We start from the raw sequence: 62,379 nt of genomic DNA on the forward strand, positions 1-62,379 counted from the left end.
TATTCAAAACCCAGCAGTCAGACCGGACATTCAGTCAACATGGATTATCAGAGAAGGTAGATTGCTTTTGTGCCTGCTTGGATTCTCATGACCCCTTAGACAGGACTCAACGTTAAGAGCAGTACTTTCTGTACCCTAGGAATGTATCGAACCCACTCATGAGAGTAGTGGTAAGAGGTTATTCTGACACAGAAAAATATATGTACAATGGACAAACTCTGGCAGAAACATTTGCTCAGGGGATGGTGAGTGAGTAACTACTGAAAGAGAGCTATAATGCCGTAACAGGGCTTATAAGGCCGTAAGGGACATGAAGTGGTCAATCTCTAAAGAAATCAACTGGGGGAGAAGAAGTACAAGCCAGGCTCTGAGAATAACAGGTGAGTACCAACAGGTTCCGATAGAGCCTCAATAAGGTCGACTGGGACTTTGATGATCAACGACAGCATTTCCCGTGCCACCCAAAAAACATACACATTGAGCATGGAATACCAAAATAAGATATGGACAGTCAAGACATAAGAATTTAAAAATTGACATTTATTCTTGCCTGAGGCGCGTGCTCAAAGGTTAATGTTTCTCAAATAGCTCAACTATATAGTTTCATGTACACGACTTAACATACATTAAGTAATCCCTTGACATTACACTCGTAACAGGAGGCATTACAATTCAATTCAATCTATGTAATAGGTCAGAAATAGGACAGAGAACCATCAGTGCATCCCTCTTGGACTTGGCTCTCTTTGTCACTGACCTCTTATTCTGGTACACTTCTCATCCGTTATACCGCTGAGAGTTAAGGCAGTTTTTACCATCTTACAGTGGGATCATGTGTATTTAAAGCCTGCTGACATTAGGCAAGTAATTGTGCCATTGCCCTTTCTTTAAATGTCAAAGTTGTTATATTTCCTCAGTGTTTAACTGACTACTGCTGCAAGGCTAAATGGTAATTGTCAGGTAATTGTCATTCCTCTCATTGCTAGGTGATCAGCTCTAATTTCAGACGAGGTCTCCATTATGTGGGTAGCAGTTCAGCGATTTACAAGAGACGTGCAGTTAAGCACTTTGAATGGAAGTTATTTGTGAAATAATGTTCCATTTCTATAGTCACATAGTTCTATAAATAGCAGCACACAATATTTCTGAATAGAACACACATTATATTTACATAATTTCAACAACAAAAAACATTTTCTTTTCACATACATTACACATGACCATGTGACTGCTAGTGTCAAAATACCGTTAGCACTTTGGTGTCATTTAGCACTTAACCAGTCTTACGGTTACATCGCCTAATAACCAACAGATCCAGTAAGAACCGTGAAATGGGGCAGGTTCCCAATACTGCTGTTACTGCTGTAATATGTGTGTGCACAGGTATCATTCTAGCCAGGCGTTGCATGAATTGACCAGGCAAACCACTTCATGTATTATAGACTTCAAGTAAAGGCAGGAAACTGACAAAGGCATCAGTCTGTATTGTAGTCAATCTAACCTGTAGAACCGACTGATATTGACACTCAGAGCCTTGATCATTGTCCCTCTCTAGACTGTTGTTGAAATTTCCCCTCAGCTCCTCTATGGTCAGCTCCAACAGCATCCGATATGCTTGCAAATCCTTGTTCTCTGTAAAACATAGGATACAGTCAGAATATTACAAATACAAGCAATTTGACTAGATGAAACCACATTAAGTCACGCAGTAAAAGAAAAACACATGCAAGTTCACACTTACTTTAAAAGCTGTTCGAGTTCCCTTTTGATTTTGGTGACAACTGGTGGACCCTGATAGGTTAAAGAGGTGTACAACTGGACCAATGAGGCTCCAGCACAGATCTTGTCCATGGCATCTTGTCCACTGGCTACACCCCCAACTCCAATAATTGGCACCTTACCTTCAATGAGAAAGAGCAATATTGGGTGAATGAAGAAAACATTCTATACACCACAACCCACAATCAATCAATCAGGCCAGTATAAGCTGCAGCAACAGCCATTAGCAGTGTTGTGATGATCCTTCATTTATCCTACCTACCTTTTGTCAAGCTGTACATCTCTCTCACAGTGCGTGTAGAGAGATCCTTCATGGGCTGGCCGCTCAACCCTCCCAACTCTTTACTCTGGGGGTCCTGTAGGGTCTCAGGCCTGGATACTGTCGTGTTGGAGACCAACAGCCCATCCACACCAAGCTAAAACACAAATCATGATTACCCATTTGACCTTACCCCATAATACAAAACCTAATTGTTCCAGGCACACTTGATCGAATACACTCAGGCTGTGTTTAGACAGGCAGCCCAACTCTGATCTTTTTTTCACTAATTGGTCTTTTGACCAATCAGATTAACTCTGAAAAAGATGTGATGTGAAAAGATGTGATTGGTCAAAAGACCAATTAGTGGGAAAAAGATCAGAATTGGGCTGCCTGTCTAAACGTAGTGTGTTCGTTCATGTGTGCCTGGAACAATTAGGATGCTACACTAACTCCAATGGAATACAGAACTCACTTTTAAACAGAAGGATCATGAAAAATAAGTTACGATTTCATCTTCACATACATCTTCATGTTCATCTTAATTCTCAATGATTGGACTGTCTGACAAATTTACTGTAACGTATCCAATACTCTTCAAATATCTGCTGTGCTTTCTATTGGTCTTTTTCCATTTGGAGTCTGTCCCCTTAAATGAACACAGAAAAACAGAAACAGTCCCCTTAAAATAGAGAGTGGATAGGAGGCAACACTAATGCATTCAAATCAATTTGGTGATATACGTCCTCTGCTGGCTAAGACCCACGGCAGCAGTACTGCTCTGATGACGGCTACAGAACAGAAGCCGACTACGTGAGTGGGGTGAGAAGTGTGCTCAGGAAGATGAGTAAACAGGAAAAACACAGATGACCAAAATAACCAGCCCCAAGTCATTGGGGGCTATATACTGTAGGTTAAGGCTTGGTGAGTAGGCTACATAGAGAAGCCCACAGAACCACACTGACCCCCGCGTGGCCAGGCCTTCGACTGACCCCCGCGTGGCCAGGCCTCTGACTGACCCCCGTGTGGCTCGGCCTCTGACTGACCTCTGTGACCACATCAGCAATGTCCTGCTTATCCTGGGCGGTGAGGTCAGGGGCAATCTTTACCAGTACAGGTGGCCTGCTCCCCTCCTGTAGGGCATCACGCTCCTTCAGCACCTGGATGGGGGAGGTGGAATGGGGGGGGAGACAGGAGGGTACAGGGATACACACGAGCCACCACAGACACACAGTCAATGAGATCCATCACATCCACACAGGTCAATAAGATTTAACAATGTACAGCACAACACGGAGACCAAACAAGAGCAATACAGCTGAGCAGTTGTTCCTAAGGTTAATCGTGTTCAAGCCAAACAGCGCTATACTGTACTTGCTTGTGTGATGTGTATGTTGTCTAATGGGAAGTCAATTATCTTTTGACATAGAAATCTATATGAAAGCTCACCGGCTATATCAATAAAAGTTTAACAGAACTGAACAGAAACACCAGACTTCAATAAAGGAAAAGTTGCAACAACATGCTCTCTGGAAAGCCAACGATACTGTAAACATAAAATAAATAACATGTATGATATCACATCTGAGTGTGACATCCTGGGTAAATAAAGGATATATAAATCACATCTAGGTCAGCCAAAAATTGCCAGCCACTGACCTTGTACAGCAGTTGTCGCAGTTCCCCTTTCCCCTGCAGGTCCCTGAGGCCTGGGGTGTTGGGGCTGCTCACGTTCACCACCAGGTAATCAGCCAGAGGGCCCAGCGTCCGCACCCCCTCCAGGTAGTCTGCTGCTGCATCCTGCGACAGCTTGTTCTTTCCCAGGTTGATGCCCAGGGGCAGGCCAGCTAAAAACACACAGACAACAGGATTTATTCCAGTTATGAGTCCCTGGGAGAGGTTAAGGTCAGAACATAAATAGAATGCCAGCGACTGAATTAATGAGAATACATTGTCCGCAAGCATCAACTGCGTCACGAATGCATAGTGCATCAAATTACGCCTCGATAACACCAACAGCATCTTTGCATTTTGGTACACCAGAAGTACCCCCATTTCCAATGGAACGCTGTGTTCGCCTTGCAGCATTGAGTTGCAGAGGCAGTTGCAGTGCGCTCTGTGTGGCGCATAAGTTGGATATATCGAACGTATGCATTATTAACCTGTATGCATAAACAGCTTGACAGAGACGGTAGGCGAAGGTGAATGTTGCACACGTATTCAGATGATGCTGAGTACCATTTAGGGCAACACCACTGTCGGTGTGATCGAGGCATTAGGAAGCAAGTACATTTTTCTCGCGTCGACGCGGAGCAATGCTGGTGAAATTAGCAGATAAATTGTAAAAAAAATAATAATAATAATTGACTGTTGGTGCATTGTTACCTCTGGAATTGTGAAATGTATAATTAAAAAGTGTCTATTTAGTGTTCATAAGTTTAACTGCGCGCCAACATTATGTAGGCTGGTGCTTGTGAAAAACGGTGTAGCAATGCATGAACGCAACGACATTCTACATTTAGAAACTGGATTTGGTTTTGGGAATGATATATTACGTGAACAACAGTATCACCGTTGTTGCTTACAGCCGATTGGATTGAAATGCAGCTGAAACAACATGCATGGTTAGCGATTGCCTTGGTTGAAATGAATTAAATCTGTTCCAGAGATTGAGTGGGTTGTTGGTACAAAGGGAATTTGAGGAATTCTTACGCTCTTCCCTACTTCGCTAAGTAAAGTTGTATGGTTAAAAAGGTAAATTGGGTTGTAGGCTATGGTTTATCTGACAAATAGATGACATATTTGAAAGCAATACAGCAGCCTACCTGTTTTGATGATGGGCATATAGTCTCTAGGCTACTATGGCTGGAAAACCTAGAATGAGGTAACTCAGATATCAAGAGACTATACAACTGTTTATAAACCGCTTTCCATTACAATTACGGCTTAATAACTGGTTTACGTTACATTGTTTATGTGAATTAATGCTTGCCAGTCTCGCACAAGCAAATTCACGCGGTTGACGGACATCCCCCTTGTGATTTCGGCTTAATGTCCCAATCGAAATCAGTGGGGCACATTTTGTTACGAATGCTCTATTTTACTGAAAACTAGTGAAATATGCCAAATTGAATTCAATCAAACTTGAAACAAACGCTCTTCATCAACGATATAAAGCAATGTTTTAAAAATACACCGGTGAAAATGTTTTGTCGACAAAAACATTTCAGTTGTTTGCTTTTTGACTGTATGGGCAGGATAGACTCATTTGTAAGTGTTTATTAGCTGATCTGCAAGAGTGCGACTGGTATTAGGAACACCTCTCTGAGCCAGGGGAAAGGGAATCTCCATATAAAAATACAGGCAGAGGATTATAGTGTAGTGTAGTTGGCTGTGTGCCTGAGACACTTATAAGCTCACTGTCAAACCCATCTATCAGTCTGACAGACAGGACAGAAACATGAGTTGTGTCTCTAGTACCTTTAGTCAGCTCTACCTGGGTGCCTTCTCTTGCCTTTAGTCTCTCCCGTGCTGCTGCAAGACCACAGCTGTTGAACCCATATCTGAAACATACCCACAACATAAGAGGTTAAGTTAATGTAACACACAAAAATCCATACATTTGCCAAAAAAAGCAACTATAAGCAATTTGGGATCCATTCCTTTATCATGCCATTAAATTCAATTGACTACTAAAATACATGAAAAATATAATTGCAGTCAGTTGAGTAAAACTGTATTAAACACCACCATAAGGAAATGAGGCCTTTAATCATCTATTGCACTCATCTTGACTTAACTTCTGGGAAGCTGTGTTGTTGTACACTGAGGAGTGAAAGAAGCACTCCGGCATATTATTATATGAGGGGCTTGTTAGTCTGAGCATCTCGGCATATCATCCATGCTAAATTGAATTAATCATATTGATTCGAGCCTAATATACAAAGACTTATTGTCATTTACTAACTACATTAAATACAAGACAAACAACTTGGATACATCCACAGTGAGCTCCAAATGTATTGGGACAGTGATACATTTTCTGTTGTTTTGGCTCTGTACTCCAGCACTTTGGATTTTAAATTATATAAAAATGACAGCACTTTTTGTATATAGTCCCCCCCCCATTTTAGGGGACCAAAAGTATTGGGACAAATTATTTTACATGTGTACTAAAGTAGTAAAAAGTTAAGTATTTGGTCCCAGACTCATAGCACGCAAATACTACACAATGTTTGTTACTCTACAAATTTTGGGGATGCAATTGGTGTTTGTTTTGGTTTTGTTTCAGATTATTTTGTGCCCAATAGAATTGAATGATAAATTGTGTGTGTGCATCTATAAATTGTTGCTAGTTTGTGTATGTTTGCAACTGGTTTGGGATTATTTATTTTTTAAGAGAAGATAAAAACTTAAAGAAATGAATGTAAAATAAAATGTATTGTGGCATTTTTGAGCCACTATTATTGTAAACACTTCTAAGTTAATGTGGATGCTACCATGATTATGGACAATCCTGTATGAATAATGAATAACGATGAATAAGAATGTTAGATGCACAAATATTATAACCGCTCACTATTACAATGGCATGTGAGGTTAGCAGCTAGCATTTGGGGGGGGGGGGGGGGGGGGGGGGTTGACGCCAAAGTGACAAAATACACGTTATATGAATACAGAACTAAATACTTAACTTTTTACTACTTTAATACACAAGTTAATTTTTCCTAAAATGTTTGGTTCCCTAAAATGGGGAGACTATGAGCAAAAAGTGCTCTAATTACTGAACGGTTCACCCGATAGGGATAAAAAAAATCCCTAAAATTAAAGCTGACATTATATCATTCCAAAGTACTGGAGTATAGAGCGAAAACATTTTTAAAAATGGCGCTGTCCCAATACTTTGAGCTCACTGTATTAGCCCTATTGTTGTTGTTCTAGGGCAGTGTTAACATCAGTCAGTCTGTGGAATTTGCTATTCAAAACACTTAAGAAAATCACAGAACGTATCACACTCACCCCTGAAGAAATGGGATGGTTCTGGATATTTTAGTTTGCTCTTAAATGTTTAGAACAATGTCAAGCAAGCATAGACAGCCATGACAAAATGCACACTTCTTTATTGTGTAGCAATTATTTACAAATACTTGAATATATGGACTTACATTTGGATCTGGGATGCTTTTTCCTGAACTGAGGATTAACTTCTCTGACAACCAATATGTCCCTTCATATACGCAAAGTACTGTGTTCTAACAACTCATGAATATGTATGTTTGTGCCTTGGCATCTCATTTCACAGCACTTTCAGAGAATGAAAGCGAGCGCAACGAGGTAGCAGTGTAACACCCTGATAACATTCATTTGGCACCTTCATTTCAGTTTGAAGAAGCTGTGCTACAACAAATATAAATGGGAATTCATATTGTAGTCTGTCACTAGCCTCAATGTACAAAAGTTTTTTTGTTTTTTTTAAATGTGTAGGTGGCAGGCTTATTCCCTTTCAACAGAGTGGAGAATGACAAAATAAACTACCTGTGATGTCTCTGTTCGCTGCAGTTTGACACAGAATTCACAAGCTAAAAACATCCATCTATAATGAATGACAGTCAGCCATGCCATGGTTCAGTAGCCATGTCTTATTCATTCAAAACCGTACCGGTTGATCACCGCCTGGTCAGTGGTCAGTCTGAACACACGTGGTTTGGGGTTCCCCTCCTGGGGTTTGGGGGTGATGGTCCCCACCTCCACGAAGCCAAAGCCTAGTCTATACAGCCCGTCAACAGCCTCCCCATGCTTGTCAAACCCTGCTGCGATCCCTATGGGGTTCTTGAACTTACGGCCCATGACGATCACTTCCTGGAATAAGAAGTAACAACTCCAGGTTAAAATGTTGCCTAAATTCCATGGAAGTACACAATGACCAAAAGAACAGTTACAACTTCGATTTAAAAAAATTATAATGGCCTCCTGGGTGGCGCAGTGGTTAAGGGCGCTGTAATGCAGCGCCAGCTGTGCCACCAGAGACTCTGGGTTCTTGCCCAGGCTCTGTCGTAACCGGCCACGACCGGGAGGTCCGTGGGGCGACACACAATTGGCCTAGCGTCGTCCGGGTATGGCCAGTAGGGATATCCTTGTCTCATCGCGCACCAGCGACTCCTTGTGGCGGGCCGGGCGCAGTGGTTGCCTTCTACACATTGGTGCGGCTGGCTTCCTGGTTGGATGAGCGCTGTGTTAAGAAGCAGTGTGGCTTGGTTGGGTATCAGAGGACGCATGACTTTCAACCTTCGTCTCTCCCGAGCTACTATCTTGTCTCATCGCTACAACTCCCATATGGGCTCGGGAGAGAATTGGATACCACAAAATTGGGGAGAAAAAGGGGTAAAATTTAACAACAACAAAAAACAAAACAAAAAAATGTTTATAATGAGATTTGACTAGCTAGGGTGAGTCGAGACAGTGGGAGTGAAGGTTCTCAAACAAAGCATACATTCCGTTCTAATCTTACATCAGCACAAAGGCAATTCAGTGTAAGCAAGGAGAGTGAAAACACCCAACAGGAATGAACCTAGCCTGGTTAAACCAGACTGAACATAGCAAAATCTGTTTGCATGCCAGGCTAGAGGACACCTCCTCCCACACTGACCAGTGATGCTGGGTCCTGGTAGCGGTTCAGAGGCACCAGACCCAGGCCGATTAACCTCACAGCCATGACATGGGCTGTCTCTGCTCCCACAATCCTCTGCAGCAAGGGCATGAGCTGGTTGGTGTAGAAGCGCTCATCTCCCACAGCGGTGAGGTAGGAGACAAACAGGACGCTGCCGGACCCTATGATTTTCACTGCGTCCTTTAGACGCTGCAAAGAAAAATCAGACAATGTGATGGGAATAAACTGAAATATGATGCATACTGTTGTTGAAGCACATCAGGTGAACTGAGGGGTGTTGCAATTATTTTTTTATTACTAGATGACAGAGAGTGATCCTGAATACCCAGAGAGACTAACGTTACCAGCTTTGAACAACCCAGTGGGTATAATTCAGCATGTCAGAGTCTGTCTAGTCATACAGGATTCAGCAAACAGTTAACTAGCTTACCACTTCACAGAGGCTGGTTACATGAAAAAGCTAACGTTAGCTAGCTAGTCACAGGGTAGCAAGCTAAGTTAGCTCGCTCACTTCATTCAACAACACTCTGATTGTTGAAGCTAACGTGAAGTGGCTACTGTCCAGTTTCGCTTACCAAATAGTAAAAACATTGTTCATGACAAATACAAACTATTAAAACATCACAGTTTCATCAATGATGTTACCTTCAGTTGTCCCGCCATGGATGTTACATCACTTTGCAAATGTCTGGAAGCATTTCTCTCACATTGCCGAGAACCACTTCCTGAATGTAATCTCACGATACTTCAAAGGCAGCCATGAACATGTCAAGTCAGAGTTCAATGATGATTCTGCAAGATAAAAATTACAATTTGTTCTGATTAATATAATAAATTAATATAATAAATTATTACTCATATTAATTTATTATATTAATCAGAACAAAGGACTCATTAGTAACTCTAGTAATTCACTGAGTAAATTAGCACAAATAAGATCAAATAAAATGGCAGATGTTAAAGATGAAGGGGTAGTGTATAAGCCTCAATTAATTTCATAAGCCAATTGAAAACCAAAGATGTATTGTTACAACCCTGCTCAATGTCAATATTAGGCCTTGGCTACATCAAATTGACTTGTAAAGTGAAGTAGATTGAGAAAGGTTTTTCTTCAAAATTTCTACCCTTGAGTGACGTAAAGGCACTTTTTCATTTTGCATGTTGTTTGAGTGTCTGTAGTGATTTTCCTAATGTAGTAAGAGTGTATTCACAGTTTTTCGAAAGAAAGCTTTCTAATTTCCATAAGATGGGCAGTGTGCCTTTCTTCCAAGACCAGTACTTGTTTCAGTTTGTAGGCTACCATAGCTCTACCATCTATAATGGATTTGTTCATACGAGCCTCTTTGTTTTTGTGGATTTCTGTGGGGATTGTATCTACGGCCAGTACAGCATGCAGTGAAGAGGATGCAGATAATACCACTTCAATGAAATTCAAACATGTGTTCGAAAATATGGCCTATGAGTTTTCTCAAAAGCCAAAGAGCTGGTATCAAGCCCAGGAGTCCTGCAAGGAGCGAGGAGGGAAACTTCTGATGGCCCTGAATTGCAAGATTAAGAGCTTCCTTGAGGACTTTTCAAATGAGAGACACAAAGAAATACTTACTTGGTGGGTGGCTACGGGGGTGTTAGGGCAGTACCAGGGGCCGGTGATCGGTGAGTAAAAATACTGGTAAACCACTCGAAAATAATAGTAAACCACTCTATACTATGGTTCCAGGGCTGCTCTGTGTCTTTTGAACAGGTTTAGTTAGACACTGATTTCTCTATAGCTGTAATTGAAAAAGTATTGGTCAATCTGCTGTAACTACAACCATTTTTGGACTTATAAATTCAAAATATGTACCAATTTATTCCTGAAGAATATAACTTATAGCCTTATGAGCTCAGTTCAAGTGTCGTCAAAACCCAAAATATAAGCTTGTTTTACTCCAATGTTTTAAACAAACTAAATGTAAACAAACACTTTATAGCCTCAAAACATGTTTAAACTATAATGTTGATATCATGGACGGTCAGTCCTTGCATTCATAGCCCTGTCTATGAACTGGGCACAGATATCAGTTCAATGTCAAGTTTTGATTTACATTTGGTTGAGTTGTCAACTAACATGAATCCAACAACAAAAAATCACCATGTCATTGAGTTTATTTTTATACCTTTATTTAACTAGGCAAGTAAGTTAAGAACAAATTCTTATTTTCAAAGACAGCCTAGGAACAGTGGGTTAACTGCCTTGTTCAGAGGCAGAACAACAGATTTGTACCTTGCCAGCTTGGGAATTCGATCTTGCAACCTTTCGGTTACTAGCCCAACACTCTAACCGCTAGGCTACCTACCACCCCAATGTTAAAAGTTGGGCGAAAAAAAGAAGAACATTTCCTTATATTAATTACTTAAAAAAAATAATACAATCAGTTTTCCGCATTGATTCAACTTCATCACATTCCCCCAAAAATATTTTAATGATGTGGGAACAACATTGATTCAACTTCGTCACATTCCCCAAAAAATGTTTTAATGATGTGGGAACAACATTGATTCAACCTGTTTTTTGCCCAGTGGGGACATTTCTCCAGCCACATCCCTCAGCTTTTTAGTGAAACAATGGCGGGGAGTATGCTTTGTTATTCTTTCAATGGCTGATTGCCTCTTTAGGCACTCTGTGAACCACGAACATTAAAATGATTTTCTAATTAAATGAGAAAGTTGAGTCATCTTAATTAAGCCACTGCTTATGGTCTTGATGGAATTCCTGAGCTATACAGAGGCCATTTGTAAATGACAGCTACCATGTACGAAGCACATCTTCACTACTGATCGCTTATCAGTGTCAAATGATGTTAGCAAAATCCATTATTCTCATAAGCTCATATAACATATCTCCACCAGTCTTGGAACATCATAGCCATAGGGAAAGCTTAGAACCAAGCTTTCACACTTGATCCATCAGCTATGATATAAGGACATTTTAAATGATACATTGTTGTTGGAAAACAATATTAAAATAACAGTATTGTATGGAAAATAGTACATTTCATAGCTTTTCAATAATTGTTTCATGTGTCTGTAGTGTATAATGCTACTGGAGAGAATGGTGCTTCTACGGAGAACGGGAGTACCCCACTCCTCTGCACCTATGTGATGATGGATCCCTTTCAGCTGGTGACCTCAACCAACTGCAGTGCCTGGCGTGGCTACCTCTGCACCCTGGGTACAGCACCTTCGCTAACCCCATTTTAACATGTTTTTAAAAAAAGACTGTGTCCTGATCCTTATTGTAAGCAGATATGCTGCAATGTTTTCCAAAAGGATTTAGTGTAGAGGCCTGAATGATATCCTGCATGACATCTGTGCTGTATAATTCTTGTTCTACAGATTTGAATTTATCTGCAAATCCATCAAATAGTATGGTAAGGGACTTTTATTAATGGCCTTTATCCGTTATTGTAATTCGTTGGTGTAGTGTCAGTAAAGTTATTATCAAAATGAATGGTTCTTGTTGACTTTCGTAGGACAAACAGGGAGCAAGTGACAAATCAAGACACCGGAGAAGCCATCAAATTAAAGTCAACCGTGAGTTTGTTTGGCAAGTTTGTTTCACAGTTTCAACCATTCATGTACTCCCATGAACTAAACGTCTCTCTCTCTCTCTCTCTCTCTCTCTCTCTCTCTCTCTCTCTCTCTCTCTCTCTCTCTCTCTCTCTCTCTCTCTCTCTCTCTCTCGCTCTCTCTCTCTCTCTCTCTCTCTCACTCTCTCTCTCTCTCTCTCTCTCTCTCTCTCTCTCTCTCTCTCTCTCTTATCCTACAGGTATGTCAAGGAGTCTGTCAAGCATGGAGAGTGAGGTGACCAACATCAACATGCTCCTCAAGGTCAGAAATGCTGCTGTGTTAAAAGTGCAGTGTGACACATATTTCAAACTCTTTTTGTTATCAATTGTTAACACAATTATAGTTTTCAGTGGTTGGGAGTTTGCGGTCATATCCTCTGTTTTGTTTCAGGAGGCTCAACTGGAACTGGAAAGAATGGAAATGGCTATAGGAGAGCCTACAGACGCCAATGGGGTAAAGTATCAAAATGACGATGGACATGTAGTAAGACGGGTGTGGTCAGTGGAGTAGATGACAGAGTTTAGGGCCACTGGAACTTTCAGTCATAGTGCTCTCTCTCACCACAGAGATAAATTATTATCAAATCAGCAAACAGTGAATGTAATTAAATAAATGATACTGCTGTACCTGGTCAATTTGGGCCTAACCTTAACCCTCCCCCAACAGAAAAAGTACCTTGAGCTTCTACTACAGGGAGCCCAGATGCTGTTTCCAAGTAATTTGAAATTAGACAACACGACTGCTAGCAATATCATCAGCTGCGCTGGGGGAGTCATACTCCTCAAAATGAAAAGATGTGGGGGGGACAGTGACACTAATGTGGTGGGTCAAGCAATGATAACTTTCATTATTATAACATTAAAATGTAGGCCTACATATTACTGTAAACCTATACATCTGTTTTTAGTGTTGTGACATATGACAAAAGTGGAGTTCATTGAGAGTGCATTTTGCTGATGTTCTGCTGTCTTCAAACAGGACACGGAAATGTTTGATTTGGCCTTTGAGATTTATAAGGCAGTAAGCTTGGTGGTGACCACAGAATCTAATGAGCCCTTCTTCGTGAAGCACCCAACAGGCAGCATCTACCAGATCAGGTTAGTGTTTACAACCCGGAGCTCCTCCATCTCACTCATTGGTATAGCCTCCAATTCTACACTCTTAGAAAAAAGGTTTTTTTTTTTGCGGAGGGATAGGGTTCTACCAATAACTTTTTTTGTCTGAAGAAACCTTTTTGAAAGACAAGGTATTTTGTAATGCAAATAGTTCTACCTAGAACCTTTTTCATACTTATTTGATAATTGTTTGGAAGGCAAGGCAGATTCTTTGGAAGGAAAGGGTTCTACATAGAACCCTTCTTCATCTGAATAAGCTTTATTATTGTAATTGTTTTTCTTTCAAAAATGTTAACATCCAGAGTTTAAGTAATCCAATAAGTTTTCAACTGTACCTATATGGACATATTTCTGTATTTATCTGGTATTCCATTAATCATTTTACATAGACAGTACTTACATAATTGATATCTTTGCCATGATTTCTCTTTCAAATGAGTATTTTCTGTGATTTTATTGAGCAGAGAGTAGGAGAATAGAAGGGAGTCTGAGTGAACCAGCAGTGTATTGTATGGTTCACAGCAAATTTGACAGTTTTTTCTAGTGTACATTTTTCAGTGTAACTTTCTAGTGTTGATTCAGGAGTGAAATGAATTTAACAATCAGTGGTGTAAACAATCCCCAGTGTTGGTGTTAATAACCAGAGTTAAATAACATACATTTTCCTAAACAAGTTGTGGGTGCAAGTTGTGGGTGACTAAAATTGCCAACCGTTGGATATCCTCACTCTGGCTGGATTCCCAAGCTGTCCCTCATACCATCACGGTCACCTAATCATCCCCAGCTTACAATTGGCTCTTTCATCTCTCTCCTCTCCCCTGTAACTATTCCTCGGGTCGTTGCTGTAAATGAGAATGTGTTCTCAGTCAACTTACCTGGTAAAATAACGGTAAAAAAATGAATAAATAAGAACTGCACAAGCCAGCATAATGTGTCCTGTAAACCAGGAGTTTAACACCACTGTGTTAGGGTATAATTAAGCCCTCAAAGAAAGGCCTTGTGATTCGCTTAATGTTTTGTCATAAAGAGTTTGATTTTAAAGGATCATAAGACTGGTGGAAACGGTTAATTGGTTAATTGAGGGTTCTAGGAAGAACTCTTCAAAGATATAACCCTTCATAGAGGGTTCTAGATAGAACCTTTAGAGGACAAAAGGGTTCTTGGTAGAACCCTTCATCGCACCAAAAAGGGTTCCCCTATTGGAACAAACCAAATAACCCTATATGGTTCTACTTAGCACCTGTAAAACTATGCTTCTTGCTGTCCTCTACTTGAATGCGAGCCATCTGACTCTTGTCTCGTCTCCCTCAGCCTCACCCCATCACAAATGGATAACAATGTTCTAGGGTCAGAGGACGATGCATACATCAAGCTTCCATCTTTCTCTGCATTGCATTCCTCGCTGGAAAACCACTCACTTGTTAATGTACAGGTCTGTACAATAAACAACATTGATGATGCTGTTTTGTTGTGCAAATAGTATTTTATTTTTATATTTTTTTCTTCCTCTCAGGTGACCACTTTTATAGGCAACCCCTATCCATCGACTGAAAACATCACAGGAACGGTGTGTACCCTTGTACTAAGGGATGGATTGACGGAAATCAGTGTAGAAAACTTGACAGAGCTAATTGAGGTAGGCTACAGGATAGAACAGGCCAACTACTTTAACTTTAGCCTGCTGTCATTCCATCCTCATTTCCCTAACAGAGATGAGGGAACCATGAATGCAAATAGATTTGGTTGTTTCTCTCCCTTCTCTATAGATAATTCTTCCACGCCCAGATGCTCCTGTGCTCTCTGGCACGACTGTATCCTTGGAGGAAGGGGCTCGCGTTGGGACCACTTTCAACACTACGGACCCCAACATCACAGTCATATTCACCATACAGCCCAGTGTCAATGTGTCCCTAAAACTGCTGCTGGGCCTGGGCTCCCCACCCAATGACACCCACTATAAACACAGCACCGTCCTGAGACACACAGGTAGAGGAGGATTCCATCACCATAGTTACTGCTAGGCAAAACATTACATCCACTGTGCTACTGCTTTCAGTCAATCTAGCTGTCTGGTATGTACATAGATTCACATACTACTTTTGATATTCACAAGCTTTAAGACATGTCTGTCTGGCATTTCACACTGTAATTGGAGGTCAGGCTCTCAAACGTATTGTTGGTTTGCTTTCTTAGCCTGGGTGGTATAGAGTAATCCATGTTCAAACCCCTATTGTGCTCTTTCAGAGGGTTATCGCTGGCTGGTCACGCCTGAGATGATGGAAAAGGGAACAGGCACTTGGTATGTGAATGCCAGTCTGTTTAACTCAACCTGGAGCAAGGGCCTGACACTACAGATCACCATCTTTACTACTAAGTGCATGTACTGGAACACTAAACAGCTGACATGGAGCATAGCTGGCTGCTGGGTGAGGCTGCTATTAATGAGACCTATCCCTCCTTTGTCTCCATCAGAGTATGAACAAACCTAATTGGTAAGCGTCGGTATGTGTTTGTGACATTGTGAAAGCGTTTGTCTGTGTTGTCTTGTTTTAGGTGGGTATACAGTCAACTCCCAGGATGACACATTGTCTGTGTAACCACCTGACATCGTTTGGGAGCTCTTTCTTTGTGATGCCCAACTACGTAGACGTGTCGCTCACAGCTCAGTACTTTGCCACAGTGAATGAGAACTATGTGGTGGTGGCGTTGCTCTCTGCCTTCTTTGGCCTGTACCTGGTCACTCTGCTCTGGGCCTGCTATGCAGACAGGAGGGCCCTCACCAGGGTGAGTTTATCAAGGCGTGTACAAACACAAATACAAACACACACAAACTGATGCTCACACACACATACACACGAACACTGAAACACTTGTTTTGTCCACAGAGGAAGATGACACTCCTGAAGGATAACCATCCATGTGCCAGTTATAACTACCTACTGAATGTCCAGACTGGCAGTCGGAGAGGGGCGGGTACCTCTGCCAATGTAAGATGGGGTGGTAACTGAATAGATCCTTCATTTATTTCTGTGGTCAGTTTACTTAGCATAGGAATATCAATACCAGTATCCATGCTAATCAGAGTATATTTTTTTTATGTAGGTTACAGTCAAGTTGTTGGGTACACAGGGGGAGAGTGAGCCCCACCACCTAAGTGACCCTGATAAACCAGTATTTGAGAGAAGGGGTGTGGACTTGTTCCTGGTGACCACACCCTTTCCCCTGGGGGAGCTGACGGGCATCCAGCTGTGCCATGACAACTCTGGGGGGCACCCCTCCTGGTAAGCACCAGGGCAGATGACACATCATCCCTGTAATTATTGTGACTTGTTTAAAGTCAAGGTCTTTTTGAAATCACTCCATACTTTCCATTGTCATGTTTAAAAATCATTTGTGGCACACTAAACTCTAAGGTCCGGGTTAAGAATCTGCAGGGACAACTAGGACCTATAAATACTGAGCTGTTAAAGTAGTTTAGGTGTGACATTATCAAGCTTTGCTCCCCTCACCCTTGGAGACCTGGTAGAGTTTCATCACAATGACACTTCAAAATAGCATCCTTGCCTCCTCACCTCACCTTGTCTCCTCCTCTCCTCCTGTTTATTACCTGTCTTAAAGGTCCAATGTTGACGTATTTATCACAATATCAAATCATTTCTGGGTAACGATTCAGTACCTTACTGTGATTGTTTTCAATTAAAATTGTCAAAAAGAAACAAAATAACTTCTTAGCTAAATATTTTTCTAGGACTACCTGGGAGTGGGAAGGGGAAAATTGGTTGTTATTGACAGAGAGGTTTGGAACTCTATTTCTTATTGGTCTGTTGTCACCAGGCAGGCCAAAACTCCATCCCACCAAAACAGGCTGAAATTCCAGGTATCGTTTTAAACAGGTCTTACACTAAAAAGGCATTATCATCAATGTCATAGTATTATTCCAACCTCATCATGTGGACATATAAAACACAGGAAAATCCTGTTTTTGACTGCACTGGGTCTTTGAATAACACAACAAAAATATTGCAACCACTGCTATGCCGGCAGGGACTTGTTTTTGTTTTTTAGCCCTACAGTCTAAGAATCTCTATCTCTACACAGGGAATAATAAGTATTTTTCTGAGTGTGAGGTCACGTTTCCTCCCACCAGGTATCTCAACAAGGTGACGATCCAAGACCTGCAGAGAAAGAAGGTTTGGCACTTCCTGTCCTCATCGTGGCTGAGCTCTGACAGGGGGGACGGGCTGACCAAGAAGACCCTCAACGCTGCCAAGAAAAACGAGATCAGAAGCTTTAGGTGATTGACCACCAGTAGAGTATAATGTTACAACATGTCTGTAGAGGATTTCTAGGCTAGGTCCAATATCTTTCAACGTGCCATAGAGTTTTAATTCTGAACCCTTGTATCATAGACTACTTTTTCAATGTAATTCCTCTGACTTCCACCCTGGTCATCCCCTAATGTCCCACACTTTCTATGTCCTAGAAATATTTTCCAGACCAGGACGTCGACAGGCTTTAGAGATCAGCACATCTGGGTGTCCATCGTAGACCCTCCCTGGCGTAGCCCGTTCACCCGAGCACAGAGGGTGTCCTGCTGCATGAGCCTCCTGCTCTGCACCATGGCAATCAACATCGCCTTCTGGAAGATCCCCAAAAACCAGCAGTCTCCTGTCATCTTCACCATTGGTAAGTCTATAGAGATACAACATTATGTTTTATTTTGGGTACTGGATAAGTCCTTGTGGGTGAGTCAATCAGTCCTCTTTTGTGACTGTGCCGTTCATATCTGAGCCCACATCTAATGAGCTGCCTCTGATAAGGATGGGCAGTAATGAGCTGCCTCTGATAAGGATGGGCAATAATGAGCTGCCTCTGATAAGGATGGGCAATAATGAGCTGCCTCTGATAAGGATGGGCAATAATGAGCTGCCTCTGATAAGGATGGGCAATAATGAGCTGCCTCTGATAAGGATGGGCAGTAATGAGCTGCCTCTGATAAGGATGGGCAGTAATGAGCTGCCTCTGATAAGGATTGGCAGTAATGAGCTGCCTCTGATAAGGATGGGCAATAATGAGCTGCCTCTGATAAGGATGGGCAGTAATGAGCTGCCTCTGATAAGGATGGGCAATAATGAGCTGCCTCTGATAAGGATGGGCAATAATGAGCTGCCTCTGATAAGGATGGGCAATAATGAGCTGCCTCTGATAAGGATGGGCAATAATGAGCTGCCTCTGATAAGGATGGGCAATTTTATCCTCCACTCACATAGAAATTGGAAATTTTGGCTACCGGAAAAAGTTTTTTCGACAGTAAAAAGAGAGCAGTGCAGTACATGTGGATGATAACATATCAGACTTTTTAGATACAGCTGCATTAAGAATCAAAGACAAGGACTTGTCAATTATAAATGTTAGATACAACTCAAGGCTCTTTTCTCCTTGGTGTTCACAGAGTTACAAGGACTAGTAGTTGTAGGCAGTGGAAGGCTCTTCATAACCCTTCAATAGACAACGTTTCAGCCACATTCCTTTGACAATACAGACCTGAAAGACCTTGTCACACAGCACAGAGTGGTTATTCAATGACCCCAAGCCCTTGATAAACCTTTCATAATGCCAAGAAATACTTGACCCAGAACAACACAACAAGTGTTCAGACATTGAATGATATATTGAGTGTTATAGCTTCTGTTATTGTGCCTTGACTCCATAATGGTGTGTGCTTTCATGTCCCAGGTTCGCTGGAGGTCACTTGGGAGGAGATCATGGTGGGGGTGGAAAGCGGTTTGCTCATGTTCCCCATCAACATCCTCATCATCACCATATTCCGTAGTATCAAGCCACGATTCGTCCAACCGAAGGAGAAGAACCCCGATATGCAGGGCCTGAAACCCCTCGCTGTTACCATGCCAACCATTCTTAAGGTCCTCTCTTTACCTTTTCAAAATAAAGTGTTGTTGCTGTGCTATAGTTCTGCGCTATACTTTGTCTATAACCTTCAAACACTCCCATCGTTTATTCCTTTCAGCTGTGCCTGCCTTTTTTCTTACTTCCAAGGCCATACAATATCTTATTGGTTATAGCAACCATTAACATTGATACTGGCAACTGTGATACTGGCAACTGTGATACTGGCAACATTGATACTGGCAACTGTTATGTATGTTCTGTCCTTAAGTATTGTATTCCTGCATACTACGTCCCTATCTAGGACACAGAGGAGATGGTGAATCTGCTCTGTAAGAGCCAGAGGAACAAAGTGCCTGAGCTAGAGAAGAAGCTGGAGTCATGCGATGACCTTTGCTCAGCCTTGGGCAGAGTGCAAGGGGTCATTCAGCTTATGCAAGGTGCTTCCCTGACACTGCAAGAGCAACCTTACAAGTCACACAGGTTTTGACATCATTGTAATTGTTGGAGATTTGATGCGTCTGCCTACTAGGGTTGAGTGAGAGTGAGCCACACTGGGTCTACTGCAGCAAGTTTGTCCTGTACTTCCTCCACCACCTGTCCATGTGCCTGGAGCGGCTGGATGAGAGTGCCTTCCCCAACCCAGAGGCCCGTCAACACATCCTGAACACCGTCCACCTGCTGCAGAAGACGTCCGAGATGGTTTTCACCAGCCACATGGCTTACAGGTTGGACAATATACCTGTGCAGAGAAGGGAATATAAATAACGGAATTAAAAGTTAAGCTTTTCAAAAAAAATACTTTACACGTCATTCCCTTCCTCTCAGTTTCCAATCAAGTTAAATTGATCTGTATTTATGTGAATATCATTGTCATACATTACTCTGACCAAGTACCTAAACATACATGTGTTTCCTCTGTGCCTCCTCTCCCAGTCCTCCCCGTGTTGCTAGGGAGAAAAGGAAAAGCTCGAGCTGCTGGCTGCCCTGGTGGTTTGTGTTTGTGGGCTGGTTCTTGCTCGTCTCCATCAGTGTTGTGTCCACGTACTTTACCCTGATGTATGGCTTTGCCTATGGGAGGGAGAAGTCCATCCAGTGGGTTATCTCTCTGGCCATGTCCCTCTTCCAGAGCATCTTCATCCTCCAGCCTCTTAAGGTAAGACCAGGGCTTACATGAAGAACGTAGTCCTGAAGTTCTGTTCAATCATCAGCTGATGTAAAAAGAAGAATTTCATTTGATGCTTGTGTTTATTCTCAGGTGATTGGTATGGCAATCTTCTTTGCCCTCCTCCTCAAACCAGTGGCAGTAGAAGACAGTGAGGAGGTTGGACTACTCCTGAAAGGTAAGATCCTTGAGCACAGAAGACCTACTGTACAGGGTTCTCACGAAACCATTATGCTTTAACTTAGTGTCAGTTTTACAAAGGCGTAATTGATCTGGGTTTCTCAGTACTAGTACTCTGAAAAGGCATTTACATCAACCCAACTCTCAGTGTTGATGAAGGGTTTTACAGAGAGAGAAGGGTTACAGTCAGTAAGGGACTGTCATAGAGAGAAAATACCTTTTTTCCATGCCTACTCTCTCACAGAAATACAACAAAGCCTTGAATATAAATGGCTTCTGTCAAACTATTCAAACCTATCTATTATGCATAATTAATGGTATATTTTAGACATTTTAGACTGCAATAGAGCTGTATAAGTCTGTTTTACCCTCAGATAGTAGGAGAAGCATAGAATTATGGTTGTATTTTGCTGCCATTTTGGCCAGGACTCTAATGTAAAATACATGTTTAATATCAATGAGACTAACCTGGTAAAATAAAGGTACAAATATCTAAAACCTGTGTTAGTATGCCACACCATGTCAGGCTCACAGGGATTCTGTTGAGCTTCCCTTCTGCGATGTTGAAAAGAAAAGTCCTCACAAAGAGGCCTGTCTTATCTGTCTTACAGAACAACAGGAGATGTGTAAATTGTACTCCGGTAGGGAGATGCACTGAATAAACACAATTTAGCTCTACACGCTGTCTCCAGAGGATCGATGGGTTTGGAAGACCTGATGCCCTACAACAGACATCCTCTGCTCTGCTGCACTGACTATCAACGTGGCAAACTGAGAATATAAGTTATTAGAAAACATAGTTGTTAGGTTTTTATTGAATACTTCTTACTCTTAATAAGAAATGTACAAGGCATAATATGTATGAATGTACTGAAAACTACTGTATCATTGAAATTGTAATATTTAGTAACAAGCTGATAGTTAGAAACTTTTATTCCTGTGGATTGTATGAAGTTACTCAATGTACTCTGTTATATTTATTTGATCACAAACCGCTGATATATTATTTTACACTGTACATTTATATTTACTTTTAAGGAACATACAGTCACCTCCAAAATCATTGTCACCCTTGATAAAATGAGCAAAAAAGACTGTATAAAATAAATAATAGAAAACCAGAGCTATATTGAATGTTTTCTGAGGTTAAATAACACATTGGGAATGATCTTAGACCACTCCTCCATACAGAATCTTTCCAGATCCTTTATATCCTTCGTCTGTACTTATGGACTTCCCTCTTCAGTTCAAACCACAGGTTTTCAATGGGTTTCAAGTCCGGAGACAGAGATGGCCATTGCAAACTGTAGATTTTTTTTGTTGTCAATTAATAATTTCTTTGTGGATTTTATGTGTGCTTGGGGTCATTGTCTAGCTGGAAGATCCACTTGTAGCCAAGTTTCAGCCTCTTGGTAGGGGCAACCAGGTTTTTGGCTAAAATGTCCTGGTACTTGGTACAGTTCATGGTACCGTTCAATGTCACTATCACCAGGAAGCAAAACCGCCTGATAAAATCAAAGATCCACCACCATATTTTACAGTAGGCATGGGGTTATTTTCTGCATTTGCATCTCTCTTACAAAAGAAAGATGCATATGGTCTTGGCTCCTGAGTGGCGCAGCGGTCTAAGGCACTGAATCTCAAGTGCTTGAGGTGTCACTACAGACACCCTGGTTTGAATCCAGGCTGTATCACAACCGGCTGTGATTGGGAGTCCCATAGGGCGGCGCACAATTGGCCCAGCGTCGTCTGGGTTTGGCCGGTGTAGGCCGTCATTGTAAATAAGAATTTGTTTCTAAATGACTTGCCAGGTTAAATGTAAAAAATATTTTCAAAGCACACTGGTGTGCGTGGCCAAAAAACTCTATTTTCATCTCATCTGACCATAGCACCTGGTTCCAATCCATGTGCCATTGACGTTTAACAAACTCCAAGTGTTTACATTTGTTGGTTTCTCTCAAAAAAGCTTTTTTTTTATGGCAACCGTGACCCTTGGACTTTTCTTTTCATCACAAACCATCTTCATCACTGTGAGTATGGACAAGATACACTTGGGTCCTTTACCAGGCAAATTCACCACTGCTCCAGTGGTTTTAAACTTCTTAATTGTTGCCCTAATAGTGGCTAGTGGTACATTCGTTTTTTTGTGTGTTTTTTTTTGTACCCATTGCCTGATTTATGAAAGTCAACAGCCATTTGTTTTTTTTCTTTGTGAGCGCTTTGCCTTTCCCCACAGTGATGGATGACAAAGGATGTTACCTCTTTTCATACCCCAGTGAAATGGGAAGCCATGGAAGATACATTTTTTTAAATCTCTGTAAGTAGAATGTTAATGCAAATAGATTTTATTGATAAGAATCTTTACGGGTACCAATCATTTTGACACCTACAGTATTTTTTTTATTTCGTTTTTTTCTTGGTAGCCTTTCCTGCAGTGAAACGACCTAGTGGCCTCATGGGTGGAATGTTGTTCATATTTTTCATAATTTCATAATTAATTAACATTATTTGTAAAAAGCCTCTGAAAATCCGGTGTTTCTATGTCAAACGGTTTTGTTATATTTCTGTCTTCTGTGATGTATATAAACTGTAATATTGGGATGCAAACTCAAAATGTAATACATTTAATCTCTATATCTCGCTTTTTTAAGCCCAGAACCACGTGTGAGGGCCTCCGGGTGGCGCAGTGGTCTAGGGTAGCTGTGCCACCAGAGACTCTGTGTTCGTGCCCAGGCTCTGTCGCAGCCGGCCGCGACCGGGAGGTCAGTGGGGCGACGCACAATTGGCCTGGCGTCGTTCGGGTAGGGAGGGTTTGGCCGGTAGGGATATCCTTGTCTCATCGCGCACTAGCGATTCCTGTGGTCGGGCCGGGCGCAGTGCACGCTAACCAGGTCGCACGGTGTTTTCCTTCCTCCGGTTCTGCTGGCTTCCGGGATGCGAACTGTGTTAAGAAGCAGTGCGGCTTGGTTGGGTTGTGTTTCGGAGGATGCATGGCTTTCGACCTTCGTCTCTCCTGAGCCCGTATGGGAGTTGTAGCGATGAGACAAAATAGTAATTACTAACAATTGGATACCACGAAATTGGGGAGAAAAGGGGGTAAAATCCACACAAAAAAATATATAATAATAAAATAACCACGTGTGTATACTTTTGTTTCAAAGTAGATTTGTTTAAGACTGTGTGGCCCTGATTTAGCCCACTGCAGTAAAACGTTCTACCAAATCTATTTCAGCTGTATTAATATAAAATAATATTATTTAAAAAAAAATCTGAGCATACAATAAACCTTAGTATTTCTATTATTTATTTTATACAGTTTATTTTGCTCATCTTTGTCAAGGGTGCCAATACTTTTGGAGGTGACTGTATCTGTGTATTCACTTAGTATTCTAAGTATATTTATTTATTTGAATACATTTGAAAAATGATTAAAACAAGTTATGTCTTTGAAACTGTTTTTCCATAAATAAGGTTGTATTCCCGTGTTCTCCCCTCATCCCCATCACAACATGAGTCCTACTTTCACTGTGCTCAGCAGATCGTTATGAAAGAAAGTGTAACACCTATTAGTAAGACACTCATATCACCCCAGACAGTTATCTAAGTTACTGTATCTCAATGCCATGGTAGAGATTGTCTAAGAACTCCTCTGACTCACGTCCGTAACTCTGTGTGTCACTGCAAGCTATGTAGTTGACCAGCAACAGCGACAGATCCAGTGTAATATATTATAAAAATAAAACAAACTGGATGGAATATGGGGGAAAATGTAACACATTATTTTTCAAACTTCAACAAAAAATGCTACAATTTTTTTTTATTGAAACTTGTTACAAATGATGGAGTCACTCATTATTCACCAAACAATATTTTGAAAGAAGAAGTAAAGTCGAAATTTTATCTGTTAATATTAGATCCAACAATAATATTAAGGAATGAGAAATCCATAGCTTAAATACGAAGGTGTCATTGTACTCTGATGATTCATGTTTTCTTTTAAAACCACAATTAGAATCCCTCCACGGCCTCATAGAGGATCTAGATACATTTTCTAACCTCTCTGGATTAAAACCAAATTATGATAAGTGTACTATATTACGTATTGGATCACAAAAAATGTTTACTTTTACATTACCGTGTAGTTTACCAAAGAAATTGTCTGACGTAGATGTGGACATACTCAGTATTCATATCCCAAAAGAAAGAAATGATCTCACTCCAATACATTTTAATAGAAATTTTGCAAACATAGATACGATCTTGCTACCATTGAAAGGAAAATACCTGTCTATTTGTGGAAAAATCACCCTGATTAACTCTTTAATCAAATCACAGTTTACCTATTTGTTTGTGGTTTTGCCTACACCTAGTGACCTGCTATTTAAATTATATGAACAAACAATATTCCATTTTATTTGGAACGGCAAGCCAGACAAAATTAAAAGGGCCTATTTATATAATGAATATGAATTTGGAGGGCAGAAATGATTGGTGGTCCAATGGTCAGACAGAACATTATCCATTCCAAACTAATATCTAACCTCAGTTAAAATGATTTGGGCCCTGTGTAGAATTTCTTTTGAATTAAAATCACAAATTAATGAATTCAAGTCCACGTAAGAAATGAATTTAGTACATTTCTTGGGGAATTGCCAGCTAATTAAATGTTGGAAGAGGGGATATTAATATTCTCTGAGTCTATATTGAGTCAGTCAATTCCCCTTTAGCGTAGTACAAATTGAGTTTGGCCATGAGCAGAAAAGAGAATGCTTCAGGCCTTCAACCTCCGCCTAGGTGACTCATGGCAGGGAAGCAGCCTTCTTCAATTGGTTGTTGTATTTTTTTTCTTCCTATTTTAAAACCCTTAACTAAACGCTCTCCCCTCAAACTCTAAACTCTACAGAGAGTGGGTTGTGTTGTCCTCAGGTAGAATGTAATAAGAATGGTTTTAATATTATATTGTGTATAGCAATAACCTAATTGTCTTAGTAAGTGGCAATTTTACCATGTAAATATTCGTGGGGCCCCCCAAAAAATGTGGGATGCATGCCAGCAAAGCCACTACACAACACTAAACAATACATTAATTGCACTATAACGGTGACAAACGATGCCCACAAACTGTTAGGGCCTACATAAAGCTGTCCCAACAGCAGTCCCAAAATCTTACCACTGCTACACCTGGCTATCAGCGGAGCCTTGTCTGGCAGCGAAACAGTTCATTCAGCCTTATACGTATATATATATACACAGTATATACATTTTGTTTTGTTTACTGACTTTTAAAAAAACATAGCTGATATTGCTGACTTGCTAAAACAAATGTGGTTACTACTGACAAAGACGTCTGACTGCTACACCATCTTGGATTATTAGTTTATTAGTTCTAATCTAAGGTGTCTGTAGCTGCAGGAATTTGCTTATTCTGAGAGTGTCAAACAGACCCAGCTAGGTGAGTCATTGTGCATCGGCACTAAACCTCTCTGAATGTGGATGATGATGAGCGGTGCCTTTACATCGCGACGTCCCCTGAATGCCCATCTGCTAGCCGTGGCCCGCCAGCTGTCTAGAGCATATTGGACTGTTAGCTGTATAGATCCATCAGCCAATTTCTTGGGTCACTATGCCTATTTTGCCAATTGGACTTGGACCCCTCTGCTACTCGGAACCCTACTAATCCATCACGACTGGTCTATCGACGTCACCGCACGCGGTGGCTAAAACAGAGATTCCTCCATTGAGAAGTGCCTCTATGGCCCTTCTGCTAGCTTGCTATCCCCGGCCCGCTAGCTGTCTGAATCGCAGTCTCTCCAGTCAGCCCAACCCCTCACTGGACCCCTATTGACCCCTCACCCAGCTACGCATGCCTCTCCCTAATATCAATATGCCTTGTCCATTACTGTCCTGGATAGTGATTATTGTCTTATGTCACTGTAGAGCCTCTAGCCCTGCTCAATATGCCTTAACCTACCATTGTTCCACCTCCCACATATGCGGTGACATCACCTGGTTTAAACGTCTCGAGAGACAATATCTCTCTCATCATTACTCAATGCCTAGATTTACCTCGATTGTACTCACATCCTACCATACCTCTGTCTGTACATTCTGCATTGAATCTATTCTATCGCGCCCAGAAACCTGCTCCTTTTACTCTCTGCTCCAAACGCACTAGACGACCAGTCCTGATAGCCTTTAGCCGTACCCTTATCCTACTCCTCCTCTGTTCCTCTGGTGATGTAGAGGTTAATCCAGGCCATGCAGTGCCTAGCTCACGTCCTACTCCCCAGGTGCTCTCATTTGTTGACTTCTGTAACCGTAAAAGCCTTGGTTTCATGCATGTTAACATTAGAAGCCTCCTCCCTAAGTTTGTTTAATTCACTGCTTTAGCGCACTCTGCCAACCCGAATGTCCTAGCCGTGTCTGAATCCTGGCTTAGGAAGACCACCAAAAACCCTGAAATATCCATCCCTAACTATAACATTTTCCGACAAGATTGAACTGCCAAAGGGGGCGGTGTTGCAATCTACTGCAGAGATAGCCTGCAGAGTTCTGTCTTACTACCCAGGTCTGTAGCCCCCCAAAATTGAGCTTCTACTTTTAAAAATCCACCTTTCCAGAAACAAGTCTCTCTTCGTTGCCGCTTGCTATAGACCACCCTCTGCCCTCAGCTGTGCCCTGGACACCATATGTGAATTGATTGCCCCCCATCTATCTTCAGAGCTCACGCTGCTAGGTGACCTAAACTGTGACATGCTTAACACCCCGGGCCATCCTACAATCTAAGCTTGATGCCCTCAATCTCAGACAAATTATCAATGAACCCACCAGGTACAACCCCAAATCTATAAACACGGGCACCCTCATAGATATCATCCCATCCAACTTGCCCTCCAAATACACCTCTGCTGTTTTCAACCAAGATCTCAGCGATCACTGCCTCATTGCCTGCATCCGTAATGGGTCTACGGTCAAACGACCACACCTCATCACTGTCAAACGCTCCCTAAAACACTTCAGCAAGCAGGCCTTTCTAATCAACCTAGCCCGGGTATCCTGGAAGGATATTGACCTCATCCCGTCAGTAGAGGATGCCTGGTTATTCTTTAAAATTGCCTTCCTCGCCATCTTAAATAAGCATGCCCCATTCAAAAAATGTGGAACCAGGAACAGATATAGCCCTTGGTTCTCTCCAGACCTGACTGCCCTTGACCAGCACAAAAACATCCTGTGGCATTCTGCATTAGCATAAAATAGCCCCCGTGATATGCAACTTTTCAGGGAAGTTAGGAACAAATATACACAGGTAGTTAGGAAAACTAAGGCTAGCTTTTTCAAGCAGAAATTTGCATCCTGTAGCACAAACTCAAAAAAGTTCTGGGACACTGTAAAGTCCATGGAGAATAAGAGCACATCCTCCCAGCTGCCCACTGCACTGAAGCTAGGAAACACTGTCACCACCGATAAATCCACTATAATTGAGAATTTTATAAGCATTTCTCTACGGCTTGCCAGGCTCTCCACCTGGCTACCTCTACCCCGATCAACAACCCTCCACCCCCCACAGCAACTCGCCCAAAACTCCCCCATTTCTCCTTCACCCAAATCCAGATAGCTGATGTTCTGAAAGAGCTGCAAAATCTGGACCCCCACAAATCAGCCGGGCTAGACAATCTGGACCCTCTCTTTCTAAAATGATCTGCCGAAATTGTTGCAGCCCCTAATACTAGCCTGTTCAACCTCTCTTTCGTATCGTCTGAGATTCCCATAGATTGGAAAGCTGCCATGGTCATCCCCCTATTCAAAGGGGGAGACACTCTAGTCCCAAACTGCTACAGACCTATATCTATCCTACCCTCTCTTCGAAAGCCAAGTAAACAAACAGATTACCGACCATTTCGAATCCCACCGTACCTTCTCCGCTATGCAATCTGGTTTCAGAGCTGGTCATGGGTGCACCTCAGCCACGCTCAAGGTCCTAAACGATATCATAACCGCCATCGATAAGAGACATTACTGTGCAGCCGTATTCATCGACCTGGCTAAGGCTTTCGACTCTGTCAATCACAACATTCTTATTGGCAGACTCAACAGCCTTGGTTTCTCAAATGATTGCCTCGCCTGGTTCACCAACTACTTCTCTGATAGAGTTCAGTGCGTCAAATCGGAGGGCCTGTTGTCCGGACCTCTGGCAGTCTCTATGGGGGTGCCACAGGGCCGACTCTCTTCTATGTATACATCAATGATGTTGCTCTTGCTGCTGGTGATTCTTTGATCCACCTCTACGCAGACGACACCATTCTGTATACCTTTGGCCCTTCTTTGGACACTGTGTTAACTAACCTCCAGACGAGTTTCAATGTCATACAACTCTCCTTCCGTGGCCTCCAACTGCTCTTAAATGCAAGTAAAACTAAATGCATGCTCTTCAACCGATCGCTGCCCGCACCCGCCCACCTAGCATCACTACTGACTTAGAATATGTGGACAACTACAAATACCTAGGTGTCTGGTTAGACTGTAAACTCTCCTTCCAGACTCACATTAAACATCTCCAATGCAAAATTAAATCTAGAATCGGCTTCCTATTTCGCAACAAAGCATCCTTCACTCATGCTGCCAAACATACCCTCGTAAAACTGACCATCCTACCGATCCACGACTTCGGCAATGTCATTTACAAAATAGCCTCCAACACTCTACTCAACAAATTGGATGCAGTCTATCACAGTGCCGTCCGTTTTGTCATCAAAGCCCTATATACGACCCAACACTGCGACCTGTACGCTCTCATTGGCTGGCCCTCACTTCATACTCGTCGCCAAACCCACTGGCTCAAGGTCATCTACAAGTCTCTGCTAGGTAAAGCCCCGCATTATCTCAGCTCACTGGTCACCATAGCAGCACCCACCCGTAGCACGCGCTCCAGCAGGTATATCTCACTGGTCACCCCCAAAGCCAATTCTTCCCTTGGCCGCCTCTCCTTCCAGGTCTCTGCTGCCAATGACTGGAACGAATTGCAAAAATCACTAAAGCTGGAGACTCTTATCTCCCTCACTAGCTTGAAGCACCAGCTGTCAGAGCAGCTCACAGGTCACTGCACCTGTACATAGCCCATCTGTAAATAGCCCATCCAACAAACTATTTTTTTTATCTTGCTCCTTTGCACCCCAGTATCTCTACTTGCACATTCATCTTCTGCACATTCTACCATTCCAGTGTTTAATTGCTATATTGTAATTACTTCGCCACCATGGACTATTTATTGCCTTACCTCCCTTGTCCTCCCTCACTTGCACATGCAGGATATATACTTTTTTCTACTGTATTATTGATTGTATGTTTGTTTATTCCATGTGTAACATACAGTCACCTCCAAAATCATTGTCACCCTTGATAAAATGAGCAAAAAAGACTGTATAAAATAAATAATAGAAAACCAGAGCTATATTGAATGTTTTCTGAGGTTAAATAACACATTGGGAATGATCTTAGACCACTCCTCCATACAGAATCTTTCCAGATCCTTTATATCCTTCGTCTGTACTTATGGACTTCCCTCTTCAGTTCAAACCACAGGTTTTCAATGGGTTTCAAGTCCGGAGACAGAGATGGCCATTGCAAACTGTAGATTTTTTTTGTTGTCAATTAATAATTTCTTTGTGGATTTTATGTGTGCTTGGGGTCATTGTCTAGCTGGAAGATCCACTTGTAGCCAAGTTTCAGCCTCTTGGTAGGGGCAACCAGGTTTTTGGCTAAAATGTCCTGGTACTTGGTACAGTTCATGGTACCGTTCAATGTCACTATCACCAGGAAGCAAAACCGCCTGATAAAATCAAAGATCCACCACCATATTTTACAGTAGGCATGGGGTTATTTTCTGCATTTGCATCTCTCTTACAAAAGAAAGATGCATATGGTCTTGGCTCCTGAGTGGCGCAGCGTCGTCTGGGTTTGGCCGGTGTAGGCCGTCATTGTAAATAAGAATTTGTTTCTAAATGACTTGCCAGGTTAAATGTAAAAAATATTTTCAAAGCACACTGGTGTGCGTGGCCAAAAAACTATATTTTCATCTCATCTGACCATAGCACCTGGTTCCAATCCATGTGCCATTGACGTTTAACAAACTCCAAGTGTTTACATTTGTTGGTTTCTCTCAAAAAAGCTTTTTTTTTATGGCAACCGTGACCCTTGGACTTTTCTTTTCATCACAAACCATCTTCATCACTGTGAGTATGGACAAGATACACTTGGGTCCTTTACCAGGCAAATTCACCACTGCTCCAGTGGTTTTAAACTTCTTAATTGTTGCCCTAATAGTGGCTAGTGGTACATTCGTTTTTTTGTGTGTTTTTTTTTGTACCCATTGCCTGATTTATGAAAGTCAACAGCCATTTGTTTTTTTTCTTTGTGAGCGCTTTGCCTTTCCCCACAGTGATGGATGACAAAGGATGTTACCTCTTTTCATACCCCAGTGAAATGGGAAGCCATGGAAGATACATTTTTTTAAATCTCTGTAAGTAGAATGTTAATGCAAATAGATTTTATTGATAAGAATCTTTACGGGTACCAATCATTTTGACACCTACAGTATTTTTTTTATTTCGTTTTTTTCTTGGTAGCCTTTCCTGCAGTGAAACGACCTAGTGGCCTCATGGGTGGAATGTTGTTCATATTTTTCATAATTTCATAATTAATTAACATTATTTGTAAAAAGCCTCTGAAAATCCGGTGTTTCTATGTCAAACGGTTTTGTTATATTTCTGTCTTCTGTGATGTATATAAACTGTAATATTGGGATGCAAACTCAAAATGTAATACATTTAATCTCTATATCTCGCTTTTTTAAGCCCAGAACCACGTGTGAGGGCCTCCGGGTGGCGCAGTGGTCTAGGGTAGCTGTGCCACCAGAGACTCTGTGTTCGTGCCCAGGCTCTGTCGCAGCCGGCCGCGACCGGGAGGTCAGTGGGGCGACGCACAATTGGCCTGGCGTCGTTCGGGTAGGGAGGGTTTGGCCGGTAGGGATATCCTTGTCTCATCGCGCACTAGCGATTCCTGTGGTCGGGCCGGGCGCAGTGCACGCTAACCATGTCGCACGGTGTTTTCCTTCCTCCGGTTCTGCTGGCTTCCGGGATGCGAACTGTGTTAAGAAGCAGTGCGGCTTGGTTGGGTTGTGTTTCGGAGGATGCATGGCTTTCGACCTTCGTCTCTCCTGAGCCCGTATGGGAGTTGTAGCGATGAGACAAAATAGTAATTACTAACAATTGGATACCACGAAATTGGGGAGAAAAGGGGGTAAAATCCACACAAAAAAATATATAATAATAAAATAACCACGTGTGTATACTTTTGTTTCAAAGTAGATTTGTTTAAGACTGTGTGGCCCTGATTTAGCCCACTGCAGTAAAACGTTCTACCAAATCTATTTCAGCTGTATTAATATAAAATAATATTATTTAAAAAAAAATCTGAGCATACAATAAACCTTAGTATTTCTATTATTTATTTTATACAGTTTATTTTGCTCATCTTTGTCAAGGGTGCCAATACTTTTGGAGGTGACTGTATCTGTGTATTCACTTAGTATTCTAAGTATATTTATTTATTTGAATACATTTGAAAAATGATTAAAACAAGTTATGTCTTTGAAACTGTTTTTCCATAAATAAGGTTGTATTCCCGTGTTCTCCCCTCATCCCCATCACAACATGAGTCCTACTTTCACTGTGCTCAGCAGATCGTTATGAAAGAAAGTGTAACACCTATTAGTAAGACACTCATATCACCCCAGACAGTTATCTAAGTTACTGTATCTCAATGCCATGGTAGAGATTGTCTAAGAACTCCTCTGACTCACGTCCGTAACTCTGTGTGTCACTGCAAGCTATGTAGTTGACCAGCAACAGCGACAGATCCAGTGTAATATATTATAAAAATAAAACAAACTGGATGGAATATGGGGGAAAATGTAACACATTATTTTTCAAACTTCAACAAAAAATGCTACAATTTTTTTTTATTGAAACTTGTTACAAATGATGGAGTCACTCATTATTCACCAAACAATATTTTGAAAGAAGAAGTAAAGTCGAAATTTTATCTGTTAATATTAGATCCAACAATAATATTAAGGAATGAGAAATCCATAGCTTAAATACGAAGGTGTCATTGTACTCTGATGATTCATGTTTTCTTTTAAAACCACAATTAGAATCCCTCCACGGCCTCATAGAGGATCTAGATACATTTTCTAACCTCTCTGGATTAAAACCAAATTATGATAAGTGTACTATATTACGTATTGGATCACAAAAAATGTTTACTTTTACATTACCGTGTAGTTTACCAAAGAAATTGTCTGACGTAGATGTGGACATACTCAGTATTCATATCCCAAAAGAAAGAAATGATCTCACTCCAATACATTTTAATAGAAATTTTGCAAACATAGATACGATCTTGCTACCATTGAAAGGAAAATACCTGTCTATTTGTGGAAAAATCACCCTGATTAACTCTTTAATCAAATCACAGTTTACCTATTTGTTTGTGGTTTTGCCTACACCTAGTGACCTGCTATTTAAATTATATGAACAAACAATATTCCATTTTATTTGGAACGGCAAGCCAGACAAAATTAAAAGGGCCTATTTATATAATGAATATGAATTTGGAGGGCAGAAATGATTGGTGGTCCAATGGTCAGACAGAACATTATCCATTCCAAACTAATATCTAACCTCAGTTAAAATGATTTGGGCCCTGTGTAGAATTTCTTTTGAATTAAAATCACAAATTAATGAATTCAAGTCCACGTAAGAAATGAATTTAGTACATTTCTTGGGGAATTGCCAGCTAATTAAATGTTGGAAGAGGGGATATTAATATTCTCTGAGTCTATATTGAGTCAGTCAATTCCCCTTTAGCGTAGTACAAATTGAGTTTGGCCATGAGCAGAAAAGAGAATGCTTCAGGCCTTCAACCTCCGCCTAGGTGACTCATGGCAGGGAAGCAGCCTTCTTCAATTGGTTGTTGTATTTTTTTTCTTCCTATTTTAAAACCCTTAACTAAACGCTCTCCCCTCAAACTCTAAACTCTACAGAGAGTGGGTTGTGTTGTCCTCAGGTAGAATGTAATAAGAATGGTTTTAATATTATATTGTGTATAGCAATAACCTAATTGTCTTAGTAAGTGGCAATTTTACCATGTAAATATTCGTGGGGCCCCCCAAAAAATGTGGGATGCATGCCAGCAAAGCCACTACACAACACTAAACAATACATTAATTGCACTATAACGGTGACAAACGATGCCCACAAACTGTTAGGGCCTACATAAAGCTGTCCCAACAGCAGTCCCAAAATCTTACCACTGCTACACCTGGCTATCAGCGGAGCCTTGTCTGGCAGCGAAACAGTTCATTCAGCCTTATACGTATATATATATACACAGTATATACATTTTGTTTTGTTTACTGACTTTTAAAAAAACATAGCTGATATTGCTGACTTGCTAAAACAAATGTGGTTACTACTGACAAAGACGTCTGACTGCTACACCATCTTGGATTATTAGTTTATTAGTTCTAATCTAAGGTGTCTGTAGCTGCAGGAATTTGCTTATTCTGAGAGTGTCAAACAGACCCAGCTAGGTGAGTCATTGTGCATCGGCACTAAACCTCTCTGAATGTGGATGATGATGAGCGGTGCCTTTACATCGCGACGTCCCCTGAATGCCCATCTGCTAGCCGTGGCCCGCCAGCTGTCTAGAGCATATTGGACTGTTAGCTGTATAGATCCATCAGCCAATTTCTTGGGCCACTATGCATATTTTGCCAATGGACTTGGACCCCTCTGCTACTCGGAACCCTACTAATCCATCACGACTGGTCTATCGACGTCACCGCACGCGGTGGCTAAAACAGAGATTCCTCCATTGAGAAGTGCCTCTATGGCCCTTCTGCTAGCTTGCTATCCCCGGCCCGCTAGCTGTCTGAATCGCAGTCTCTCCAGTCAGCCCAACCCCTCACTGGACCCCTATTGACCCCTCACCCAGCTACGCATGCCTCTCCCTAATATCAATATGCCTTGTCCATTACTGTCCTGGATAGTGATTATTGTCTTATGTCACTGTAGAGCCTCTAGCCCTGCTCAATATGCCTTAACCTACCATTGTTCCACCTCCCACATATGCGGTGACATCACCTGGTTTAAACGTCTCTAGAGACAATATCTCTCTCATCATTACTCAATGCCTAGATTTACCTCGAATGTACTCACATCCTACCATACCTCTGTCTGTACATTATGCATTGAATCTATTCTATCACGCCCAGAAACCTGCTCCTTTTACTCTCTGCTCCAAACGCACTAGACGACCAGTCCTGATAGCCTTTAGCCGTACCGTTATCCTACTCTGGTGATGTAGAGGTTAATCCAGGCCATGCAGTGCCTAGCTCACGTCCTACTCCCCAGGTGCTCTCATTTGTTGACTTCTGTAACCGTAAATGGTTTCATGCATGTTAACATTAGAAGCCTCCTCCCTAAGTTTGTTTAATTCACTGCTTTAGCGCACTCTGCCAACCCGAATGTCCTAGCCGTGTCTGAATCCTGGCTTAGGAAGACCACCAAAAACCCTGAAATATCCATCCCTAACTATAACATTTTCCGACAAGATTGAACTGCCAAAGGGGGCGGTGTTGCAATCTACTGCAGAGATAGCCTGCAGAGTTCTGTCTTACTATCCAGGTCTGTAGCCCCCAAAAATTTAGCTTCTACTTTTAAAAATCCACCTTTCCAGAAACAAGTCTCTCTTCGTTGCCGCTTGCTATAGACCACCCTCTGCCCTCAGCTGTGCCCTGGACACCATATGTGAATTGATTGCCCCCCATCTATCTTCAGAGCTCACGCTGCTAGGTGACCTAAACTGTGACATGCTTAACACCCCGGGCCATCCTACAATCTAAGCTTGATGCCCTCAATCTCAGACAAATTATCAATGAACCCACCAGGTACAACCCCAAATCTATAAACACGGGCACCCTCATAGATATCATCCCATCCAACTTGCCCTCCAAATACACCTCTGCTGTTTTCAACCAAGATCTCAGCGATCACTGCCTCATTGCCTGCATCCGTAATGGGTCTACGGTCAAACGACCACACCTCATCACTGTCAAACGCTCCCTAAAACACTTCAGCAAGCAGGCCTTTCTAATCAACCTAGCCCGGGTATCCTGGAAGGATATTGACCTCATCCCGTCAGTATGACGGCCTTCCTCGCCATCTTAAATAAGCATGCCCCATTCAAAAAATGTGGAACCAGGAACAGATATAGCCCTTGGTTCTCTCCAGACCTGACTGCCCTTGACCAGCACAAAAACATCCTGTGGCATTCTGCATTAGCATAAAATAGCCCCCGTGATATGCAACTTTTCAGGGAAGTTAGGAACAAATATACACAGGTAGTTAGGAAAACTAAGGCTAGCTTTTTCAAGCAGAAATTTGCATCCTGTAGCACAAACTCAAAAAAGTTCTGGGACACTGTAAAGTCCATGGAGAATAAGAGCACCTCCTCCCAGCTGCCCACTGCACTGAAGCTAGGAAACACTGTCACCACCGTTAAATCCACTATAATTGAAATTTTATAAGCATTTCTCTACGGCTTGCCAGGCTCTCCACCTGGCTACCTCTACCCCGATCAACAACACTCCACCCCCCACAGCAACTCGCCCAAAACTCCCCCATTTCTCCTTCACCCAAATCCAGATAGCTGTTGTTCTGAAAGAGCTGCAAAATCTGGACCCCCACAAATCAGCCGGGCTAGACAATCTGGACCCTCTCTTTCTAAAATGATCTGCCGAAATTGTTGCAGCCCCTAATACTAGCCTGTTCAACCTCTCTTTCGTATCGTCTGAGATTCCCATAGATTGGAAAGCTGCCATGGTCATCCCCCTATTCAAAGGGGGAGACACTCTAGACCCAAACTGCTACAGACCTATATCTATCCTACCCTCTCTTCGAAAGCCAAGTAAACAAACAGATTACCGACCATTTCGAATCCCACCGTACCTTCTCCGCTATATGCAATCTGGTTTCAGAGCTGGTCATGGGTGCACCTCAGCCACGCTCAAGGTCCTAAATGATATCATAACCGCCATCGATAAGAGACATTACTGTGCAGCCGTATTCATCGACCTGGCTAAGGCATTCGACTCTGTCAATCACAACATTCTTATTGGCAGACTCAACAGCCTTGGTTTCTCAAATGATTGCCTCGCCTGGTTCACCAACTACTTCTCTGATAGAGTTCAGTGTGTCAAATCGGAGGGCCTGTTGTCCGGACCTCTGGCAGTCTCTATGGGGGTGCCACAGGGTTCAATTCTCGGGCCGACTCTCTTCTCTGTATACATCAATGATGTTGCTCTTGCTGCTGGTGATTCTTTGATCCACCTCTACGCAGACGACACCATTCTGTATACCTTTGGCCCTTCTTTGGACACTGTGTTAACTAACCTCCAGACGAGTTTCAATGTCATACAACTCTCCTTCCGTGGCCTCCAACTGCTCTTAAATGCAAGTAAAACTAAATGCATGCTCTTCAACCGATCGCTGCCCGCACCCGCCCACCTAGCATCACTACTGACTTAGAATATGTGGACAACTACAAATACCTAGGTGTCTGGTTAGACTGTAAACTCTCCTTCCAGACTCACATTAAACATCTCCAATGCAAAATTAAATCTAGAATCGGCTTCCTATTTCGCAACAAAGCATCCTTCACTCATGCTGCCAAACATACCCTCGTAAAACTGACCATCCTACCGATCCTCGACTTCGGCAATGTCATTTACAAAATAGCCTCCAACACTCTACTCAACAAATTGGATGCAGTCTATCACAGTGCCGTCCGTTTTGTCATCAAAGCCCTATATACGACCCAACACTGCGACCTGTACGCTCTCATTGGCTGGCCCTCACTTCATACTCGTCGCCAAACCCACTGGCTCCGGGTCATCTACAAGTCTCTGCTAGGTAAAGCCCCGCATTATCTCAGCTCACTGGTCACCATAGCAGCACCCAGCCGTAGCACGCGCTCCAGCAGGTATATCTCACTGGTCACCCCCAAAGCCAATTCTTCCCTTGGCCGCCTCTCCTTCCAGGTCTCTGCTGCCAATGACTGGAACGAATTGTAAAAATCACTAAAGCTGGAGACTCTTATCTCCCTCACTAGCTTGAAGCACCAGCTGTCAGAGCAGCTCACAGATTACTGCACCTGTACATAGCCCATCTGTAAATAGCCCATCCAACAAACTATTTTTTTATCTTGCTCCTTTGCACCCCAGTATCTCTACTTGCACATTAATCTTCTGCACATTCTACCATTCCAGTGTTTAATTGCTATATTGTAATTACTTCGCCACCATGGACTATTTATTGCCTTACCTCCCTTGTCCTCCCTCATTTGCACATGCTGGATATAGACTTTTTTCTACTGTATTATTGATTGTATGTTTGTTTATTCCATGTGTAACTCTGTGTTGTTGTATTTGTCAAATTGCTTTGCTTTTTCTTGACCAGATCGCAGTTGCAAATGAGAACTAGTTCTCAACTCGCCTACCTGGTTAAATAAAGGTGAAAAAAAAGAACCTCTCAGACAGTAATCTGGACAGGACAGGATGCTCTGCGATGTGACCATGAATGCAACTGGAGAGCCACAGACCACTCTGATGTAGCATCTCTTCTCTTTGAAGTTATAAGGACTGAGCACAGTAGGCCAGTTCAACTTAATTGGGGAGGATAGGCTCACAGTAATGCCTGGAACGGAATGGATGAAATGGTGTCGAACACATCAATTCCATTTACTCCATTCCAGACATTATGAGCCGTCCTCCCCTCAACAGCCCTCTGTGACTCTGAGGGAGTTATTCTGAACCACTTTAACGCAACTGGCACAGAGAGTAGGCATTCCACATAGAAATCATCCAAAGTAATAATGTCATAGAGCTTTGTACTGTTGGGACAGTCCACTTCACCGAGTCACCCCAACTACCTTACATCCACTGGCAAAACATCAAGACAAAATGTTATGACCGAGTTGAAAAAAGCCTCAAGCTCCTGAGTTCCAGGAAAACATCCCATTGCAATGCTACAGATCTACGCAAGACAACAGTGTCAAACAAGCCTCCCTCTGCAGGATCCTGGGTCATGTTCTGCAAGCTCAAACCTTGGGAAAGTTCCTAAAACGAAGGGTCCACTTCAAACTTAGTTGAAGTACACTTATTTTTATTTTCTGTTTGTTTCAAAGTATTTTCAAGGTCATTGAATGAAACCCTGCTCTCTTGGAGATGGGTCCCTCAAGGCTTAGGAGACTTGTTTCTGTGTCCTGTGTGTAACCCTTTACCTGCCTCATCCATTGAGGCATCCATATCAGTCACTGTTCATATAGTAATCTACCCTCTAGTGAAAGTACTAGTATCTACACTGCACTATCAACTGAGTTCATTTGATTACAGTAGCACTGCTTCAACCTGACATAGACAGGGTGCTACGACCTTGAAAATGTCCTAGGCCTGGAAATTTCGACACAGTGGGTTTACCAGAAACCAGGTGCGATTCAGTGGCAGGTAAAAAACAGGTTCATGAAACCCACAAACGACACACTATTGACATTCTGGATTACTCAATCCAGTCTCTGGACGAGAGACACTATTAGTTAAGACTATTTGATTATTAACCAAATATTGTCTCATACTGTGACTCAAGGGGATAGGTGACAACCATAACAACGAGAAAGATTGAGAGGTTACATAGAGTACTAGTTACTATCAGGAAGGCCATTTTATATCCAAAGTGCTCATATAAAGATATAAAGATGACATCTATACGGTCCAGTTTTGATTGGACGTAGTCGATAATAAAATGTACTGTCAAATAGCCCTCTAAAGGGCCTTCACCTTCAGTGTGCCAGACAGACACGTGTGTTTGAATGAGGTACAGTCCATGTTTACATCAGTAAAACTACACAGTGAGGAGAGTTTCACTGCAAAGGGTGCCAATCCAAATATTTAAACTTTCATGATCCTGTAACTGCGGTGACTGACAACACAGAGGAGCATGATGGGATACTGGAGGATTAGGCCTTCTTCTTCTTCAGATCCTCAAAGCGCCGTGACAGGTCATCAAAGTCGATGTCATCAGAGCTCGCAGTGTTTCGTCCAACTCCAAAGGAGGAAGTGGGAAGCGTGTCGGGAACTGAGGGCAGCTCAGGGAGGGCGTTGTTATCGTAGATCTGGGATGAAGGCCCGGGGCCTGTGGAAAGAACATATGTTTAGATTGACATTACAAATACACCCCAATGCAACCGTTATGCAAAAAGAAAGCAATACTATCGCTGAAGAGATTGACGTGTAGGAAAGGAAAAATTAATTGAAAACAACTTACCAGACACCTGGGATCGATCAGAAGGTTTAATAGACAGCTCATCAATCTGAAAAATACACACACATCATGATCGCTCTACCCTGCCTGCATGTTGAAATGTTAAAGTTGTATAGATACATGAGAAGGCAGAGAAAAACAATGTTTTGTATGTGATTGGAGGAGGAATAATCATTGAAGTAGTGCATTGCTGAGAAGGTCAACACCGTTGGGGTAAGAATGAGCAAAAAGCAAGAGCTAATAATATGATTAACCTCAAATTGCATTCACTTCACTATGAAGAACATGGCTTCCCTGCCACATCCAGTAACATACTAGTTTGACAGCAAGTAGATCTGTTTCAGCATATTATCAATCACTCAGAGCATTCAAAAGACAGTCGTATGCAGTTCAGCACAAGGTTAGTGATTAACAGTTAATACCAGCTATGACCGTTTCCACATTCTATGACGTCCCTGTATCATAGCACTGTGCTGCAGAGACAAGCGATGGCACAAGCAAACTATAATGAACTCCTCTACCCTGAAAGGTGAACTGGCGGGCTGTCCATCTGTCTGGAGAAGCAGAAGGGGCAGGGGGCTCTGACACTTACAGACTCGTAAGGAGGGGGGCAGCTGGGCAGCTCAGGGGGGTGCCCTCCTCTCATTGGAGGCAGGAAGTTGTTAAAGGCATCATATGTGCCAACAGGGCCGTTGAACCCTATGAGGTCGGGCATCTAAAGAAAAAAACGAATATGTATAAAAACATCACATTTATAAATCAACATCTATATTTATTAAAGCTGGAATCCTTAATGGTGAAACAGCCATGTCTGTTGGCGATATTAAAACAACAAAGTTACTGCAAACAACTAACACTGGTAATCTACCCTCTCTAGTGGCAGCACTAGTATCTACACTGCACTACCAACTGACTTCCTTGATTACAGTAGCACTTATTCACTTGAAAAGATATGACACAGAAACAATTACATCTAAGAAAATTAGCCACCCCAGAACTTCAATTAGAAATATGTCCTTTATTAGACAAAAAAACATAGGCTAATATCTGTTTTGTGACAAGATATACAGTATACTTGCTAATCAAAGTTAGTATCAAACACTCTTCAAACAATCCTATATTACACCTAAGAGGATGAGCAGTCAAAGCAGTGAGCGGGTCACTGTACGGTAGTGTTAAAGTCTTATTTTAGGATGGTGGAGTAGACAGTCCTAACTTCCATCCATAGTAAATGAGTGAAAACGAGCTATAAGACTGGAACAGCAAATCCAGCCCCGTTTCTCTCCTTTATCAAAACTACTTCCATCACCAAGATTCAATACATGTTCATAAAATAAAAAAACATTAAACTAATTTTAACAAAGATTATATAAATTAAGAAGTAGGCATGTTACAAGTGGTGTAAAGTTCTTAGGTAAAAATACTTTACAGTACTACTTAAGTCATTTTCTGGAGTATCTGTACTTTACTATTTATAATTTTGACAACTTTTACTTCACCACTTTCCCCCCCAAAAAATGTTGTACATTTTCCCCGACACCCAAAAGTACGCATTACATTTTCAATGCTTAACAGGACAGAAAATTGGTCCAATTCACACTTATCAAAATAACATCCCTGGTCATCTCTATCGCCTCTGATCTGGTGGGCTTACTAAACACAAATGCTTAGTTTGTATATCATGTCCGTGTTGGGAGTGTGTCCCTGGCTATCCGAATTTTAAATGATTTATACTTTCAATACCTAAGTATTTTAAAACCAAATACTTTGACTTTTAATCAAGTAGTATTTTACTGGGTGACTTTCACTTGAGTCATTTTCTATTAAGGCATCTTTACTTTTATTCAAGTATGAAAATTGGGTAGTTTTTCCACCACAGCATGTTACGTGTACATAGTCTGAATATACTTACAGAATGGGAAGGTCTCTAATGATGGTAAATGCAGTGTGGCGCACATACATAGATAACATACTGAATCACACTATAAACATTCTATTAGACAAAGAGGAAGAAGAACCCATTACATTTGAGGGACGTATTTACATCAAACTTACATGGTCAAGTGGTTTTTCATAGAGTATAATTTCTGTCACCAGTGAAATCATGCATTCCAGTCACCAATACACTGCATGGGTTATTTTACACAAACATGGAAAGTGCATGTATAGGGTTAAACTAAATCATCTTTAAAACACCAAGTGGATTTCATTAGAACAAATGTACAAAATATAAATATTTTCCAACTCTTGCCTTCAACCTCCTACCAACATATGTTTGCTGTACAATTAAAACAATCATTCCTGTAAATAGCATTGTGTATTCCATATCTCAATACCCCACTTTATCAATCAAGTCTAATTAAATCCCTTCACCCCATATAAAAGGTAACAGATATGTCAAAGAACCGGTTTCAGATGTCACCAAAGGTCCAGAGCCAGAGAGTAATGAGGGTAAAACCCGACATAGGCCGTAGCACCCGGTCTTGAAAATGTCCTAGGTCTGAATATTTCGACATAATGGGTGTGCCAGAAAACAGGTTTTTCTAGTAGGCGATTCAGTGGCAGGTAAAAAACAGTTTCATGAAACCCACCAACGACACACTATTGACATTCTGGATTACTCAATCCAGTCTCTGGACAAGAGACACTATTAGTTAAGACTATTTGATTATGAACCAAATATTGTCTCATACTGTGAGTCAAGGGGATAGGTGACAACCATAACAACGAGAAAGAGAGGTTACATAGAATACTAGTTACTATCAGTATTCATCCAAAGTGCTCATATAAAGATGACACCTATATGGTCGTAGTCGATAATAAAGTGTACTGCAAAATGTACTGTCAAATAGCCCTCTAAAGGGCCTTCACCTTTAGTGTGCCAGACAGACACGTGTGTTTGAATGAGGTACAGTCCATGTTTACATTCACTGCAAAGGGTGCCAATCCAAATATTTCAACATTTCCTGATCCTGTAACTGCGGTGACTGACAACACAGCATGATGGGATACTGGAGGATTAGGTCTTCTTCTTCAGATCCTCAAAGCGCCGTGACAGGTCATCAAAGTCGATGTCATCAGAGCTCGCAGTGTTTCGTCCAACTCCAAAGGAGGAAGTGGGAAGCGTGTCGGGAACTGAGGGCAGCTCAGGGAGGGCGTTGTTATCGTAGATCTGGGATGAAGGCCCGGGGCCTGTGGAAAGAACATATGTTTAGATTGACATTACAAATACACCCCAATGCAACCGTTATGCAAAAAGAAAGCAATACTATCGCTGAAGAGATTGACGTGTAGGAAAGGAAAAATTAATTGAAAACAACTTACCAGACACCTGGGATCGATCAGAAGGTTTAATAGACAGCTCATCAATCTGAAAAATACACACACATCATGATCGCTCTACCCTGCCTGCATGTTGAACTGTTAAAGTTGTATTGATACATGAGAAGGTAGAGAAAAACAATGTTTTGTTTGTTAGTATGTGATTGGAGGAGGAATAATCATTGAAGTAGTGCATTGCTGAGAAAGTCAACACCGCTGGGGTAAGAATGAGCAAAAAGCAAGAGCTAATAATATGATTAACCTCAAATTGCATTCACTTCACTATGAAGAACATGGCTTCCCTGCCACATCCAGTAACATACTAGTTTGACAGCAAGTAGATCTGTTTCAGCATATTATAAATCACTCAGAGCATTCAAAAGACAGTCGTATGCAGTTCAGCACTAGGTTAGTGATTAACAGTTAATACCAGCTATGACCGTTTCCACATTCTATCACGTCCCTGTATCATAGCACTGTGCTGCAGAGACAAGCGATGGCACAAGCAAACTATAATGAACTCCTCTTCCCTGAAAGGTGAACTGGCGGGCTGTCCATCTGTCTGGAGAAGCAGAAGGGGCAGGGGGCTCTGACACTTACAGACTCGTAGGTAGGGGGGCAGCTGGGCAGCTCAGGGGGGTGCCCTCCTCTCATTGGAGGCTGGAAGTTGTTAAAGGCATCATATGTGCCAACAGAGGGGCCGTTGAACCCTATGAGGCCGGGCATCTAAAGAAAAAAACAAATATAAATAAAAAACAACACATTTATATTTATTAAAGCTGGAATCCTTAATGGTGAAACAGCCATGTCTGTTTAAGATATTACGACAACGAAGTTACTTCAAACAACTAACACCGTTTTCCTCTCTGACATCGCACACGTGACAGAAAAGCACATACGTACTGCACTTTTTTCCCCATGCTGCATGAACAATAGCGGTCAGTGGCGCTGTTTCCCCCTACTGCGGACTCCATCTGTAAGCAACTCTCTCTCCAAACAGGAGTGGTGTCATTCAAGCCAGTTTTGGGGAAAAAAAAATGTCTTACTGCTCCTTTGGGTGTTGGGTAGCTGAATGCTGATGGGGGGCCCATGGGCATAGGCATGGCTCCAGCGGTGAAGCCGCCGCCGCCGCCACCACCACCACCACCTGGCTTCTTGAAGTCAGAGTCCACGTCTATGAGGTCAGCCTCTTCGCCTTTACACACCTCCGGCTGCGTGGGGGTGGGGGGTGGGGGGGGGTACAAATAAAATGTCATTTGTCACATGCATCGTAAACAACAGGTGTAGACTAAAAGGACTGCATGATCAATCCAACGTCTGCATTGGCCGTGCAGCATTTATGGTGATATGGCCTCTGCAGAAGTCGGTGCATTCATACTTTCTCGCGCGCAGCAGAGCAGTTGTCAAGGAAGTGAGTTTGCATTTATACAGGACCTCCCTCCCCCACATACCATCAACCAATCATGTCAATGCGGTGCTAAACAGAGCCCTTTGCATTGTTACAGAAGTTGAGTGGTGCCCGGCGAAATGGCACGGAGCTTGACTTGGCCTCTGCATGCTTCCGGAGGCTCCGCAATGAGCGTCACACCCTCCATACGAAGCCTCTGACCACATTTTCAGATGAAGCATAAATTGGCTTTAACAGTGAAATGCTTACTTACGGGCCTTTCCCAACAACGCAGAGAGAAAGAAAACGGAGAAATAATAACACATAAAGTAATAATGCATACACAATGAGTACTGATAACATGGCAATATACACGGATTACCAGTACTGGGTCAATGTAATTGAGGTAGATACGTACATATAACTAGGAATAAAGTTACTAGGCAACAGGACAGGCAATGAGTGCCGTGTATGTGATGAGTCAAAAGAGTGCAAAAATGGTCAATGCAGATAGTCCGGGCAGGTATTTAGTTAACTATTTAGTAGTCTTATGGCTTGGGGCTAGAAGCTGTTCAGGGTCCTGTTGGTTCCAGACTTGGTAGTATATAAATAGTAGAGTCAGTCAGGGGGTGGGCACAGGGAGACAGGCACACAGGTGAATGGCGGGAGGCAGACAGGTTATCATCATCAGATACTCACTCTGACCATGGCGTCTGACTCGTAGGGCACGTTGTAATTCTTGGCAATCTCAATGAGGTAGCGCTCCACCAGGATCTTAGGAGGAGCCTCTACACTCAGTTTGTGCATGAGCTATGGGGTAAAGTAGAGACAGGGAAATGTTTCAGGCAGAAACAAACACATCTACAGTACCAATCAAAAGTTTGGATACACCTACTCATTCAAGGGTTTCTTTATTTTTTTCTACATTTTAGAATAGTGAAGACATCAATCAACTATGAAATAACACATAGATTCATGTAACCAAAAAAAAGTGTTAAACAAATCAAAATATGAGATTCTTCAATGTAGCCACCCTTTGCCTTGATGACAGATTTGCACCCCCACACCTCCTCCTCCATGCTTCACGGTGGGAACCACACAAGGAGATCATCAGTTCACCTACTCTGTGTCTCACAAAGACACAGTGTTTGGACCAAAAATCTCAAATTTGGACACCAGATTTCCACTGGCCTAATGTCCATTGCTTGTGTTTCTTGTCTCAAGTAAGTCTCTTCTTATTATTGGTGTCGTTTAATAGTGGTTTCTTTGCAGCAATTCGACCACGAAGGCCTGATTCATACGTTCTCCTCTGAACAGTGGCTGTTGAGATGTGTTTGTTACTTGAACTCTGTCAAGCATTTATTGGGCTGGTAACTCTAATGAACTTATCCTCTGCAGGAGAGGTAACTCTGGGTCTTCCTTTCCTGTGGCGGTCCTTATAAATGTTCCATATTGACCCTGTCTTAAAGTAACGGACTGTCATTTCTCTTTGCTTATTTGAGCTGTTCTTGCCATAATATGGACTTGGTCTTTTACCAAATTGGGCTATCTTCTGTATACCACAAAGAGTGTGCAAATCTGTCATCAAGGCAAAGGGTGGCTACTTTGAAGAATCTAAAATATATTTGGATATGTTTAACACTTTATTGGTTACTACATGATTCCATATGTGTTATTTCATATTTTTGATGTCTTCACTATTATTCTACAATGTAGAAAATAGCAAAAAGAAAAACCCTTGAATGTGTCGGTGTGTCCAAACTTTGACTGGTACTGTATCTTGAAGCAGACCATCTAAAAATGCATACCCTATCATTGACTGTCCCGATTTGGTTTGTCCTACAGAGCTTGCCATACTCCTTGCTGTATTTGGCACACAGCTGATCAGACACCTGTATGGAGAAAGCACAGTATCAAGGATCACAACACAGCAAAAAGTATACAAAATGCACTTTTTTTTTTCTACTGAGGACTAGTTAAGTTTTATTAGTCCTATGTAGAGGATATGCATGGTCCACAACATAATGCTTACATGCAGGTTTCTTCGACAATTAAACAATAAATCATAAAAGATAAAAATATCAACATAAAGTAAATGGCAGTTGAATAGAATAATACATTGTAACGTAAGTATAATACAGGAAGGCAAATTATAGTTCAATAGTTACATGTGTATTGGGTAAGGGGCAGGATGCAAGTGTTTCAATTAGGCAATATTTGAAAGACTAATCCAAGAGACTAGACATGTTAACGCACAATGCATACTACTCACAATTTTGAGCTCGTTGACCTCAGACTGCAGACGTGGGGCTGCCCAGATGAGAGTGGACACAGCTTCCTGCAGGCCAGGGTCGAGCTCCCTTTCAAGAAACAGACAAATAGGTGTTAAGGGCTTGACAGATTTTTTTACTTGTCTGAAGGCTCAAATTAAAAATGGTCTGTAACATCATGGGCCAAAAGAGTGACTTAACATGGGGTTGTATGATGCAAGGAACCACTTTACAAAACAATTATCATTACCATACAGATAATCAGAAAAATGTAAGCCACCCTCTGCATATTCAGACTGTCTCAAAACAGAACACAGACCCTTAAAAAAAATACAAATGTTGTGTCACCAGATAGGTGCAGTGAAATGTGTCGTTTTACTGGGTGAGCCATAGTAGTACGGCGCCCCCTGTAGCAAATTAGTATTAAGTAACTTGCTCAAAAGGCACAATGACAGATGTTTTACCTCGTCGGCTCAGGTATTCCAACCAGCGAGTTTTGTTACTAGCTCAAAGCTCTAGGCTACCTGCCGCCCTTTAAGGCTCTCCTGGAGGATAGTTGGCAATCCTTAAATAACGCAAATCATTTTAAAACTTTACAATTACAACCAAATACTATTTAATGAATAAGTGATCAAATGGCTTAAGTAGGCTACTTCAAAGCATGGTAACTCTAAGACATGTTAATCTATAACCATGTAAGGCTGAAATATGAAGGTTTTCGTGGAGATCTATTGACAGGATAGGAGTAATTTCAAAATTAGGCTACTCTTAGGACCGGGGCGATACTCGTCATTATCAGGGCAAGGAAACAAAACACGAAGCGGATTTAGGAAAACAGCCTTATGTTGGAAACAAACATACATTTTTCACCCAGAGTCATATTTCTGTATTTTACAAGCTATAGCACACAATATTTTACATACAGACGGTTTTTAAAGGACCAAAGTGTTGGGACTGCTTTGGGTTCTCATGGAAGAAATATTGCGACACTTGTTCCATCCCAGCCCTAGCTATTCTAAGAATATTTTTAACACTGTCAAAATGACATGCCCAGTGTTGAATAGTGTTTGAGATGCTTTTTAATTTAAAAAAATTATATATAACAGGAGTAGGTTAACGCACCCGTTCATAAACTGCACGACGGTCATTTATTCAGGAGTGCTGGACAACATTTTTGAAGGACATCAATACATGCTATTAGCTAAAATACTTAACTACCAAGATAACCAGCCAAGCTACATGATATGTTTTGAATTGGCTAACTAGTCCATCTGTTAGTGTATCATTATTTTATAGGCCATAGTCTAGCTGCGACAATCTCTCTTCTCAGGCCCAATCACACTGACAGAAATGCAGGGGATGTACACATGACTTTTCCAGGATAATCATGGCCGTATGATCTGTTCGCTAATCAAAAATGTACCGTCAGTGGGCAAATAACTCACTAACTAGCAAGGAATATCAACAAATAGGCTCGGAGCTTTGATCATCTCGTGACCGCAAAACTGTGATCGGCGCAATTTTAGGATTACATTTTTTAGCTTGTCCTTCCAGACAATTTACAGTAAATCTATATTCTTCTTGTCCAACTAATTGATTACCTGTCCCGGACAAGCGTTAATGTCGAGCCCTGAAGGATAAACTCAAAACACCCATAATAGGGAAAGAAGTTTTTCCTTGATCAGGAGAAATTTGGTCTCTTCTTTCAATTGTCTTTACTCGATTCCTTGCATCCGCTCTCGTCTCAGTCTCAAAATGCGTTGGAAGAGAAGTCCCAAGGCTTCTCCCCTCTCTAACCTCATCCAATGTGTTTTTAGGAGGCAGCAAGGAGACATGATGCAAGGAAATAAACAATTGGACAAGGAGAATCTTTCCTGAGTCCTCTAGGCAGGCTCATTTACTTCATGGACTGGATGAGGCCAAAGCGAGCCAGCAGCAGGTCACAGTACAGTTCTAGGATCTCCATGGCCTCTACCAAGTAGTCCTCTCTGATGATGTGTTCCACACGGATCCGTGCTCGCTCATCCTTTCCTGTTGACAGGTAGTCTGCAATCTCCTTCCGTGCTTTCTGAGCTAGCTCAGCTACAAAGGGACAGAAGATCCATTCTGTAAGCATTTATTTTACAGACACAAAAATGTAAAATAACAGAGACTACAGCTTGCACAGTGTTTGTGTGTGTATGTACAGTACCAGTCAAAGGTTTGGACACACCTACTCATTCAAGGGTTTATGTTTACTATTTTCTACATTGTAGAATGAAGACATGAAAACTATGAAGTAACACATGGAATCATGTGGTAACCAAAACAAAAATCAAGATATATTTTAGATTCTTCAAAGTAGCCATGCTTTGCCTTGACAGCTTTGCACACTCTGGGCATTCTCTCTACCACCTTCACCTGGAATGCTTTTCCAACAATCTTGATGGAGTTCCCACATACACTGAGCACTTGTTGGCTGCTTTTCTTTCACTCTGCGGTCCAACTCATCCTAAACCATCTCAATTGGGTGGAGGTCAGGTCATCTGGTGGGAACCACATATCACTGCAGAATGCTGTGGTAGCTATGGTGGTTAAGTGTGCCTTGAATTCTAAATAAAGCACTGACAGTGTCACCAGCAAAGCACCCCCACACCTCCTCCATGCTTCACGGTGGGACCCACACGAGGAGATCATCTCACCTACTCTGCATCTCACAAAGACACGGTGGTTGGAACCAAAAATCTCAAATTTGGACCCATCAGACCAATTTCCACTGGTCTAATGTCCATTGCTTGTGTTTCTTGGCCTAAGCAAGTCTCTTATCATTGGTGTCTTTAGTAGTGGTTCTTTGCAGCTATTTGACCATGAAGGCTTGATTCTCACAGCCTTCGCTGAACAGTTGATGTTGAGATGTTCTTGTTATAATATGGACTTGGTCTTTAACCAAATAGGTAAAAGTAGAAGAAGATGGGGCTACCCCCTACCTTGTCACAACACAACTGATTGGCTCAAATGCATTGAGGAAAGAAATTCCACAAATTAACTTTCAACAAGGCACACCTCCTAATTGAAATGCATTCCAGGTGACTACCTCAAGAAGCTGATTGAGAGAATGCAAAGCTGTCATCAAGGCAAAGGGTGGCTACTTTGAAGAATCTCAAATACATTTTGATTTGTTTAACACTTTTTTTGGTTACATGAATTCATGTGTGTTATTTCATAGTTTTGATGTATTCACTAGTATTCTACAATGTACAACAATAAAGAAAACCCCTGGAATGAGTAAGTGTGTCCAAACTTTTGACTGGTACTGTTGTTGCCTGGCTCACTTTTCTTTTTCTCCAAGAGCTTCAGGCGATTGATCACCAATCGGAGGTTGACCCGGAGTCTTTCTGCTTTGAATCCTCCCCCAAGCATGATGGCCAGCTAAGGAAACAAAATAAGCTGGTATTGAAAAGAGGAGCCAATACATACTAGCAAGTCTGACAATTTCTTTGCCACACTGACATACTGTCATCACCCACCATATTGTTTTCACCTATCCTTTGTTCAGAGAACGTGAAGATGAAGGAGATGAGGGAATAAGGAGAGGTTTCGACACTAGTGAGTCATCACCATCATGTGAGCGGGTTGATGGCCACACCAGTAACTACAGGCAGGTAGGACTGGAGCGGACATATAAAACTGACAGACATTGAGCTATGTAGCTATGTAGCTTAAAACTGACAGACATTGAGCTATGTAACTTAACTAGCTAAAAAGCTAACAGTATCTACCCCTGAAACCAATAACCGTCTAACTTACATCGCCTCTATCAACAATTCAGAAATTATAAACATTTTAATTAACTAAATCCATGTTGATGGATCACATAGTAAAGGAAATAGTGAGCTAACTAGCTAGTTTGCACAACAAGGATGAAGAAATAGTTAACTACTAACGTTAGCTATGCTAGCAAGATAGCTAGCTAACGTCTGATAAACAAAGCAGTGCTGTTCGAATAAAACGTATCCAGCTAGCGACAGTAGTTACCTTAAAAAACGACCAAACAATAAAAGGCATCGTATATATTATACTTTACATTTCATATCTAATGAACACATTTTTTTTTACATTACCTGTTAGGGACGTTAGCTAGGTTAACAACAACTTGTCGAGTTGCTTGACTTCCGTGAATGAGACTCTTCCTCCTTCAATAACACCGAAAAAGACAGTGACGTCACGGGAAATGTGCAAAACGTGGGCGTGTCACACCTGCTGTTTACACCACTAGAAGGCGATAGTGGATTTGAGAGCCATAAACTAGATTTCAAAGAAATTAGACCCAATGCCATAAATGTACAGTACGCTTGCTACATAGCCAGATATGCTTTGAGGAAGACGACCACAATATAGCTGGTCAAACTGCACAGGGCTGCAAGGCTGAGTTTCAAAACTACACCCCACAGATAAAAAAATTTAGATCAGAAAAGCCCTTTTAAATACTCACTCAAATGAAGCTGCAAGTAGTAGTGTGAACCTTGAACAATAATCATTAATTTAATAATCTATTTAGCTAAATAATTATACATGTTTTTGTCACATACACTGGATAGGTGCAACAAAATGTGGTTTTACAGCATATGTCTACTCATTCCATGGAAGGCCAAGTATCTGCGGGTTTTCGCTCATGGATTAGTAAGGAACTCCCCTCACCTGGTTGTCTAGGTCTTGATTGAAACGAAAAACACTAGGTCCTCCATGGAATGAGTTTGGCACCCGTTTTACAGGGTCAGCCACAAACATATCGCAACCCTGGAGCAAATTATGGTTAAGTGCCTTGCCCATGGGCACATCAGCAGATGTTTTACCTGCTGCCCACAGATCAATTAGCTGAACAGATTAAAAGTGTGAATCTAATTGGTCACAAAAAGTTAGAATAAATTACAGCATGACAAGCTTTGTTTTTTTATTATTATTGCAAATTACAAACTATCGACCACTGTTTAACAAATTGCAGCTTCCTGTTTAAAAAAATCTGTACCAAGAAATATGAATTATCATAACACATACATCATAATAAATGCTACAACTTGAGTTTGCTGGCTGAGACTTCTTAGTGTTTCTTATTCTTGGAGCCCGGGTCCTTGGCTCCTTTGATCTGGCTCTTCACTTGGTCTTGTAGTTGGGAGAAGAAGGCGGAGGAGGAGCGGAGAGCTTTATCCTTCCCCTCATCCATGAACAGAGAACAAATAAAAAAATATATATTTTTAAGAAACTATTTGCAACTGTGACAGACAGCTGAATCCTATCTATTGTAATAAATACAAATGAAAATGTGTGGAGAACACAATGGCCTTATCAGTCTATATTGATCACAAAGAAATATACTGGAGGTGCTTGCATTTGAAAGACAAGGTTAACTAAATATAAAAATGAGACATGAAGAGAACAAGAAAACACGGACCTTTAATAATGTTGCTTTGCCTCCCTTTGTGAGTTTCTTGAGGTTTTCTGCCACCTCTGCCTTTGATGGTTTCTTATTCTCTCCAGTTCTGTCCTTCAGTTTCCGTCTCTTCTCCTTCATCTTGATGCTCTTCACCTTCTTCTTCTTGCGTCTCTCTCGTTTCTTGTCTGTGGAGGTCTTTTCAGAGTCAACCAGCACGTCACCAGCCTTGTTCTTCTCCTAAGATCAGAAAGGAAATAGTGTTACCCTGTCCTCAGAAGAATCTACTAAAAGTCTAATATGGTAGACAACACAGAAGTACATTGGTTGACTTCAACACTTGAATTCTTTTGTACGCGTCAGTGTACTCTACTAGAATATGATTTCTCATAACATGAAACATATTGGAAAGGGATGCATGACTAACCTTGACTTCCTCTGGAGCCAATAGAGTGGCATTACTAGCACAACTTCCTCCATAGCAATAGAAGGCACATTGGAGACAACTTTCACTTCAGGAACAGGCTGCAGGACACAAAGAAAAGGTCAAACATATCAATATGGTGTAAAAAGCGTTTCCATTTGTACAAAATCCTTCATTATAAACTGGGTTGTTCAAACCCTGATTGTCTGAAAGCTCTAGTATAGCACTGTATACCACAGGTATGAAAAAACATGTATTTTCTAGGCACTCCACGTTGCGTCGTGCTTAACAGCCCTTAGCCATGGTATATTGGCAATATACCACACCCCCTCGCGCCTTATTGCTTAAAAATACCATATTTAAAAGACAAGCATAAATTATGGTTGTCATGCAAATGCTACAGTGTTTAATTTATTAGGATCCCCATTAGCTACTCTACATGCAGCAGCTACTCTTCCTGAGGTCCACATAAAACGTACAAATACATGACAAAGTACAGAACAGTAAGACAAGAACATAAGACATTACTTTAAAAAAAAATTTAAGTTACATATAGGAAAGACACAGAGACAACAAAAATACTACTTATACACTATTCATATATACGGTACAGTTCAATTAGATCTTTAGAAAGAGGAGCAGTGCTGTGATACAAGATGATGTTTTAAAGCTAAACTTGCTTTTTGCCTATGTAACCTCTGGTGGCAGAGCGTTCCACAATGACATAGCTCTATACATAACTGAGTGACACAATAAATCTGTTTTTGGTTTGGGTACCATGAAGAAACCCATAGTGGAGTGTCATGCATGTCTGTTTGAAGTGTATGCAAATAGATTATACAAAAGGTTAGGCATTGTCAACACACAACTGTTTCTTAAAAAGACTAGAAGAGAAGTAGTCCATTTCTCCTCAACCGTTAACCATGAAAGACTATCATAGTGCTGATGTTAGTTCTGTGTGTGCAGTTAAGGGTAAGGCGTGCTGCTTTGTTTTGAGCCAGATGCAGCTTTGCAGTATCCAGGGCACATGGAAACATTGACAGGAAAACTCACCAGTTTGGGTGTGAAGTGGAAGTTAGAGAGAGCATCAAGTTTAAGGAATAGAGAATCCACGAGCTTTTGAATTTCTACATGGGCTGGGTTTTCTTCGTCCTCTGTCTTTTGCTGAAATACAAGGGAAATAGATAGAAATAATATAAATAATTCATTCAACAAACAAAAAAAATATATGAATTGCAATATAGAGAAAAGCCAAGTATGTTCACACTAAAATATATTGGAATAACTACCTGATTCTGCTTGAGGTACTCTTGCTCATAAACCTCTGCAAGGCTCAGCTTGCTCTTCTCATGGTCCAGAGTCAGCCTCTTCTTGTACTCAAATACCTCTTCCGTAGGCTTCTCCTTGCGCACCACATCATCCTATACCTTGGAAAAAAATACAAGTCATAAAATAAAATTGCATTTGAAATGTCCCAATGTGGTTACATCGGAACGAAATAGACCTATACTTGTTCGACCCATTTACTCACAATGAAACGATGATGACATATTCAGCTGGATTCAACTGAAAATAGTTGTTCAGTTTGTTGTCAAAATTGAGTTGTCTCTAGAGACGGGTTAGCTGGCAATGTCACGAAAACGATGCACGCGATTAAATGGTGCAGACGTTGGTGTGTTGTTGTGATTCTGAATGGCCAGATACAGTAGTTATCAACAATGACAAGAAGCTGCCATGTGGGGAATCATAGGTGACTCTTTTCAGCTAGTTTCATCTTGTTCTCGATACTATGTCTTGTTTTGAGGTGTTTTGACTGATGTCTAAGCTAAAATGGCTCAAATTCACTAGCTAGCTAACCAACAACTATAACGATGTACTTGAAAGACAATTCTCATTGTGAAAATGTATGTTTTCAATAAACTTTGGCGACTAAATATAGTTTACATCTAAGCCAACCTAGTCTGTTTTGCCCCATAGTTGAGCATGCGTCGTTTTTGTTGCTAAACAACCAACCCGTCTAGACACTGACCTGGTCTTTAATCCTCTGCTTGATGATGTCTTCCAGCTGCAAAGTGGTTTCCTCTGTTACAGCAGGGGCTGAGAGAAAACAGAGCAAATGTTACCTGACTGAACAAGCACCCTCTCCGACACACAAACTTGCAGTAAATAAAATACTAAACCTTCTCCAATGGGACTGACAGCTTAAACTGAACAGACTGACAAGCATGTGGTACGTACCCATCCTGGAGGCCGAGTCAAATGCCACATCCACCTCAAGAAGGCTGTTCTCTGGACGAGTCTGAGCAGACACATCTCCTGTTAGTTGCCATGGCTTTTCTCCTATGGCAGCCTTTTCCAAATCCTGGATCTTTTCAGCCATCTGTGTAAGGTAAGAATTTACCATTTCATTAGTCTGCTACATAAAGTGATATATACGGCAGATTAAAAAAATAGTAAATGAAATGACACCCAACCTAATTTAGATATTCTAAAACAGCCCTCGAGGAAAAGCTTGCCTTGTCTTGTCGTTTCTCAAAGGATAATTTGGATTCAGACTTTGTTGCATTTTGAGACTTTCCTCCAAAGATGTCCGCCATGTCTTCTCCCTCACTGTCATCACTTTCTGCAGGTAGGTTAAAGGTCACCCGTCATCCTCAACGAAGTCCCTAAAACAGCAAAGGAACAAACAACTCTTATCTTAAGTACAAAATAAATATCCCTGCCCTATATTCCCTATTAATGCAATTCCAACCATGACATTCACATGATTCCTGCATCAGCCACTTACTAATTTTCTTCTTCATCATCATCTTCTTGCAGTCCATCCATTGTCCTCATCCTCTGCATCTGATTGGTCAGCTGTTTGCGCAGGATCATCATCCACAGCATCAAAGAAGTCTTTGTACTTCAGATTCCTGGAACTTTTCAGCTACAGAAAGAACATATTAATGTACTAGGAATTCAGTGTGTTTGTCTACAATAATGACCAGAAACACCACCAAACACAAGTAGCTGAATAGTAGTTAGGTCTGGCAGAGAGAAAAACTATATGATACATAATGTGCTTATTTTTTTTTGTTTTTTTTGGAAGAAACATCTTCACCGAAGAGGTCTACGCCATCATCTTCCTCTCCAGAGGGCAAGTCCTGGAAGTAGTCTACATCACCGTCCCCCTCCTTCCCCTCCCTTCTGTCCATATCGTCCAGAAAGGACTCCATCTCTGAGAGCTTGAAGAACTGGTCATCAACCTCTGATGGAGGAACCAGTGGTTTGACTCTCTCCCTGCTGAGCATTTCTTCTGTTGAGCTTGTTTTTCTAATGCGTCCACATCAAAATCTATATCAGAGTCCTTGTCTGTGTTATCCCTTCTCAAGGCATCCATAGCAGTTTTAAGCATGGGTGGTTCTTCTCCTTGCCAATCTTCATCTTCCAAATCTCCATCTCTCATCTCCTCTTCACTAAGTGAACACTATACACAAAGAAAAAATACAAAAAGCAATTGTTGTTAACAGTATTCTTCAAGTAGTAGTGGTTAATAACGTTAACAGTCTCTTCAACCCACCCTGGCCTTGAAAACCACAGGGCGTGCAGGGTTTTGTTCTATCCCAGTACCCACACTAATCAAGGGTAGCTAAATTACTAGAATCAAGTGAATCGGTGCTGCTGGGCTATCTTTAAGAATATTTGATGACGTGTTCTAGCTAACCAAACAGGGAATGCTTGCAGATGGTTGCTTGCTCCAACACCATCATTAAGTTTGCAGACGACACAACAGTAGTAGGCCTGATCACCGACAACGATGAGACAGCCTATAGGAAGGAGGTCAGAGACCTGGCCGGGTGGTGCCAGAATAACAACCTATCCCTCAACGTAACCAAGACTAAGGAGATGATTGTGGACTACAGGAAAAGGAGCACCGAGCATGCCCCCATTCTCATCGATGGGGCTGTTGTGGAGCAGGTTGAGAGCTTCAAGTTCCTTGGTGTCCACATCAACAACAAACTAGAATGGTCCAAACACACCAAGACAGTCGTGAAGAGGGCATGACAAAGCCTATTCCCCCTCAGGAAACTAAAAAGATTTGTCATGGGTCCTTTGAGATCCTCAAAAGGTTCTACAGCTGCAACATCGAGAGCATCCTGACCGGTTGCATCACTGTCTGATACGGCAATTGCTCGGCCTCCGACCGCAAGGCACTACAGAGGGTAGTGCGTACGGCCCAGTACATCACTGGGGCAAAGCTGCCTGCCATCCAGGACCTCTACACCAGGCGGTGTCAGAGGAAGGCCCTAAAAATTGTCAAAGACCCCAGCCACCCCAGTCATAGACTGTTCTCCCTACTAGCGCATGGCAAGCGGTACCGGAGTGCCACGTCTAGGACAAAAAGGCTTCTCAACTGTTTTTACCACCAAGCCATAAGCATAGTCACTTTAACTATACATTAATGTACATCCTACCTCAATTGGCCCGACCAACCAGAGCTCCCGCATATTGGCTAACCGGGCTATCTGCATTGTGTCCCACCACCCCCTTTTTATGCTACTGCTACTCTCTGTTCATCATATATGCAAATTCACTTTAACCATACCTACATGTACATACTACCTCAATAAGCCTGACTAACCGATGTCTGTATATAGCCTTGCTATTGTTATTTTCAAATGTCTTTTTACCATTGTTTTATTTCTTTACTTACTTACCTACACACACACAGCTTTTTTCCCCCGCACTATTGGTTTGAGCCTGTAAGTAAGCATTTCACTGTAAGGTCTACCTTCACCTGTCGCCAGCAGCATACCACCCTGCATACCACTGCTGGCTTGCTTCTGAAGCTAAGCAGGGTTGGTCCTGGTCAGTTCCTGGATTGGAGACCAGATGCTGCTGAAAGTAGTGTTGGAGGGCAAGTAGGAGGCACTCTTTCCTCTGGTCTAAAAAAATATCCCAATGCCCCCGGGCATAAATAAATAAAAATTATTCGGCACACGTGACAAATAAACTTTGATTTGATAGATGCTAGCTAGCCTTAGCATTGTGTAACGATGGCAGCAAGTGAATTAATTGATTTTAAGTTAAACATATCGAGATATTATTATAAAAATGTTGCACTTACATAAGAAAATGTTCTGGATGTGCAGTTTTTTTTATGTTGAGTAGCTTTAAAGAGCCCTCCAACGTGTTACCTATGTCCCCGGTAGCCATCGTTTTTGCTCACATGGGAAAATGTATAACAAGAAAATATTCTCCCCACCGGAAACCATCTCTGTTGTGCTATAAAGATCCGGATAGCAGGTCAGGTTTAGACGTAGCTAGCTGGATAGACAACATTAATATCCCAAATAACTGTATTTACAAGGGCAATGCACGGGGTTTAATTGAAAAGCAATATACGTGTACTCTATCCCATTGTCTTGACATTCAAAGCAATTCGCTATCTTACGTTGCACGAATCTTCGAAAATATGGCGGCGTCGGTGTTGAAGGTTGCACGTACGTATAGATAGCTATCTGTTAGCCAGCTTGCAGCTGATAAATATTGTTTCACATGTAAGAAACAGTCTCTTTAGACTTTTATCTCGGGCTACACAACAAAGTAAGCTAAATCCACCGTTGTTAGTGCAGAATTACTTTTAGCAAGTTTTTCCTGTTGCTAGCTACTTGACTTATCCAGGTAGCATTTTCAATCAAATACGATTCGTACTCATCAAAAAACTGTAAATCAAATCAAATTTTATTTGTCACATACACATGGTTAGCAGATGTTAGTGCGAGTGTAACGAAATGCTTGTGCTTCTAGTTCCGACAATGCAGTAATAACCAACAAGTAATCTAGCTAACAATTCCAAAACTACTACCTTATAGACACAAGTGTAAGGGGATAAAGAATATGTACATAAGGATATATGAATGAGTGATGGTACAGAGCGGCATAGGCAAGATACAGTAGATGGTATTGAGTGCAGTATATACATATGAGATGAGTATGTAAACAAAGTGGCATAGTTAAAGTGGCTAGTGATACATGTATTACATAAGGATGCAGTAGATGATAGAGTACAGTATATACGTATACATATGAGATGAATAATGTAGGGTATGTAAACATTATATTAGGTAGCATTGTTTAAAGTGGCTAGTGATATATTTTACATCAATTCCCATCAATTCCCATTATTAAAGTGGCTGGAGTTGAGTCAGTGTCAGTGTGTTGGCAGCAGCCACTCAATGTTAGTGGTGGCTGTTTAACAATCTGATGGCCTTGAGATAGAAGCTGTTTTTCAGTCTCTCGGTCCCAGCTTTGATGCACCTGTACTGACCTCGCCTTCTGGATGATAGTGGGGTGAACAGGCAGTGGCTCGGGTGGTTGCTGTCCTTGATGATCTTTATGGCCTTCCTGTGACATCGGGTGGTGTAGGTGTCCTGGAGGACAGGTAGTTTGCCCCCGGTGATGCGTTGTGCAGACCTCACTACCCTCTGGAGAGCCTTACGGTTGTGGGCGGAGCAGTTGCCGTACCAGGCGGTGATACAGCCCGACAGGATGCTCTCGATTGTGCATCTGTAGAAGTTTGTGAGTGCTTTTGGTGACAAGCCCAATTTCTTCAGCCTCCTGAGGTTGAAGAGGCGCTGCTGCGCCTTCTTCACGATGCTGTCTGTGTGGGTGGACCAATTCAGTTTGTCTGTGATGTGTACGCCGAGGAACTTAAAACTTACTACCCTCTCCACTACTGTTCCATTGATGTGGATAGGGGGGTGTTCCCTCTGCTGTTTCCTGAAGTCCACAATCAAGTCCACAATCATCTCCTTAGTTTTGTTGACGTTGAGTGTGAGGTTAGTATGGTTAGCATAGTATGGCTGAACTAAATTATTTATTTATTTATTTACAGGTCTCTCAAAGTGTGTTCGTCACACTTGTTCTCCAATGCTGAGGGCAATTTCAAACTCAACACCACTCTGCCAAGGTATTCCAGGATCTGTATGGAAACTGGGAAGGCTAAATCACATCGCTATAGCTGTGCCAGACATGGAGAAAGCCACTGCTCTTTACAGAGATGTACTGGGGGCTCAGGTCAGCGATAAAGTTCCCCTTCCTGAGCATGGAGTCTACACTGTCTTTGTGGAGCTGGGTAACACAAAGCTGGAACTGCTGCACCCACTCGGGGAGAAGAGCCCCATTGCAGGCTTCCTACAGAAGAACAAATCTGGTGGGATGCACCATATCTGTATTGAGGTGAGTCAGTCTTAGCAATGCTGCATATGCTGTTCAACCCACATGAATGGGCTGTGTTCACTCTCTATCCTTGTCCCCTCATCTGTTCTCTAATGTAATCATATTGTATGTTATTTTTGTGATTTCAGGTTGATGATATCAATGCAGCGATAGTGGATCTGAAGGCTAGGAACATTAGAACCCTGTCAGCTAAAACACGGATAGGCGCTCATGGGAAACCTGTCATGTTCCTCCACCCAAAAGACTGTGATGGTGTACTTGTGGAACTGGAGCAAGCTTGAATACCCACAGGTCTCATAAACTCTGTAGTTCACAATTAGCCGGTTTGAAAATTGATTTATTATTGCACTTTTTCCACCAGTAATAATGATAGCAAAGATTAAAAAAAAAATGTCATGTATAATAGCAGGGCATTGATCTATGAACTACTGGTCAAAAGTTTTAGAACACCTACTTATTCAAGGGTTTTTCTTTATACTGTTTTTCTACATTGTAGAATAATAGTGAAGACATCAAAACTATGAAATAACACATGGAATCATGTAGTAACAAAAAAAGTGTAAAACAAATCTAAATATATATAAAAATAGCTGCTCTTTGCCTTGATGACAGCTTTGCACACTCTTGGCATTCTCTCAACCAGCTTCACCTGGAATGCTTTTCCAACAGTCTTGGAAGGAGTTACCACATATGCTGAGCACTTGTTGGCTGCTTTTCCTTCACTCTGCTGTCCGACTCATCCCAAACCATCTCAATTTGGTTGAGGTAGGGGGATTGTGGAGGGCATATCATCTGATGCAACACTCCATCACTCTCCTTCTTGTTAAATTAGCCCTTATACATCCTGGAGGTGTGTTGAGTCATTGTCCGGTTGGAAAAACAAATGATACTCTCACTAAGCCCAAACCAGATGTGATGTTGTATTGTTGCAGAATGCTGTGGTAGCCATGCTGGTTAATTCTAAATAAATCAGTGTCACCAGCAAAGCACCCCCACACTATAACACCTCCTCCTCCATGCATTTACTCTTCCGTTCACCCACACCGCGTCTCACAAAGACATGGCGGTTGGAACCAAAAATCTCCAATTTGGACTCGAGACCAAAGGACAAATTTCCACCGGTCCCATGTCCATTGCTCAGGTTTTTTGGCCCAAGCAGGTCTCTTCTTCTTGGTGTCCTTTAGTAGTGGTTTCTTTGCAGCAATTCGACCATGAAGTCCTGATTCACACAGTCTCCTCTGAACAGTTGATGTTGAGATGTGTCTGTTACTTCAACTCTGAAGCATTTCTTTGAGCTGCAATTTCTGAGGCTGGTAACTTTAATGAACTTATCCTCTGCAGCAGAGGTAACTCTGGGTCTTCCATTCCTGTGGCGGTCCTCATGAGAGCCAGTTTCATCATATCGCTAGATGGTTTTTGCGGCTGCACTTGGAACAAACGTTCAAAGTTCTTTAAATGTTCTGTATTGACTGACCTTCATGTCTTGATGTTTCTCTTTGCTTTTTTGAGCTGTTCTTGCAATAATATGGACTTGGTCATTTACCAAATAAGGCTATCTTCTGTATACCCCCCTACCTTGTCACAACACAACTGATTGGCTCAAACGCTTTAAGAAGGAAAGAAATTCCACAAATGAACTTTTATGAAGGCACACCCGTTAATTAAAATGCATTTGAGTGCATAAAATATAGTTTGGTTTGTTTAACACTTTTTGTAGTTACTACATGATTCCATATGTGTTAGTTCATAGTTTTGATGTCTTAAGTATTATTCTATAATGTCAAAAATAAAGAAAAACCCTTGAATGAGTAGGTGTTCTGAAACTTTTGACCGGTAGTGTATTGGTTTGTTTCCTTTAAAAAGAAAAAAAATCTTTATCTGCCTTAAAACTAAGTGTCTATTTGCCTCTGCTGTGAATAAATTCTATGATCGACTCTAAGCACTTATGGTAAGTTCAGATGTATTAATTCATTTTCACGTGTACATAGATAAATGTTTTTATATGAAATAACTCTTATTTTCACACGGATTTAAACAGAGTTGCTGTGGAAATATTTATTTGGAGCGAATTCAATAATCATGCACCTTTCAGCTGGCTCTCAGAGGAATGCTCTCTCTCATTGTGAAGAAAAGCAAAATGGCCTTTTGATTTGCAACTTCTGGAAATCTAATTTGAACTTGCTATGCAACAGGACAAATGTCTTAATATAAAAATGTATGAACTGA

General features: G+C 41.6%; 4 protein-coding genes and 1 pseudogene across 8 annotated transcripts; 1 reads left to right on the forward strand and 4 right to left on the reverse strand.

Moving 5' to 3' along the window:
* Positions 1-519: 519 nt before the first annotated feature.
* Positions 520-9,504, reverse strand: dhodh (dihydroorotate dehydrogenase). Its single transcript, XM_020478339.2, has 9 exons — positions 9,351-9,504; positions 8,685-8,894; positions 7,698-7,897; positions 5,519-5,601; positions 3,698-3,885; positions 3,085-3,198; positions 2,042-2,195; positions 1,742-1,901; positions 520-1,632 (listed from the first exon to the last, which is right to left on the reverse strand). Exons 1-9 carry the CDS (start codon positions 9,366-9,368, stop codon positions 1,539-1,541), a joined length of 1,221 nt encoding a protein of 406 aa, XP_020333928.1. The 5' UTR covers positions 9,369-9,504; the 3' UTR covers positions 520-1,538.
* A 30,069-nt stretch (positions 9,505-39,573) lies between these two features.
* LOC109874457 (IST1 homolog) lies at positions 39,574-40,878 on the reverse strand. The gene is made up of 3 exons (XM_020466349.2): positions 40,713-40,878; positions 40,124-40,130; positions 39,574-39,991 (listed from the first exon to the last, which is right to left on the reverse strand). Exons 1-3 carry the CDS (start codon positions 40,833-40,835, stop codon positions 39,816-39,818), a joined length of 306 nt encoding a protein of 101 aa, XP_020321938.1. The 5' UTR covers positions 40,836-40,878; the 3' UTR covers positions 39,574-39,815.
* A 240-nt stretch (positions 40,879-41,118) lies between these two features.
* On the reverse strand, positions 41,119-51,356 carry LOC109886745 (IST1 homolog). 3 transcript variants are annotated; one of them, XM_020478356.2, is made up of 11 exons: positions 51,199-51,272; positions 50,605-50,623; positions 50,410-50,506; positions 49,000-49,180; positions 47,101-47,188; positions 46,637-46,720; positions 45,528-45,638; positions 44,488-44,652; positions 44,042-44,167; positions 43,445-43,451; positions 41,119-43,312 (listed from the first exon to the last, which is right to left on the reverse strand). In XM_020478356.2, exons 2-11 carry the CDS (start codon positions 50,605-50,607, stop codon positions 43,140-43,142), a joined length of 1,035 nt encoding a protein of 344 aa, XP_020333945.1. In that variant the 5' UTR covers positions 50,608-50,623; positions 51,199-51,272; the 3' UTR covers positions 41,119-43,139. The 3 variants fall into 3 exon arrangements, with proteins under 3 accessions (XP_020333945.1, XP_020333934.1, XP_020333938.1); XM_020478345.2 differs by having other exon boundaries at positions 43,445-43,490; XM_020478349.2 differs by lacking the exon at positions 50,605-50,623 and having other exon boundaries at positions 43,445-43,490; positions 51,199-51,356.
* Positions 51,357-52,003: 647 nt separating this feature from the next.
* Positions 52,004-58,157, reverse strand: LOC109886794 (U3 small nucleolar ribonucleoprotein protein MPP10-like; annotated as a pseudogene).
* On the forward strand, positions 58,131-60,558 carry LOC109886769 (methylmalonyl-CoA epimerase, mitochondrial). Of its 3 annotated transcripts, none has more exons than XM_020478372.2 (3): positions 58,131-58,218; positions 59,810-60,153; positions 60,282-60,558. In XM_020478372.2, the coding sequence occupies exons 2-3, from the start codon at positions 59,845-59,847 to the stop codon at positions 60,432-60,434; spliced, it is 462 nt and encodes a 153-aa protein (XP_020333961.1). In that variant the 5' UTR covers positions 58,131-58,218; positions 59,810-59,844; the 3' UTR covers positions 60,435-60,558. The 3 variants fall into 3 exon arrangements, with proteins under 3 accessions (XP_020333961.1, XP_020333953.2, XP_031665923.1); XM_020478364.2 differs by lacking the exon at positions 58,131-58,218 and adding an exon at positions 58,310-58,415; XM_031810063.1 differs by lacking the exon at positions 58,131-58,218 and adding an exon at positions 58,427-58,518.
* The last annotated feature ends 1,821 nt before the right edge of the window (positions 60,559-62,379 follow it).

The sequence above is a fragment of the Oncorhynchus kisutch genome, linkage group LG3 (genome assembly GCF_002021735.2).
Source record: "Oncorhynchus kisutch isolate 150728-3 linkage group LG3, Okis_V2, whole genome shotgun sequence".
In the NCBI taxonomy this organism is placed as follows: Eukaryota; Metazoa; Chordata; class Actinopteri; order Salmoniformes; family Salmonidae; genus Oncorhynchus; species Oncorhynchus kisutch.

What these genes read in the sequence shown, in the direction of transcription:
- dhodh (XM_020478339.2), bottom strand. An exon ending in TGCGACAACTGCTGTACAAG is followed by an intron (nt 3,199 to 3,697) that starts GTCAGTGGCTGG and finishes TCCCCCATCCAG; the next exon opens with GTGCTGAAGGAGCGTGATGC. An exon ending in GAACTCGAACAGCTTTTAAA is followed by an intron (nt 1,633 to 1,741) that starts GTAAGTGTGAAC and finishes TATGTTTTACAG; the next exon opens with AGAACAAGGATTTGCAAGCA.
- LOC109874457 (XM_020466349.2), bottom strand. Translation starts at nt 40,835, where the DNA reads ATGCCCGACCTCATAGGGTTCAACGGCCCTGTTGGCACATATGATGCC.
- LOC109886745 (XM_020478345.2), bottom strand. An exon ending in GGCCTCATCCAGTCCATGAA is followed by an intron (nt 47,189 to 48,999) that starts GTAAATGAGCCT and finishes GTTTCTTGAAAG; the next exon opens with GGAGCTCGACCCTGGCCTGC. An exon ending in ACCCAACACCCAAAGGAGCA is followed by an intron (nt 44,168 to 44,487) that starts GTAAGACATTTT and finishes TTTTTTCTTTAG; the next exon opens with ATGCCCGGCCTCATAGGGTT.
- LOC109886769 (XM_020478364.2), top strand. Translation starts at nt 58,388, where the DNA reads ATGGCGGCGTCGGTGTTGAAGGTTGCAC. An exon ending in GTCGGTGTTGAAGGTTGCAC is followed by an intron (nt 58,416 to 59,809) that starts GTACGTATAGAT and finishes ATTTATTTACAG; the next exon opens with GTCTCTCAAAGTGTGTTCGT. An exon ending in TGCACCATATCTGTATTGAG is followed by an intron (nt 60,154 to 60,281) that starts GTGAGTCAGTCT and finishes TTGTGATTTCAG; the next exon opens with GTTGATGATATCAATGCAGC.